The following is a 72089-nucleotide window of genomic DNA, read 5'->3' as shown; positions in this document are numbered from 1 at the left end:
TTATGTATGTACGCATGTATGTATGAATGTATTTTTAAAATAAGGAATGCTTTACGAATATGCATGCAATCCTTGCACAGAGGCCATGCTAATCTTCTCTGTATTGTTCTAATTTCAGTGTATAGATTCTGCTGAAGCGCGCACCCAAGTGCTTTTGGGGTTAGATATCAAATATAGATAATGGCGACCATGATAAAACCTATTTTTCTATTTTCTATAATATTTTAGCAATATTTTTATAGCTTATTTACTAAGCAAAACCCCCTGTAAAATATCCTTGCTTTGGGCAAGAGCTGTGAAGAATCAAATCAGAATGTCTAAAACACCTGGAAGGATGCTCAAAATCACAACTAGCTGGGAAAACAAAAAGTTAAATAATGATGTTAACTCACTTTATATTCATCAGGCTGGCAAAATAAAAAAGCAACATTGCACATCACTAGTGGAGATGTGAGGAAAAGGGCACTTTCATATATTGCTGGTGGAAATGGGGATTTTAAAGAGCCTTTTTGAATGTAAATCTAGCAACATTTCTTAAAACTGAAAGTATATATTTACCCTTCAATCCATCCTTCCTCTCTTGCGAATCTAACTTATAGAGACAGGAACACTACTATATAGGATATAAACGCAAGATTTCCACAGCAGCATTATGTATTGTGGCAAAACAACAACAACAAATTTGAAATCTAGTGAGTACCCTTTAATAACGGACTGTTGTTGAATAAATTAATGTATGTCTATACCACGGAATATTATGCAACCTCCCAAAAAAGTGAATTGGAACAATACTACTTGCTTATAAGGATTACCATCAGATACTGTGGAGGGAGAAAAGCAAGATGTATAAAAGAGTAAATTATAAGAGCCCATTTTCTAAATCATTGATCTAAAACACTTTTATAGGTATACATTTGTCTCTGTCTATACCTCTCTTGTCTGTACATGCATTTGTATAATGTCGTATGGTAATGGAAATAAACATGAATGGATACATACTAGGTTGTTAAATGGGCTGTCTGGAAGGGGGTAAGGAGGAATTATAGGGGTGGTGCATCAGGCAAATAAACAAGAAAGGAAAAGCCTAACATGAGAACATCTGGTGTGGTCACATTTATGCAAATTATATGTGTATATGCCTACAAAGGAATTTTTGAAATAACAAGAAATCATTAAAATAAAACATTCTCATCTTCTAGTTTTCAGGATTTCCATTGATTGAGATAAAGGAGGATGTGAAAGTTCTGGAAGAAGTCAGATAATCATGAAAAAAATTGAACTTGAGGGTTGGCCGAAGACTTTTTTTTATGAGTGCAAAGTTTCCCCGTTTAAGATCTAGAATAGCAGGTTACATTTCAATCATTTCAGGGTACTGGTGCCACCAAGTGGTGTCTGGAGCAATTGTTGGTGGCATTTTATTACCCTACCGGTGAAGGAAGCTCTTGGCTTACCTACGCTTTACATGGTAGCAAGCGGTCTATGGAGGGCTCCCCTTCTCCTTGGCATGAAGCGCACACCTGTGAGCCTGGCACTGACATGAACAGGAAGTATGAGAACAGGTAGGGAGCAAACAGCTTTTCCCTAGAATCGGAGCTCCCTTGGTTTTTCCTACTATCAGGTGCTCTGCTATGCCTGTCGTTGACCTGTCAAGTCCTTCGAGATGTGTGTAATGTTTTTTAACTACTTGCACAAGTAGTACAACCTATCTGACTTCTTTAACTGCCGACGTCTCCTATAGATTTTCTCTTTTCATTGACACCATCCTCGCTGGGCCTCTTATTGTTTCTTTCCTAGCACCCTAAGAACGTTTTCATGGGCTTTCCTATCCTCAGTCTCTTTCCGGTCTGTTCCGGCCAAAACTCACTTCTGGACTAAACTTCCTAAAGTTATGGTCATTTAACAACACTATTCAAAAGCTTTCAATTGTTTCTCCCTGCCCAGCATCAAATTCTGACATCAGATCGGAAGCTTTTAATAGGGTGACAATATGTCTCAGTTTGCCTGGGATGGTCCCAGGTTACTTCTGTTGCCCCAATGTAATTATTGTGATTTTATTCACTCGCAGAAGTGCTGTGATTTGGATAATACACTGTATGAACATTCTAGCTCTTAACCACTTGGTTCCCCAGCCTGTGGTACATACAATAAGCAAGCCAACAGAAGAATGTCTAAAGTTTGCGGCAGATGGGGGCGCCTGGGTGGCTCAGTCGGTTGAGCGTCTGACTCTTGGTTTCGGCTCAGGTCCTGATCTTACGGTTCCTGTGTTCCAGCCTCGCATCAGGCTTTGCGCTGACAGCATGGAGCTTGCCTGGGATTCTCTTTCTCCTTCTCTCTCTCTGCCCCTCCTCTGCACGCTGTCTCCCAAAATAAATAAACTTAAAAAAGTAAATAAATAAAGTTTGTGGCAGATGGAGGAATTAGATCCGAGAAGAAAGTATATCTTTTTTCTTTAAATGTTAAAAAGCTACTAAATATGAATTATTTGGTATTTATTACCTTATTTAAAATTTATTTGCTCTGTCATTTAAATGATAACTAGTATTTTTTTGTTTGTTTGAACTCGAGTAAGAAAATCGACCTTAGTAGTTTTCACATAGCTCTTTTGGTTTTTCATAGATGAGAAGAATCCTGTTTGGGGTCTGGGGAATGTCACATTCATAATTTGTTACCCAATGTGAAGAATATTCAACTAAGTGATAACACAGAAATTCTAAAAATTTGGAGGAGGTAGAAACACCTGTTCTGTGAATTCCTTCAGCACAAGAGGTCATGACTTATTTATCCAGCAATTAGCAGAGTCCTTGAGCATTAATGCTCTTGAGAAAAATTTTGAGCAACGTCTGCCCATTTGTGGAACTGAAATGTGGGCACTGCACTCTGGTTTAGGTATCTTCTATTCCTGCTTGCTGCATCTTGGTTGTATTGACAGGTTGAGTGTACACTGAGGAAAATGCTTTGCTCTTAGATCACTGTTGCTAGGAATGTACTGAGTTTTGTTGTTTTTTTGTTTTTGCAGTAGAATAGATTTTGAGCTCAACCACCCATTTTCTCTTACCCGGTCCTTTTCATAACAGGTTAAATACATTTTCAACACAATGATAGTTTGTGTTCTTCAAAAGGATTTTCTGTGAGAACCAGACCTATAAAGGCTTGGAGCTGTGAGCTCATTAAACCACGCACTCACCAAGTGACTAATAGTCATTTAATGCCTGCCCGCCTCCAGTGCAGATCTTTTCCCTTACTTATGGTCTAGATTGGAGCCACTCTAAAGTCCAGGAAGTTGGAGATCAGTTTAAGCTATTCTTTAACTAGCTGAGAGTCATTCATTCATCATCATCCATTTATCTCCCATGTGCCCCACCAGGTTCCGGGTATATGATGGAGAACCAGCATGCCTTTTGGGAGGGGAATTTTCCAGCAGACACACACACACACACACACACACACACACACACACACACACCCAAGTGGTCAAATGCCTACGCATGCACAGGCACACACACACACAGGGAAGCTTTAGCTTGTTATGTTAATGGACAGTGAGAAACCTCCCTCTTCATCCTCTTTTCCAATGTAGCTTATTTTTTGATACTTTTTCCTGATTCCATCAGCATCATCAGGAGCAGAATCAGGCTTTAGACACGATGCATCGACAGATATTTGGCATTCTGTCAGCTATTGGCTTTCCTTTGTGTACTTCTCCTTTTTTTCTGAGTGTGTGTTTAATGGATCTGCATAATTTAGATATAAGGGCAAGATGTTTATGCCTCATGTTTCTAAAGATGCCCCAGATTGTGAGTTCTTCCAGGTCAAGGACTGTATATTATTTAGTGTACGGACTCTGCCTCTTTGACTACCTGTATGGGTAGTCAAATCCCAGCCTGTATGGGAAATCCCAGCCCTGTCACTTAGTAGCTTTGTGGCCTTCGATAAATGATATAACCTCTGTGTGCCTCAAATTACTATCTGCATGATCTATGTCTTGGATTTTACTGTTTTTTAACAGCCTTATTGAAATATAATTCATATATCATAAAATTCACCCATTTAATGTACAAGTCAGTGTTTTCTAGCATATTTACAGTTGGTGAAACCATGCCCACAATTTAGTTTTAGAACATCTTTATCGTCCCAAAAAGAAATCCTGAACCCATAAATAATCACTCCCCATTCCAGCCTACCAGTTTTTTATGATGATTAAATGAATTACTATATGAAGAGCACTGAGAATATTGTCTGGCACCAAGTAAGTGTTATGTAAATAATGGCCATTATTATCCTTCATGTCATTATTAGCAATGTCATTACTACTGTCTCTGTGCCTTCAGTCAGTACAGTGCCTGATACTTACTAGCTCCTGGCTAAATAAATAAAACAGTGAAAGATAGTGGAAGGCACCATTATTTCTTAAGTATTCTAATAATGGTGAGGGAAAAGCCCTATATTATATATTATAGAGACATAATGAAACGCACCACAGAATCTGTATTAGAGCACAATACTTTCATGAAGAATGATATTTTTAAATGGGTTTTTTTTTTCCATAACAGCTTGATGGGATGGCATTGATGATTGAAGAAAATTAGTCCCAAATCCTGAATGCTGATAAGTAGACTTGTGACCCAAGGAAAGGCACAGATGCTGAGTCTCTGTATAGTTACCTGTAGAATGAAATTGGATTCATTCAATGATTTCTAAATTTACTCCTCTTTCTAACATCCTGAGATAGTGTCTGCCAATAAATGTCATGAGGATTTGTATTTATATATGGTAACCTACACACAAAACCACATGACACTCATTTTATGATCTTATTTGTTACAGTTCCACAGTGTCTTGTGTTCCCAAAGAGAACATAAGCATGGGTCACCTCCATCCTTACATCCCCCAGTGGCTTCCCTCTGCCTATAGGATAAAGTCCAAACTCCTTGACAGAGCACGCAGGCCTCTCACGGGTCTCTTTTTGCCTGTGGAATATCTACCCTCGGTTCTCCTGGGAGCCATACAACTATTAGTTTGCAGATCCAGTCAGATTCCAGTGCCTGTAGGCTTTGTAGGACTGCTGTTCAAGAAGCTCTCTGCTCTCCCGGCCAAGATAGGCCAATTTTCTCCTGGAAATTTTCAATAAAGAGAAGGAAAGATTGAAAGTAGTTGGAAGTGGTTTGTTTCAAGCTGTTGCTGACATGTATTATAGATTAAGGCACTCTAGGAAGATTGTCCTTCGCAACCATTACCTGGATCCCTTCGGCTGTCTTGGATTCTTTCAAAGACATGCTTATTTAATGTTTCCTTTGCTTCTGTATGTTATCCACATTCTTTTAATTAATTGTCTTCTCCTTTTCCCTATTTTCTTTGGCATAAGTTGGCAAAATTCTGTTTCTCCTGACTGAAGAGAACTGCTAACCAAACAGAACTAACATGAAATTCTTTTATGATCTGCCACATCCCATCTTCTGACTTAGGTTCCTAAAACAGAACATACTTTCTTATGGCCTCCTGTCAGAAAAGTCTTTCTTGTCTGCCTAATGAATTCCTATTCCTTCAATGATGGGCTTAGGCACTCTGTGGCAAGGCCTTTCCTGGCCTCTTTCCATGCAGTTAGCAGCTCTGACCTCCCTGGTCCTATTGTATCTTGGATGCACGCAGCAATATTTAGAGCCAACGGTTATTTTTTCTTATTTTTGGAGAATATTGAGGGGAGCAAAATACACCACCCCAAAATATACCACTTTGGCATATTGATTATTTTGAATTAAAGTTATTTAGGAAACAGCCAGTGCAGGAAAGACACTCTGACCTCCATATTCCCCTGAAGTAGGAAGTAAGGCTCCCATGTGAGGGTAGTGTTCCTATACAAAGACGGTAGAAGGCATCCTTATCACCAGAGATAAGGAATTCGAGGCTGAGAAGGCTGTATACACAAACTTTGTCACTTCTTCCTTAATTTGCTACCCCACGCCCATATTCCTTTGTTTTGTCAAATCTTCAGAAATAATTGTTTCTTTGTCTAAAAGATGTAAAAGCTGCCTGCTTGGCCACTTCTCTGAGTCATCTATCTTTGGGGCTTCAGTGCATACAATACTGAAGTTATTTTTCTCCTGTTAATCCGTATTGTGTCAATTTAATTATTAGACTAGACGAAGAACCAAGAAGGAAAGGAGGGTACAGCTTTCTTCCCCTACATCGTAGGATCAGTGTAATTTTCTTTATCTGCCTGCCCTTTTCCCTCAACCATGAGACCTATATAGAATGACGACTGTGTGCTGTAGGTGTGGTTGCTGAAGTATCTCTTGGATTTGCTCCAACTTTTTCTTTCCCGGAGAAACAGCCTCTAACTTGCTGACCTTGCTCTCTAGTCCTTCCCCTACTGGGGTTTGACTACTTACCATAGTAAAACCAACTCGATCTACTCACTTGCTTAAAATACCCATACTACCCCTCCCTTACTTTCCAGAATGGAGTCCCTTGCACGTAAATGGATAGTCGCAATCTGGTTTCTGTTGGGACTTTAAGGAAAGGTTCTATAGCATATTTTTTCAATGTTAGGATGTCATGGATGTCAAGTTACCCTTTTGATTTAATGCAACCTTTCCGAGGAGAAATGATAAACCACAAACCGGTCTTTTCTGTTTTTGAAAACAAGTATGGTAAAATGTATTCTGAGCCCGTGGTAGCTAGTATATGGTTAGAATTTCCCAAAATTGAATTCTTCCAGGTCAGCTGGAGGTATCTTTTAGTTGTTGTGAGCAAATGCTTAGCCAGAGATCTCCAGAGATGACTTTTTTCTCCCCCCACCCCAAACTCAGATAGTTTGATTGTTATTTGCAGGAAAGAATAAGGCAGATCTTCCTTATTCTGTGGAAAACATTTAATTGGTTTACGTCACTATGTAAGTGTGAGAAAATAAGAATCGTTTTTCTGATGGAAGGGTATAACTAGCTCTTTTATATTTTGATGTGTTTAAACCAAAATCTAGGAAATTTTCTCCAGCCTGGGGGAGAAGGTGATGTTGGGAAGAGTCCTTTATGTGGGAAAGGAAGGAGCAGTGCTCTGGCAAGTGGCCGTACAGGTCACCAGAAAGCGAGCAGCTATAAACTAGGAGGGTGGACCCTGTGCTCCTGCTGCTACCACAGGACAGATAAGGATGAAGGGGTCCTTTATTCGCAGAACCTTAGAGGGTGACTCTTGCAGTCCCCGGAGCCTACATCCAAAGAAGTCCAAGTCCAGTGGCTTTTATCGTTAGGAAATCAGTACCCATCTTGATCCTGGAACATTCATTTTCAGATTTCACTTTTTATTCATCTCTAGCAAAAAGAGATATTTTAAGTCTTGAACACTAATTTGAGTTAAACATATTGTAAGTCTTCTCACCTCTACCTCTCCTCAGCCCTGAAAGAAAGGAAGAAAGGAAGAAAGAAAGAAAAAGAAAGAAAGATAGAAAGAAAGAAAGAAAGAAAGAGAAAGAAAGAAAGAGAAAGAAAGAAAGAAAGAAAGAAAGAAAGAAAGAAAGAAAGAAAGAAAGAAAACGATAACCAAATTGACGGTTTCTTTAAAGACTTACTCTCCTGCTGGTAGTTAACATGGGCTGGTGTTCATACTCCCAGCATTATGAGTCTGTCATAGCAACTCAGGGTTTGGGTTTTTAAAAACTAAGTTTCTTCTTGGCCCATAGCTACCTCTCGCCTTAAGTAGGATGGTAGATCCTTCATATAAAGTACATTTGAGTGCAGCTTCCATGTGCAAGGATTCCTTTACTGGGCTTCACAAAGGACATAGCAACGATGGTTCAGCCTTCATGAAGAATCTAAGGTGAGAGGTGAGGGTGAGAGATGAGAGGTCTCCTCCAGAACTAACCAAAGGCACACACCTATAATAGGACCACAACTAAGAAGAAAATTCTGGCAGACTAAATTGTTTTTCTCTCCCTTTAGATTTTTAGGAGAAAGAGGCAAATGGCCATAGCATAACTCTACAATAGAGATTTATTTAAATTTTAAAAAAACAAACAAATAACTTTGAAAGTACAGCTTATATGTGTCTCCTCTCACCTAGAAGAAAGGTAACCAAAAATAGAACAGTGCCTGGTACAGTATAGTACTCAATTATAATTCTTAAGTAAATAAATCTTGCTTTCTCCGTCCATTTTCCCAACTCCCTTACACTTTCTCAATCTTGTAGCTTCAGTATTTTTTCTAATGTCCCAGATGTTAATGTTAATCATAATGGCTAATACTTACAAACTCCAGTAAGGTTATTACCGTTGCTAAGCTTTGTGTATATGTACGTATGTGTGTATATATGTTTCTATACATATATATTTCCATACAATAGCCCTAAGAGCTTAACAATTAGGTATTCTTATTTTAAAGACAGAGGAATGAGGCGTTTAAAGGGTTAAAAAGCTTGCAAGGTCATATAGCTAGTAGATGACAGGATTCAACTCTAGACACAGTCATTGCTGGGTCCTCAGTTACAAAAAAAAAAAAAATCCCTAAATATATCCCTCTAGGCTTGCTTAGTGAAGTAAGAAAGTGAATCCAGGTCTCACAGTGATTGAGGAAGGGGGATTGCTGTGTAACCTCAGTTTACCAGAAAGCCAATTACATGGGCTCTGTCCTGACTTTTCAAGGCTTTCAAGTAGAGATCAGCATAATATGTCTCTTAAAATTGGCAATGATTGGAAACTTGTTCTGTTCTGGATGCTGTCCTAAGTCTTCTTACAGACAGTGTGTCTGGAATGATCACAACAAACCCATGCGTAGAATTCCTACCCATGTTTGACAGGTGAGGACACTAAGGCTTGAGGAGTGGACATCACTTGTCTGAGGTGACACTATTGTTAGATACCTGAGGCAGAACTCAAATCTGGGCCCATCTGACTCTAATGTTTATTTTACCCCAAGTATTATCCCCTATTTTTTAGGCATTTCCAATTGATCTGCCTTTCCAACACAGTTAGTGGCAATATGGTAACTGATGTGTATTTTAATGAGCTGAACGTTCCACAGAGAATTTCTTGAGCTTTGTTCTTACTACCAAATATTAGGGAAGCAAATGGTAGAAATTCTTGCCAAACTTAAATTGGGATTATTCCTCTTACATATTTTTCTTACACATGGTTGATTAACCATTAAAACCATTATGTTAGTATTGAATAACCAATGTATTCTGGTTACAAATGTGGGGAAAAAAAGGAAAAGAATCTGTAAGGCTGTAAGCTTAATATATCATTATACTGCACATTTAATTATGGGTTATTTTGAATGAAAATGGATATTTCCAAAATTATCAGTAAACTTTGACTTTTTTTACTAGAGTTCAGTTGTCCTTTTATCTTAATTTTAGCTATTAACACAGGAAGAATGTCTCAATCATATTTCTGTGTTTGCGAGCATCATGAAGGTGAAGGTTCTGATTGCCAAGCACTTTGGCCCGAGCAAGAGCTCAATAAATGCTACGGAATGAATGACAAGGATCTACTTAGCCTGAACTATGAAACTGGCAAAGTTTGAGTGCTTCCTTCTTGTTGACCTGCTTTCTCCTTCTCGAATGCCTGATCACCCCTAGACCCTATCTGCTGTTGCCGTTTGCTCCAAGCCCTCAGTAAAATAACCTGATCAACGCTAACATTGGTGATTTGTGTTATTTTCTTTTCATAAGTATTTACAATTTCCAAAGGAGGATAAAGATAAGACTGAGTGTACCTGGTAGAATTTTACTAGCCACAATGAGCAGGAGGCCTCCAAGACCTGTCAGACCAGTTTGGGAGCAGATGACTATTGATATATTAGATGAGCTATTTAAGAGAGAACACTGCACTTCATTTGCAGGCATTAGCATGGCCTTGCCTTTACTGTGGCTGGACTCTTGCTTTTATCTTTCCTCTAGTCTCGTGGTGATTCTGTGCCAAGGGCAGGATCAGAGATCAGAGTACTTGCCACCTGGCTTAGGACTTGCTGCATTCCGCTGCTTGTCTTTATTTCAGTGCCACATATGAGATTTTTTTTCCCTCTCTCACTGTATTTACTTAGTGCAGTGTCTTTGATCCATGGACACAATCACCATACATTGTGAGGGTTACTGGTGCTGAAGACAATTAATAACAGCAAAATGTAACCCAAATAGACATCTCAACAGAGTCCAAATGAAAAACCTGTCTAATTTCCTAACATTCATTTGGAAATTGGCAAACTAAAGTTCTTGGGCCAAATTCCAGCCAACACCTGCTTTTGTACACTCAAGAGCTAAGAATGGTCTTCACATTTTTAAATAATTGAAATAAAAATCAAAATAATAATATTTTGGGGTGCCTGGATGGCTCAGTTGGTTAAGCATCCAACTTCAGCTCAGGTCATGATCTCACAGTCTGTGAGTTTGAGCCCCCCATCGGGCTCTGTGCTGACAACTCAGAGCCTAGAGCCTGCTTTGGAATCTGTGTCTCTCTCTCTGTCCCTCCCCTGCTCATGCTCTGTCTCTCTCTGTCTCAAAAATAAATAAAAACATAAAAAAACTAAGAAAATAATAATATTTTGTGATGTATAAAAATTATATGAAATTCACATATCAGCGACCATAAATAAAGTTTCGTTGGAATACAGCCATACTCATTTACTTACATGTTGCCTATACCTACTTTTGGGTAGTAATGGCAGAGTTGAATAGCTTTGACAAAGACCTGCAAATCCTGAAATATTTTTTATCTGGACTTTTATAGGAAAATTTGCTGAATCCTGATTTGGTCACTCATCTGGCACCAACTAAGAGGGCTCCTGGAAACCATTGTGAAGCAGACCCATGCCACTTTACCCTTGTAGCCATTTGTTTTCCCAGGAAGCTTTTCCAGGTTGATTAATTGCATCAGTGGGTATTAATACGGGACAGTCAAGCTCATATTTGCCTGTGCCACTGAACTGTCTAGGTTGCATAGCAATGGTGACGTGTTACCAGTTCCCTACATGGAAATGATGAGATAAAAATAGGAGATAGAACTGCAAGTGAACATTAACAATACCATTGACATTATTAGTTTTATAATGTAATGTTTCTGCCTTGTACACATTTGTATAACTGAGTTTAAAAGCCATTATGGGAACAAAGCAAAGCAAGACCAACAAACATAGTTCTCTATTTGGAAAATGTGAACAAATGAAGGCCCAGAGAACCTCAACAACCTTCCAAACACCCCATAGCTACTGAATGGTAAAACCAGGACTGGAAACCAGGTATCCCAACACCTCATTGCACTACGCTGTTTCTTGTTGATGAAACTGCCATCTGTACAAAACTGTGAAGAATACCTTTATAGATTTCAGACTGGGGTTCTTCTTTTTGCTCATTTCCCTGAAAAAGCAATGTAAAGGGATTTAGCTAATTTAAATTAGGCCTAATCTATCCACTTTTTCCATTAGCAGGTAATGAAATTAACAGGATCTTGGGGGGAAATGTTTTCTAACTTCACTTGAGAGGATGAGATTGTTGCTAGATGAAGCTTGGAATTAATATCAAATGCATCTGTGGCCCTTAGATCTCATCCCCAATCAGTAGATCACAGATGCATACATTTAGTTTGTATATAGATTGTTTTTTTTTTTTTCTACAGACAAGAACTTCTCACAATACAGGATATACTTAGGTGGTGATTGATACACCTGTGATCAGGGATGCCGTGTACAAATACTTGGCTAGCAGTGGTTTGGCAGTGTGAGTTAGAATTAATGGCTTTTGACACTGGAGTTTTTGCACTGCTAGGTTTTTATAACTGTAACCATACCTCCTGGAGGTGATGAGTTTCCAGTCTTCTGAATATGTTGCCCAACCAGGAGGCATGTGTTTGCAAAGTTGCATCCTAAGCAACTCAAAAGGAACAGTATTGCTTTGGAGAACAATGCAAAACTTCTGATCTTAGCGAGTATTTCTTTATATATGGAAATCCTCAGGAAAAAAAGAGGACCAGATGTGTGAAATTAAAGAGAATTAAAGGATTAATGCTGTACATCCAAAATGTGTGTAAATTTAGTGTCAGCATTTCCTTTAATTGATTTCCAGGGCTTTGTCTTGGGAGTTCTATATTATTGATGGTGATTCTATGTGCATTGTATGGATGAACATCTGATGAGTTTATTAAAGCAGAGTGTATTTATGTTTGTCTTAACAGCTAAATTGTTTTCTTTAATTTGTTCTTTGACTTTTGTCCATGTGTCTTTGTTTATTGTGGAAAACAGTTTGTTGAATTGTAACCAGTTTGAAACATAGTGTAGTGAAGTCAGATTATTCAAATAATGGGGAATGGGGTGCTCTTTACCTCTTCTTATTGGCCAAGTGATGTCATGATAGGTAATATGTGTAAGATTCATTCCTATGTTTCATTAACTGAGGCCAGCAGGGCAAGTGGATACTTTTTGTCTCTATCCTGACTCCTGTCCAAGGGTAATTGACTTATGCTAAAAATAATGCAACTGTTATGTTGATTAATCATGAAAAGAAAAAAAAAAAAGAAAGACCAGAGCAAACCCTTATAGAAAACCCTTTTTCTTTCCTCCTTTCCTCTGTTCCTTCCATCCATTCATCCTCTCTCCCTCCCTCCCTTCATTCCTTTTTAACTGTTAATAGTTTGTTTGTTCTCCCTATAAAGAGTACACTAATGTTGTTCACTTACTCTTATACTCACCTGGGAGAAACAACAATTAACTTTGAACATGGAGACAGGTGGCTGAGCAGACTTTTTACAGATCCGGTTAATTAAGTCTAGACTGGAAATGGACCAAAAAGGAATACTCAGTAGTATTTGTGTGAGAGAGACCTGCATTGCAGCTGTTCTCACTAAGCTCATTGAAGACATTTTAAATGAAACAAACTGTTGGCTTTGATGAAACTGTAACACATGATGTAGCATGAAATGGGAGAAGAGTGCAAGTCTCCAAAAGTCACACAAGTGATGAGATTTTTAAATTTGTGTGCTTCCCTTGGGTGTGACGGCCTCATATTTGGAATGCTTTGCATAATTATGAATGTGGAACTGTTTTGTTTTAAAGTCTGTTGTGGGTTTAGCTGGTATCTGTATGCAACTTTATTCTTTTTTATTGTCTAACAAGAGATGCTTATTTTCTAGAATCTTCCTTATAGAAAAAAAAGTCCATTAAAGTGGGCTTAACTCTCTGAAGATGGATTATATAGCATAGATATACATTCTCTGTGTTTTGATGTCCTTAATTTGTAGATTTGGCATCTATAGCAAGATAGCATTAGTAAGAAAATATAGTTTTACAAGATTTTAAGAGAAATGAATTATTCTTTTTTTTAACTCCTGAGGGCATGGTTTATTATTAAAATGGCCCCGTGCTATGCCAGTCCTTCTGTCTGCTCCAACTGAAATAAATAAAGAAGGGCCCTTTCAACAGCCAAAGAGTGTGATGTGAGGAAAGTCAAAACCATAATTAAACAGTTCAGGTAATGGAAATTTCTCACAAAACATTTTTTTGAAGAGGGAGTGCCCAAAGACAGTTTTCACATTGATTCTACATCAAAAACATCTCAAGGTCAGAATAATTTTCTGAGACAAATTTTCCATAGAAAACAGTATTGTTTCCTGGTTCATTGTGAGAAAAGATTGTCCTTTGAATACTGCAAGACAGGGAAGTTCACGGTTAGCATGACTGCTTTCGTAGGAAAGAAATGCAGTTGTTCAGGGAAATGCCTTTGTTTTTTAAAAGGACCAGACACATCTGTCTGCAGCATCCACGTGGGATTATTAAACCTTGTGTTGCATAACATAAGCTTCAGGAAGGAATAACTATTGTATGATCTTATATTTATAAGTACTTAACATCCTTGGTCTGTTCTTATACTCTAAAAAACAGTAAGCTGGTTTAACCTATCGATTCCTGCATTTAAATCATATGGGGAATAGCATGCACTTTGTGTATCTCTATATAATAGTATACATTTATCATTTCCTGAATGGGTATGGCCTTTTTTTAAAAAAAATAAACAAAATATTTACATATTACCAACTCCCCTGGGCCATGTGCAGAAGAGAGACAGGGAGGAGGAACGCAGCCCTTCCCAGAGTTACTGCCAGCTACAGTATTGCACTTTCACCCAAACTGTCTGGCCCCACAGTCTCAGGCACGTCACTGAGCCAGTCTGAATCTCAATTTTCTTTTCCACACACAAGGATTACAACATATAACTCAAAGTGTTATTGTCAGATTTGACAAAGTGGTATGTAAACAGTTTCTGGCATACAAACAGAAATGCGTATACACCAACAGACACCTACACATGGTCATCTCCAAACCCTAAAGAATTCAGGAAAGATCTTTGTAACAGGAAAGGGTATTTGCATAACTTCTCAGTGAGTGTTAGCTGTATTAAGGACTTGAAGCAAAAGTGCTGTGCAGTGAAGAGGAGAAAGCATGTATGCCACATTTTCCAGTGGACCATTATGCAGGGTTGAGCCCTTTCTTCTGCCCCTGGACCATGGGAGGCAGAGTGGCAGTACACCTGATGTTCCAGGACTCTGGAAGGAGAAAGATGGGCTTGCATTCTGGATGGTCACTTCAAATTCCTTAAAGTGGGGCTAATATTGTACTTGGCGCTTAGGAGAGTAACCGAAGTTGATGAATGTAAACGTATATATGAATGTGAAAAGCTTAGCACAGTATCTGACATATTGTGTATTCTCTATCATAGTCTCTATCAAGTTTAGCTTTTTTATGTTTGAAATGCAAACAGGAATGGCTCATAATAAAAGGTACATTAATGTGAAAAAATTGAAACTGAAGAGGGTGGAGGTTCCTGGGTGGAGCTCCAGGGCTATGATTTATCATTTGGAAGATGTCCAAATGTCCTGTGAGGACATTGTTGATGGCATCCCAGATCCATGTAGGACTAGAAATGCATAGAAAATGTAATGTGATGAACCTGTTGTTGAATTACAGTCCCAAAATTAAGTGTAGAGTTTCCAGGGCCTGAGCTGGTAGGTACCACTCGATACTGCTATTGTCTTAGTCTCCTTGAGAGATGCAAATAGGAAAAAAATTTCTTAATTATAAGAAAATACCAAAAACCTTTTTGCTAAGCTATCAGCATAGTTTTTCCTGAAGAGACATCCTCAGTAAGCAGGTGCCTATCAGTGAGTAAAGGATGTGTGTGTGTGTGTGTGTGTGTGTGTGTGTGTGTGTGTGTGCGTGTGTGTGTGTGTACATGAGTACAAGCCCACATTTGCTGTTGTAGGAGTGACTTGAAAGGAAGCAAGAAAATAAACCAGGGATTGTTGAGTGCATTGACCCATGAAATTTATTTACTTTTATTTACTTTTAATGTTTAAGTTTTTAGTTATTTATTTATTTTGAGATGGACAGAGAGAGAGAGACAGCACGAGTGGGGGAGGAACAGAGAGGGGGGAGACAGAGGATCCCAAGCAGGTCCAATACTGTCAGTGCAGAGCCCAGTGTGGAACTCCAACTCACAAACTGTAAGATCATGACCTGAGCCGAAATCAAGACTCAGATGCTTAACTGACTGAGCCACCCAGGCAACCCCACCCCATGAACTTTAAAAACATAAATACTGGAGACTGATCTTGAAAACTAGGAAGAGTATCTCAAATGTCTAGTAACACTGGGTCTTGAGAATTTAGCATTAGAATGCTGTGTATCCCCTTCTCCTGACTGCTGACATCACTTCATTTTTGTCTTTATCCACATGCACCTTCCCTCCTTTACTAGAGTTTCAGAAGAAGAGGTGTCTCCTCTCCTGTGCAAAGGTTGTGCTCTGTGGGTCAGCTCTTCACCTCTGTCAAGGCCAGGACCCTGTTCTCTCATTGTTTCCTCTCTCATTTGTATTTTCAATCTCTCATTTTCTGACCCTAATGTTGCACCTGGTGTACATGCTCGAGCCTCTCATTGATATTTAACAAACATAAAGCTCTTGTCCTTCTTTACCTACCTCTTTATCTCCTACCTTTCCCTTCTCACCAAATTCATCCAAAAATCTTGTGTGCTTATCCTTACATCCTTAACTCCTATTCACTTGCTAAAAATTTAGTTTAGGGGCTCCTGGGTGGCTCAGTCGGTTGAGTGTCCGACTTCAGCTCAGGTCATGATCCACAGTTTGTGGGTTCAAGCCCCACATCAGGCTCTGTGCTGACAGCTCAGAGCCTGGAGCCTGCTTCGGATTCTGTGTCTCCCTTTCTCTCTGCCCCTCCCCTGCTCATTCTCTGCCTCTCTCTGTCTCTCTCTCTCTCAAAAATAAAGAAACACCAAAAATTTTTTTAATTTAGTTTACATTTTTACCAAAATGTAAAATTTGGTAAAAATCTCAGTTTAAATAGCCAAATAGTTCCCCAAGGCAATATGCTTTAATTTTATCTTTGTATTCTTCGTATCCCTGCAAAACATACTATTCTCTGATTTTTCCATTGTCAGCAACACCTGTTGATCATTTCTGTTCTATGAAAGATGAAGCTTTCTCTCTAACACCATCCTTCACACATGTACTCCAAGCCCTTCCTTTCCAATATAGTTATATATTAATTTTGGTGTCACACAACTATAACTGTCAAATATCATGCATAGGTGAATGACATGGTATTTCCTTTGCCACACACCTTTTTCTACTTCCTGGAGTTAACATTTTTTCTTTCCCTCATTTGCCCAGTCTTCTGTGTATTTATTTAACCCGTCCTCTGTTGTCTAAATCTGGTCTCACTGTGTTCAAACACATCAGGGATTCTATCAATTTCACCTTTTGCAGACTTCTCTCCTGGAGCCTTCTGACCTGCTCTGGTTTGGGCTGGCTCTGACCCACACCTGGCACACAGCTGTCCTTCTGGAATCTCTCTTCATCACTCAGGATTTCCTCTGCCTCACCCTTGAGGTGGATTCCCTGTTTCCACACCCTCATTTGCGTAGAATACTCCCAGTCATTTCCGGAGAAAGGATGCATGGGTGTGTGTGTGTGTGTGTGTGTGTGTGTGTGTGTGTGTGTGTAAATATTTTGGGTACTTGCATGTCTAAAAATGTGTGCAGTCTATCAGCACACTTAATTGGTGGTGTGGCTGTATATAGAATTCTGAGTCAGAAATCACTTTTAGAATTTTGAAGCTAAGAAATCCAAAGCTATGCTAATTCCTCATCTTTTGCATGTGACTTAATCTTATTTATATTTTAATTAAAATTTTCTACTCTCTGGGATGCCTAGGTGGCTCAGTCAGTTAAGCAGCTGACTCTAGATTAGGCTCAGGTCATGTTCTTATGGTTCATGAGTTTGAGCCTTGCATCGGGCTCTGCACTGGCAGTGTGGAGCCTGTTTGGGATTCTCTCTCTCTCTCTCTCTCTCTCTCTTTTTTTCTCTATCCCTTCCCAGCTCTCTCTCTCTCTCTCTCTTTAAAAGTAAATTTGAACTTAAAGAAATTTTTTTTTCTCTCCAGTTGCTTTTTAGGAACGTAGATTGGTCCACAGTGTTCTACACTTTCTCACAGTGTGCCTGATACTAATATATTTGTACCTCTTTTGTTTTTTTCTGGACTCTCTACAGATGCTTTCAATATAGGAAATGCTCTTACATTTATTTGATGGTTTCCTTTCCTCCATTTTCTCTGTTCATTCTTTCTGAAATGTCCACTATTTGAACATTGGGCTTCTTTGATCAATTCTCCAGTGTTCTTTTCTCTCTTATCTATCCCTTTATCGTTTGCTCTATGTTAGAGATTTCCTGAATATCTTCTTACCTTCTTCCTAAGTATTTTGTTTCTGCAAAGATTTTTATTTTTTCAAGGGCTCTTTCTTATTCTTTGGTTGTCCCTTTATTTGTAACATTTTGTTCATATTTCAAGGGCAGTACACTTTCTGACTATATGAATCGTAGTTTTTTACGGTTTTCACCTCCCTGTGGAGTTGGTTATTTGTCGAGAGGCTTTCTTTAATCATTTGGGGATTTTTGCCTGTCTGCTCATGTTAAGGTGGCAGCACTAAACACTGATGGCAGATTCTCAGAGAATAGGGTATATTCTGCACTGTGGACCATGGGCATGGTGGCAGGAGTCAGGTAAGCCTGTTTCTTGGGGAATCCTCAATGTCGGTATTTTTAAGGTCTTTTATCTTTGGCTGGCTAGGGTCTCTGAAGAAGATTCTTTTAGTCTGAAGTTTACTTATTATTTCTGTCTCCACTGTGTTCTGTATAAACCTTTATTATAAGCCCCCTGGGACTTTTTTTGCCCTCATTTGTTTTCACATATATTTTAAGCTTTTTGAGGGTAGGAACCATGAATGATTCATGTCTTAGTCTCCTGAGATTAGCATTCTGTCTGGCATACAGGAATATTTCAATATACATTTGTGGATGAACAGATATGGGAATAACAGTGGAAAGTATATGTGTCATTTGCACTGTAGGGAAAAATTTTCCCTACAATGGAAAAACTTCAGTGCTCCAATGGAAAACTCTGCTTAGGTTAGGTCTTTCCTTACTGGGTTGGGTTAACCAGTTTTGATTTTATGGAGGCTCTGGGCCTTTTATTGCCTTTGAGCTACTTTACAATCCTGTAAATTGTAGACAATTGATAGCAATGAATAATAATTCTTGTTTTAGGCATGAAAATAAATTAAGCACAATAGAGATTTCAATTGACTTCTCTCTCACTCCTGAAGTAGCTAACTATGCCTTCATTTGCACATTCCTTTCAATATTCTTGACCTACAGACTGTCTTTAGAGTCTTCATTAAATCACTTATAACTTTTTTTTTAATGTTTATTTATTTTGGGGAGATAGAGAGAGAGAGAGCATGAGCAGGGAAGGGGCAGAGAGAGAGGGAGACACAGAATCCGAAGCAGGCTCAAAGCTCTGAGCTATCAGCACAGAGCAGGGCTCGAACCTACGAACCATGAAATCATGACAAATCGTGAGATGTTGACCTGAGCGGAAGCCCGGCGCTCAACCGACTGAGCCACCTAGGCTCCCTGAAATCACTTGTAACTTCGTATCAACTGCTTCATTAATGACGAATTAAATAAAATCTTTAACACATCTTCATTTGATATATATGAGTATTATGACATTTATTATTATTATTATTTTAATTCTTTAACTGTGACCCAAACTTGTCTAATGATGATCTTGGAAATTTTAAAATATTTTATGAAATGGTCTAAATAAAACTCATTCTAGAGATGATCTGAAACCATCCCTCCTATGGGGCATCAAGATTATCATTGAAGATGAATAAAACACATTAGTCATACAGGAACAAGTTTGAAGCCTTTTGTCTAATGGGAGGCCTGACTTCAGGATCTGTGTGCTAAAACTTGCACAACTTTTCTAATAACTCCTCTTATCCCATGAGGCAGAGAACAAAGACAACTTTTTTTTAAGTATGTAGGAAATCATATGGGACCCTTATGGGCCTCTGGGCATATGGAATCAGAGATGTGGGGATAGTGTTGAGGATTATAGAAAGGAAGATTTGGCAGAATAATAAAGAAAGGAAAATTACATCTCAAACACCCTTTCAATCTTTATCAAATTGTAACTATTACAAAGATTATTTAACCATAAAGGAGTCCACCTTAATTAGATCCACTAACTTCTGGGAAATGCAACATATAAATTACGAAAAGCTACTCAAGGAAAGCAGGTCAGTTTAAGACTGGCCATACAGAAAACTAATTTGGACCAACTGAAGAAAAAAATGAGAGTTAATGGCAGGCCTTATTTATGGCAAACTTTGACAAGAAATCTAAGTTTACAAAGGCTAAGTGTTACAGAGTAAGATCTTAACTAGCTTTGCTTTAATGAGAAAATTCAAGTCATTTGTAATCAGCACATTAATTGTATGCAAATGTATGTGGTTAAAGCTGCCCGAAAACAACAGGTTTCCTGAATTAAATTAGCATTTTGCCCCTTACATTTTGATTGCATTATTTATTTGCTTCGCAGAACAAATGTGAAATCCCTAATTATCAGCATATGAATTAGTAAGGTTTTGTCATAATACAGAAATCCAGATGAAGGACTAATCAAAGAAAGAAGAGAAAAAAGATACTAAACTTCTCATGAGATTTGTCTCTATGTTTTACAAAATTTTTGATATATGTTTTCTTCTAGATTAAAGATGTAACTACTAATGCTTATTTTTTGAGTGTCTGCTAGGGTTTAAAAGATCTCTCAGTGGTCTGTAGGCTTTTATACATGGCTACCAGGTATATATGGTCAATAGCCATAGCAATAACAAGAATGATCACATATGAGAATTTACGAAGGGCCAGTTCTGTGCCAAGCACTTTGTGTATAAACTTTCATGTGCTCACTTCGGCTGCACATATACTGTAATAAACTCTCACAAGAGCACCCATCTTAAAAATGAAGCAAAACAGGGGCGCCTGAGGGCTCAGTCTGTTAAGCATCCGACTCAGCTCAGGTCATGATCTCACAGTCCGTGAGTTCGAGCCCTGCATAGGGCTTTGTGCTGACAGCTCAGAGCCTGGAGCCTGCTTTGGATTCTGTGTCTCCCTCTCTCTGCCCCTACCCTGCTTGTGCTGTCTCTCATAAATGAATAAATATATAAAAAAAAGAATGAAGCAAAACACCTTTTCCTCTCTCTGATCATGTCCTCTCTCTGATCATGTCACCCACACTCTTTGTATAGTTGGCTCCTTATTTTTCATATTAACTAACTCATGACCTCCCAACAGGTTTCTTCAAAGTAGGGCTCTTATTGTCATTGATGCTTTTGACACCTGTCTTTTTCCTTCATAGCACTCATTATAATTTGTAAGTACAAATTGATTTGTTGGTTTATTTGCTTTGTGTTTATGCACTGCTAGATGGTAAACTTTACTAGAGCTGAGACTGTATTTGCTCTACTGACTATCATACCCAGAATCTAACACTTTATGGACACTTAAAAATATTTGTTGACTAGACAAAAGAACAAAGTTCTCTGAGATGGTACGAAGCAGATTCTTACTTTTCAACTCAGGACTCTGAAGCAAAGCCCATGCTTTTGCCAAGAGCATTTGACTTGTACCTCTGTCTCTTTGGATAGCTCAGCATCCCCTCCCTGTGCTCTTCCCCTCCACCCCCACCTCCACTTTTTTTTTTTTTTGCCAGTTTGCTTCACAGTCTCTGATGCAGACTTCTTTGCAAGCTGAGCTGCCTTGTGTGTTACTGTTTCTGGGGAAAAAAAGTTGTGAGCCTTTCATTCTTGAAAACGTGTTATTCTGATGTCAGTGGACACTGTTTTCAACCTGCTGTCTGTTAGCTTAATTGGAACCTGCTCTCCTTGTGGGAGGGCTGGGTCGTGCAAGGTGACTTCAGGATAAGCAATGGTAACATGAAAGCACTCGAAGGATGTCAAATAGGAAAGTTGGTGAAGGATTTCAGTTAAGAGATAAAAGGGATTAAATAGAGGGATGTTGACAAGTCAGAATGCAGTTTTTGGTTTTGCTTTGCCACTTTCACATTAGGTTAAAATATTACAGCAAATTTAATAAAAGGAAACACTGAGTTTTGTGCCAAAACAACTAGAAAGTCTAAAAAATATCTCTAATTATGGTGATGATGAGAAGAAGTTGGTGATTTGGGGAACAGTTGTTTTATTGATAAAAGATGGTTGTTTTATCATACCCTTGTATCCCCTTAGAAATCCCTGAGGGAAAAAACAAAAATCAGAACATTTATTTACTCTTCCATTCATTCAGTATGTGGTTGACACAGTTCATGGTAATATAGACACAACGTTGAAGAAATCTAGACCCTGGTTACTTGCATGCTAGTAGAGAGAAAATACAAATAGACAACTAAGTCTAATGGAGAATGTTTAAATTGACTTATGGTGGGGGGAATGCTATAAGAGTTCAAGAGAACGAAGAGATCTATTAAAAAAAAAGCCTCATGTGAGAGGTATCATTTGAATTCAGAATTGAACAGATCTCATTGTATGATTGAGTTGTTGACATGGGAGAGCACTTGGGACAGGGAGAATGGGAGGAATAAAAGGATAGAGCTGATAAAAACAGGAAAAAGGAAGAAAAATCCATATTGGTTGACATAGGTGGTACCAGTTGGGAAGTCTTTTTTTAAAAATTTTTTAAATGTTCATTTACTTTTGAGAGAAAGAGAGAGTCAAAGTTCAAGTAGGGGAAGGACAGAGACAGACGGAGACACAGAATCTGAAGCAGGCTCCAGCTGTCAGCACAGGGTCCGACGCAGGGCTCAAACTCTGAAACTGCGAGATCATGACCTACACTGAAGTCAGAAGCTCAACTGACTGAGCCACCCAGGTGCCCCTGGAAGTCTTAGGAATATAAGAGCGGAAGGGGAGATTGGGAGATTGGTGTTGAAGGGCCTTGAATGCTCTGCTAAGGAGTTTATATTTTGTTTAGGAAATAGGGAATTATAAAAGATATTTTTGTTAAGAAATTTTAAAAATTGAATTCTTACTCTGACGGTCCACCATGAGTGATGAAAGATTATCTTGGGAGAAAATTCTTCATGGGTCCCACATTTCTGCACAACTTCTGAGCAAAGACATTGAAAGCTTTTGGTTTTTTTTTCCAAGAATGCCCTTGGAAGTCAGAGGCAGAGGGAAGATTTTTAAGGGAGATTGAGATGTAAGAGATTGGAGTTTCTTAAACTCAGAGTTCCTCAATGTGATACAAATTTACTGTGTATTCAGCATTCATCTGGACTGCTGGGCATCTTTACGATGGGACATAGGGATCAAGAGACCTGATATAAACATGAAACTCATAGAGTTTGCTGTGCTGTGAGTTGTGAAGTCCTTTGTTCCTGACCTGGGAGCCTCATGTCTTTTGACAGCAACCATTAAACTGTAGCAAATTAACTTGTTAATTTGTAAGTGGGGCAAAATCTCCTAGCCTTCAAAGTTCTTGACAGGCTGAAATCTTGAAGTTTCAGGAGACAGTTATTATAACTCAATAAGGTGCTATAAGGTATTGGTAGTGGACATAAGTCTAACATTTTCTAGAGATAGAATTGACAAAATGTATCCATGCATTGAGAAAATAATTCATTAAGAATAATGGTTTTTGAGGGGTGACTGGGTGGCTCAGTTTGTTGAGAGTCTGACTTTGGCTCAGGTCATGCAAGCCTCACGTCAGGCTCTGTACTGACAGCTCAGAGCCTGGAGTCTGCTTTGGATTCTGTGTCTCCCTCTCTCTCTGCCCCTCCCCTGCTCATGCTCTGTCTCTCTTTGTCTCTCAAAAATAAACGTTAAAAAAATAATGGGTTTTGAGCCTCGGTTTCCCATGGGATGATGCTTATCTCATTAATAACAAATAGGATTAAGAGAATTAAAAGGGGGACAGCTGCTGGGTGGCTCAGTCAGTTAGGCGTCCAACTTCAGCTCAGGTCATGATCTTGTGGTTCATGATTTCAAGTCCTGCATCAGGCTCTGTGCTAACAGCCCAGAGCCTGGAGCCTTCTTCAGATTCTCTGTCTCCCTCTCTTCCTGCCCCTTCTCCATTTGTGTTCTGTCTCTCTCTCTCAAAAAAAATAAACATTAAAAGAAAAATTTTAAAAAAAGAGAATGAAAGGTACACTGCATAATGGGAGAGAATATTTGCAAAACACATATCAGATAAAAAGACTGATCTCCAAAAACTTAGCGATAGGAAAATAACCTAATTAAAAACTGGGTAAAAGATATGAAAACATCTCACAAAAGAAGATACACAGATGGTAAATAAGTATATGAAAAATACTCAAATCAATTGTCATTAGGGAATTGCACATTAAGCCAACAATAAGATATCACTACACACCTATTAGAATAACCCAAATCCAGCACCAACCCCACCAAAAGCTGGTAAGGATGTGAAGAATCAAGAACTCTCATTCATTGCTAGTGGGAATACAAAATGGTGAAGCCACTTTGGAAGACAGCTTGGCAGTTTCTTACAAAATAATCATATACCATACAATCCCTGAATAGCCAAAGCAATCTTGAGAAAGAAGAACAAACCTGCAGGTATCACAATCCCATATTTCAAGATATACTACAAAGCTATAGTGATCAAAACAGTATTGGGATGCCTGGTGTCCCAGTCGGTTAAGCATCTGACTCTTGATTTCTGCTTAGATCATGATCTCATGGTATGTGAGTTTGAGCCCTGCTTTAGCTCTGTACTGGTGGTGCAGAGCCTGCTTGGGACTCTTTCTCTCTCCCTCTCTCTCTGCCCCTCCCCTGCTTGCTCTCTCTCTCTCTCAAATTTTTTTTAATGTTTATTTATTTTTTGCACGAGAGAGAGAGAGAGCACAAGTGGGAGAGGGGCAGAGAGAGAGAGGGAGACACAGAATATGAAACAGACTCCAGGCTCTGAGCATCAGCACAGAGCCCGATGTGGGGCTCAAACGTGGGAACGGCAAGATCATGACCTGAGCTGAAATCGGACACTTAACCGATTGAGCCACCCAGCCCCTATCCCCTTCTCTTAAAATAAATATAAATAAACTTTTTTTTAAAAAGTCTATCAAAAAAACAAAAACAAAAACAGCTTGGTCCTGGCAAAAAATGGACACATAAATCAATGACACAGAATAAACCCACACTTATGTGGTCAATTAATCTACTACAAAGGAGGCAAGGATATATAATGAGGAAAAGACAGTCTCTTCAATAAATGGTATGGGGAAAACTGGATGGCTATATGCAAAAGAATGAGACTGGACCACTTTCTTATGCCATTCACAAAAACAAACTCAAATGGATTAAAGACTTAAATGTGAGACCTGAAACTATAAAAATCCTTGGGGTGCCTGGGTAGCTCAGTCGGTTGAGTGTCTGACTTTGGCTCAGGTAATGACCTCACTGCTTGTGAGTTCGAGCCCTCCGTCAGGCTCTGTGCTGACAGCTCAGAGCCTGGAGCCTGCTTCAGATTCTGAATTTCCCTCTCTCTCTGTCCCTCCCTCTCTCGTGCTCTGTCTCTCTCAGTCTCTCGGAAATAAATAAATGTTAAAAAATTTTTTTAAAAAAATAAACTATAAAAATCCTTAGAGAAAATATAGGTAGTAATCCTTTGGATATCAACCTTAGCAACATTTTCCTAGACATGTCTCCTCAGGCAAGGGAAACAAATGCAAAAATAAACTACTGTGACTACACTAAAATAAAAAGTTTTTGCACAGTGAAGAAAACCATCAACAAAATAAAAATACAACCCACTGACGAAGAGAGAATATTTGCAAATGATATGCCCTATAAAGGGTTAATATCCAAATATATAAGGAACTTGTATAACTCAACACCAAAAAACAATACCATTAAAAATGGGCTGAGGATCTGAATAGACATTTTCCCAAAGAAGATATACAGATAACCAACAGACACATGAAAAAATGCTCAATATCACTAATCATCAGGGAAATTCAAATCAAAACCACAATAAGATGTCACCATATCCAAGGCAAGAAATAACAAGTGTTGGCAAATGTGGAAAAACTTGTGCTTTATTGGTGGGAATAGAAATCAGTGCAATTACGGTGGAAAATAGTATGAATGGTCCTCAAAAAATTAAAAATAGAGATACCATATGATCCAGAAATTCCACTACTGGGTATTTACCCAAAGAAAATGAAAACACAAATTAAAAAAGATATATGCAGGGGCACCTGGGTGGCTCAGTTGGTTAATCATCTGACTTCAGCCCAGGTCACGATCTCGCTGTTTGTGGGTTTGAGCCCTGAATCAGGCTCTGTGCTGACAGCTCAGAGCCTGGAGCCTGCTTCAGATTCTGTGTCTCCCTCTTTCTCTCTGCCCCTCCCCCACTCATGCTCACGCTTTCTCTCTCTCTCAAAAATAAATAAAAATTCAAAAAAAATTAAAAAATAGATATATGCATTCCTATGTTTGTTACAGCATTATTTACAATAGCCAAGATAAGGAAGCAACTTAAGTGTTCATCAGGAGATTAATGGATCATGAAGATGTGGTTTTATACACACACACACTCACACACACACACACACACACACACACACACACACACACAATGGAACATTACTCAGCCATAAAAAAGAATGAGATCTTGCCATTTTTGACGGAAAACATGGATGAACCTACAGGATATTATGCTAAGTAAAATATCAGGCAGAGAAAGACAAATACTATATAATTTCATTTACATGTGGAATCTAAAACAAAACAAAAAAACCCAAAAAACAAAAATGTAATCATAAATACAGAGAAGAAACTGGTGATTGCCAGAGGGGAAGGGATTTGGTGTGGCGGGGGGGTGGGGAGGGGTAGGTGAAAGAGGTGAAAGGGATTAAGAAGTATAAACTTCTAGTTATAAAATATATAGGGGTGCCTGGGTGGCTCAGTCGGTTAAGTGGGTGACTTCAGCTCAGGTCATGATCTTGCTGTTCCCAAGTTCGAGCCCCACATCTGGCTCTGTGCTGATGCTCATAGCCTGGAGCCTGTTTCTGATTCTGTGTCTCCCTCTCTCTCTCTGCCCCTCCCCTGCTTTCTCTATGTCTCTCTCTCTCTCTCTCTCTCTCTCTCTCTCTCTCTCTCAAAAATAATAAACATTAAAAGAAATTTTTTTTGAAGAATAAAATATATAAATCAGGGGGATAAAAATTACAGCATATGGAATATAGTCAATAACATTGTAATAACATGTGGTGACAGATGGTAACTAGACTTCCGTGAATATAGCATAATGTAGAGAGTTGTTGAATCACTATATTGTACACCTGAAATTAATATAACACTGTATGTCAACTATACTTCAATTAAAAAATAAAAAAAAGAAACTGCCATAGCCAACTCAACCTTTATCAATACCACCCTGATCAGTCAACAACCATCAACATCAAGGCAAGACCTTCCACCAGCAAAAACATTTTGACTCATCGAAAGTTCAGATGATTGTTAGCATTTTTTAGCAATAATTTTTAAATTAAGGTACGCACATTGTTTTTTAGACATAATGCTATTGCACTTAATAGACTAAAGTATAGTGTAAGTATAACTTTTATATGCACTGGGAAACCAAAAAATTCATTTGACTTGCTTTATTGCAATATTCACTTTATTGAGGTGGTCTGGAGCCAAACCCACAATATCTCCAAGGTATGCCTGTATATAAATTCTGGCTATAAATTTGGGATTTCCACATTCCTTCCTCAGTTTTGATAATTTGCTAGAATGAGTCACAGAACTTAGGAAAGTGCTTTACTTACTATTACTGGTTTATTATAAAAAATACAAGTTTGGAACAGCCAAATGGAAAACCCATAGGAGAAGGTATGGGGGCAGTTGCTGTGTGCACAGCTTTCATGCCCTCACTAGACATGCCACCCTCCCAGCACCTCAATGTGTTCACGGACTTGGAAGCTCTCTGAACACAGTTGTTTAGGGATTTTTATGGAGTTTTCATTACTTAAGCAAGATTGATTAAATCAGTGGCCCTTGATGATTGAATTAACCTACCCTCCCTGGAAGCCAGGGGGTAGGGCTGAAAGTTGCAATTGTGCCTTGGTCTTCTGGCAACCAGCCACTATCCAGAAGTCCTTTAGGGACCCATGTTACCAATTACCTCATTAGCATGCAGATGACATTATTATTCCTTCTGAGATTCCAGGGGTTTTAGGAGCTTGTGTGCGGGGAACCCAGGGGGAACAAAGACCAAATATATTCCTTATTATGCCACAGGTATGTACTGTATGATTCCAAGTATATGACATTCTGAAAAAGGCAAACTATGGAGACAATAACCAAACCAGTGGTTGCCAGGAATGGAGGGAGAGAGGGATGAGTCAGTGAAGCACAGGGCATTTTTAGTGCAATGAAACTCTACTGTATGATGCTGTAATGGTGGGTGCCTGTAATGATACATTCGTCAATACCCATAGAAGGTACAACACCAAGAATGAACCCTAATGTGAACTATGGGCTTTAATTATTAATAATGTATTAATGCTGGCCCCTCAGTTGTAACAAATGTGCCCTACTGATGCAAGATGCTAAAGAGGAAGAAGCCCCCTGGTGGGGGGCAGGGGAGGGAGATTAGAGGAACTCTACACTCTGCTCGAGTTTTCTATAAACCTACAACTGCTCTATAAAAATAAAGTCTATTAATTAAAAAAAATAGTAAAGGGGAAGATGGTGATTGGGAGAGTAAATTCATTTAATTTGACAGTTTTGAGTTTGAGGTCCTGAGATATATAAAGATATCAGTAAGGCACATAAAGCAATTAAACAGTCAGAGGGTCAAAAGTGACCCACCAAGGAAGGCCAACAAAATACTGGGTAAAACAGCAACAAAACTGATAACAATAATTTATACTGGTGGTGAGAATAGAGGGACCACCACATTCAGAATACAGCTTGTATCTGACTGATATACCTCTTGAAAGACATGCCATATCTAGGCCTCAAGCCTCCAGCAAGTTTGAGAGGAACTAGCCCTGTTGTCATCATTAACTTCTAGTTTTGGAAGAACTCATTTTCTTTTTCTTCCAGAGAGTAATCTAATATGTCCCAAATTGGTCTTTATTCTCTGAGAATACCATTGTAATCAAAGCATGGGCCAAAGTGGCCTTGTCCCACAGTAGATGCTCATAGAACATTGTTCTTTTATACATATCTGCCTGCTTGCATCATCTCCTGATATAATTAAGCCCCCTTTCCCTATCCTGAAAAATTTCTTAAGTATTTGATTGGTCCTTGATCACTGACTTCCCCTTTATGTATTTAGACTCTGTCTCTACCCAGCTGGCATAGAGCTTATACCTTTCTGGCTCCCCTCTGATATGACCTAAAGCAGATCTTAAATGCCATCTGCAAGCCTGTCTGCTGGCATCTGTCCAGTTATCTGTCTCCTCAGCTTTGAATTGAAACTCAAATTGAAATTGAAATTTAAAAATTTAATTTTCTAGATAGTTAATACATTTGCATAGTTCAAAAATCAAAAGAAAATAAAAGATATACCATGAGAAGTCTTGCCTCCACTCCCGATTCATTCCTTAACCTTAAGTTTCCTTGTTTATTTAGGTATTTTATAATTATGTATGTGTAACCAAGTCTGAGCTCGTTCTGCTCTCCGTATGACAGGCTGGTAAGTTGAGAGGCAAGATATTGGGGTAAGGAAAGCAACTTTATTTGGAAAGCCAGCAAATCGAGGAGATAGTGGACTATCGTCCCAAAGAAGTATCTCCCGTCAGTATGAAATTTGGGCTTCTTTTGTCAGTGAAAGGGAGAAGCAGGACGGGGTTAGATTCAAAAGGTGACTGACATCTGTAGGCATCTAAGGAAGGTCATGTATCTTCTTCATCCTTAGTTGATCTTTGCGTACAGCATCTGGTCATGTCATTCCTGTAAATCTTAAACATAGCATAGGTAGTTCTGTATGTACCTGTCTTATCTCCTTGGGTGAAGTAGGTTTGGGGTAAAGAGTGGTATTTGCAAATGTTAGCTGTAACATGCCAATGTGCAGGGTTAAACAGAACTTTCTAAGCTATACATCACAGCAACAAAGGAAATAGAAGCAATATGGAGTCAGACATGCTAAGTTTCTCCCTGTTCCATGTATATTTCTGTAAGTTGCCTAAGAAGGTTGTTCTTTCTGGAACATGGTATGATATAGCTATTAAAATTCTGACCATTAGTTTTCCTTAATTTCCCATTTAATACTGTTAATATTTGATTGGATTTATTAATTCTGTTGATAAGTAATGTTTCTTTCTTATTAATAGCTATTGTGTAAGTTACGATTCTTAGTTACCAAAGCATTTGAGAGGAAATTTACCTAAGAACTTATAAGAATTTAGTATCCAAGAAACTCTATATTTCTATTTTTCCTGTTATATATTACAGTTTACTAACCTGTGATCTGCATTTATGATTTCCTACAGACTTTTATAGAATGAATGAAGAGTTTAATTCTGCATGGTACAACATCATAATTTTAATGGTACATATGTTAAGAAACCCTCCAATTTAGTTTACGTGGGAACGTATTTCCACATCCCTCTGAAATTCCCAGTGAGTGCTCCCTTTTACAGTGAAACTTGAAATAATCGTCTAAAGTAAATGATTTTACTTTCATACTTCTCATTCCCTTCTTCAACCCTTTCTAATTGGACTCTGTCTTTACTATGTGATTAAGACTAGTCTTCTCTCAAAGGCAGCAGTAATCTCCATGCTGCCAAAACCAGTGGTGATCAGGAGTGCTCATATTTCCAGACCTCTTGACATCTGCCCTATCTCTCCATAAGACACTTTCCTTTTCTCGCTTCCTGGATACCACTCTGCTAGTTTTCCTCTTGCATCACTTTTAACTGCTTTTTAGTCTGATGTACTTACTCCTTTGTTAAACTTTAAATATTGGTATGCTGCAGGAATTGGGCCAGGGTTCTCATGTTTTATCTATGTATGGCTTCTCCTTAGATAATCTTATCCAGTACTTTGGCTTTAAATATCTCCCATGTGGCAAAGATGCCCAGGTTTATATCGGGCTCTGACTTTCTCCCAGAATTCCAGATTCATATAGTCAGCTGCCTACCTGACGTCTGCACGTGGATGTCTAATAGGCATCTCAAATCTGAGACGTTCAAAACAGAACTTCTCCCCCAGTTGTCTCCATCTTTGTGGCATCACTTTCCACCAAGTTATTCACATTAAAATCTTGCCACCCATGTTCCTCTCTTTCTCTCCCCTCTCAATGTTCATCTCACCTCTAAAGTCTTGAATCCAATCACTTCTCTTCCTCTACAGTGCCATCACCCTAGACCAGCCACCAGCATCTTCTGCCTGGATCACTGCATCATGTTACTGCAACTGCTTGAAACCTGCTGTATGAATTTGCTAGGGCTGCTGTTACAAATTACCACAGACAGGGTGACCTAAATAACAGAAATTAATCTTCTTGCAATTTTGGGTGTTAGAAGTCTGAGATCAAGGTGTCAGCAGGGTTGACTTCTTCTGTGGTCTCCCTCCTTGGCTTGTAGGAGGCTGTCTTCTCTTTGTGTCTTGACATAATCATTCCTCTGTGTATGTCTGTGTCCTAATTTCCTCTTATTATAAGGACATTAATCATATTGGTTGAAGGCCCATCTTAATGACTTCATTTTACTTTGTCTCTTTAAAGACTTTGTGTCTAAACATAGCCACATCCTGTTTGTTTGTTTGTTTATTATTTTGAGATAAAAACTTAACATGAGATCTATTAACAGATTTTAAGTGTCCAATAAGTGATTATTGCATATAGGCCCAATATTGTAAAACTGAAACTTGATGCCTCCTGATAAATAACTCCCCATTTTGCCCTCCTGCAGTCCCCAGCATTTTGGTCTCTGATTTTTATGAATTTGATTATTTTAGGTACTTCATTTAAGTGGAATCCTGTAGTACTTGCTTATCTTTCTGTGTGTGGCTTAGCTCACTTAGCATAATGTCCTCAAAGTCCATCCCTGTTGCCACATAGTGCACAATTTCCTGTTTTTAGAGCTGAATATTATTTCATTTTATGTTTGTATCTCATTTTCTTTATTTATTCATATGCTGATCAAAATTTAGGTTGTTTCCTCATCCTAGCTAATGCGAATAGTGCTGCATTGGACATATAGTACAAATATATCAGTGAAAACCTGATTTCAATTCATTTGGATATATGCCCAGAAGTGGGATGGTTGGATGATATAGTAGTTCTATTTTTATTTAGTTGAAGAACCCCCATACAGTTTTCTATAGTGGCTGTACCATTTGCATTCCCACTAATAGTATGTAAGAGTTTTATTTTCTGCACATCCTCACCAAAACTTGTTAAGTTCTTGGATTTTTTTTTTTTGATGATAACTGTCCTAACAGGTGTTGGGTGATATCTCATTGTGGTTTTGATTTGCATTTCCCTTATGGTTAGTGACTAAGTATTTTTTCATATACCCGTTGGTCATTTGTAAGTCTTCTTTGGAAAAATTTCTACTCAAGTCCTTAGCACATTTTAAAATTGGGTCTAAGCTCCAACACTGGTAGGTCAGTTTACTGGGGAGGCCCCTCAAAAAAGAGTACTGGATAGGCAAACCAACCTCTACTTTACCCGGGAGAAGCCGGGAGCCGGGAGATCTCCCTTTGACCATGTGACATGGCACCAGGGGAAGCAACTCCAGGAAGAAAGTGTCCTGAATCTCCTTACTGACATCAATAAATCTGTTTTCGTGATTGCCTAGCATTCAAGAGCCTTTCACTTAATTTCTAGATTTCCCATAAAGAACATTTGTTCATGAATTGTTGCTTAATTGGTCTGTTTGTGGGCAGAAGGATGGTCCAGGGCCTACCCCAGCATCTTTCTGATCTTGCTAATATAGTCACTTTCTGAGTTATTGGGGATTAGGACTTTAGCATGAATTTTGGGGAGCACGATTCTGTCCATAACACCTACCCTACATTTCTAATAACACTCTCTTTTCCCTATCTTACACCTCTCTATAGGATCTGACCTGAATCTGTTTCTGATTTCATCTCAGACCTTGCCCCCACCCCCCTTAACTCATTATGTTACATACACATCAGCCTTTTTCCTCCAGCATGCCAAGTTTGTGCTCACCCTAGGGTCTTTGTACTATCTGTTGCCTTTGTGTGGAATTTTCTTACCATACATCTTAACATGGCTTGTGCCTTTTTCTCATGCAAGACTCTGTTTCTTTGTTTACAGTGTATTCATTTTTAATAATAAGGGTATCACTTGAGAGCTTACTTTGCATAAGGCATTGTGCTAAACATTTATATGTCCTATTTGATAGAAATAACATGCATAGTGGTTGAAAATTTCATAGTTTGGAGCTAGACTGCCTGGGTTCACATCCAGGCTTTGTTACAAACTATGGGTATTCGGGAAAGTTATTTAACTTTTCTCTGCCTCAATTATTTTCCCCTCACGGAGAACATTTATCTTTATTCCAAACAATTTGAACCTACAGAAAAGTTACAAGACTGATACAAAGAATCCCCATGTTTCCCTGCCAAGAGATCCCAGCCATGTTGATTAATTTCACCAGTAACAACTTTTTTTTTATAGCAAAAGCTCTAATTCAGGATCACATTTCCCCCAAGTTACCGTGTCTCTCACCAGCCTCTTTGAATATGGAATAAGTCCTCAGTCTTTCCTAACTTTCCTTGTCTGAGCATTTAAATGATTTGGCCAGTTATCTCATAGAATGCCCTTGATTTGGGCTTGTTTTGTGCTTCCTCATGATTTGACCCAAGTCAGGACTCAGTTTGAATGTCAAGTCTTCAGGGTTCCATCTAATGTAAAGTATTTGCCTCAGCTACTTTGCAACACGAGATCCTGCCATTTTTCTCTTCCTAGTGTTTTCTTGCATATTTATTTGTATATTTGTTTGTGTGTGTGTGTGTGTGTGTGTGTGTGTGTGTGTGTGTGTGTGTTTGTGTCAAGTTGGTGGAATATAAAGTTCATAAGGACATTGTGGACTTTAATTTTCTTTTGCAGTGTTGCATCCTAGCACATGTGGTGATTATATCTGCTAGTCACTGTGGTAGGCAGTAGGAATATAATGGGGAACACAAACAGGTGCTCTTTGTTATTCTTAAAAAAGAAGTTAGAAAATATAGTTAGATAACTTGCTATTTAGACATTCGGTCAATGCATATTTATTGAACACCTACTATGTTCTGAACCCAAGGGATATGTTATTCTGTGAACAACACAGAAAGTGCTCCTGATCCCCTGAAATTTACATTCCAGAAAGGAAGCAGACAATAATATGGATAAATAAATATGTAATGGTGTGAGTGGAGAGGATGAACCATCTAGCTCTTGTAGATGAAGAGGATTCCAGAAAGAGGAGGAAGTGGGAAGGCCCTGAGTCAGGAATATACTTGGCAAGTCCAAGGATCAACAAGGAGTCCGCTGTGGCTGGAGCAGCATGAGTGAGGGAGAAAGTGGGAGGAAATGGGGTCAGTGAGGCAGCCAAGGGCCCATCTTGTGTGGCTTTGGATTTGATTCTAATTGTGATGGGAATCCATTAGAGCGTTCAAAGCATGGGAGTGACATAATCCTTTACTGCACAGAGAATTGCTTTATGAACTATTTCCTTTTCAGAGAGCTCCTTAGGGGATTGGCTGAGAATCTGTGATTCTCAAGAAACTTGAAATTTCTGGCTATTTCTTATACATCAGGCCCTGAACTGGTAGCTAGAAATCCTGGAATGTGTTCCCAGATTTGCACATTCCTTTTTGAGGGACCTTGGCTAGGCCAATCTTCCTGGCTTAACAGCACCTCTTCACACTCGTGGATTCAAGAAACCATGAAGAGTGAATAGGAAACAGAGCAGAGCACTTACGGGAATTTTCTGGCTATCTGAAGCCTCAAGTATGAATATGGTATAAATAAATTAGTATGCAGAAAGAGTCTGGACCTATTCCACAATTAGAAAAAAATCAGTAAGTTCTCTTTTGGAATATTTTCTTAAGGTTTAATGATTAGTGTAGGCTAAATGAGAGGTCAACTTGATTCTGTAGAAAGCAAAACAATTCCTCAGCTTTGTTTTACCCATAGACACTTTAATGACCCCAAGAGTATCTTATTTAAAATTTTTTTGACTTCCTCACATGATTCGCCTACGGATGAAGCATTTTCTGAATAAATCAATGTGTTAATAATAAAATAATTACTGGGAAGAGTTAGGGAAGGATACTTTAATACCTGAATATAAATGAAAAATGGAACTAGAAGAGAATTCTGGGAGAAATGGTGTATTCCATTTCTGGAAATAGTGCATTTAGATATTATATTCCTAAATATGTATAGTTTTATTTGATATGGATTGAGATTGGGGTGATCCATTTAAACAGTATGATAGTGAAGAAAATGCAGCCAGGCACGGTCATTGTGGGAACGATGGTTTAGGTGTTTATCCACAGGTTTTCTGCTTTTCTCAGTTTCTTTTGCTTTCTCACGGTAAGGGAAAATCAAGTCTTTCAAGTGCTCAGGGAAAATATAAATAGGACTCTCTGTAGTTTAAAAAAAAAATTCAAAACAGAGTCTGAGTTGTTTTCTACCTGGGCTTAATTTGGGATATATTTGGTGCTTCTTATAAAGGTGTGAAATGGAAGTTTGGGATTTCCTCATAAATGACCTTTTACAGCGACTTTCTGTTATTTTATTTTCTCCTGGGAACTAGAATAGCCATGCAATACATTCCCACTGTGTGAGGTTGAATAAACCTTTCTAATTTAGAATCAGTCACTTGTGAGATCCTAATTAGCATTATGAGTAAAACGTCTATGTTTATTTCTGACCAGTCATGGGATATGCCTGTGTTAAATTCAGTGTAACGTTTTGTTGGCTCTTTCAGTTTGAGAAACTGGTGTCTGATATAAGCATGAAACATCCCCGCCCTCCTATTTTTTCTTTTTCTTTTTTAAATTCTGTGTTGGTGGCCTCTGCTCATTTCCCTACCTCTTAATCACTGTTACCTCAGAGCCTAATCATGCCTGGCAGCTAATGTGTACCTTGTGAACTGACCAAACAAAGGACTGATTCAGAGAGAACTCAGAGAAAAGCAGGTTGGCATTTACACTTTAAACTTAAAAAGCAAACAGCCAGGCAGATTCAGCACGAAAATGGAGTATCCAATGATCCTGGGCTGGAGATGACAGAGCTCTGTTTTGTATTCTTCATTCTCCTGTTAAGTATTCTAGTCTGTATGTGGGCACACATCCTGATTTGGAGAGAAGGAAAATAGGATTGACCTCGGAGAGACCAACTAGTAAAATCTATAGGACTGGACCAAGAGAGCAATCATTTTTTAAGTGAAGAATTTTAAAAATATGTAAAATGCAATTAAAATGTGATCTTGGAAGGAGGACTGAATTGTAATTATGGTCAAGTAAATGGATACCCAATGTTCACGTCCTCTTGCCTGGGGATAGACTGTGATCACAGAGAGGGCATGGACTGAACAGAGGACGGAGAAGGCAATCTGGAGGAGAAGGAATTTGTGGTTTGTCACAGCAATGTTCATGGAGAGGCTGCTGCCTCTGCTGAGGGTGTCATTTGGTGGGTTTGGCTGTGAGATCCCTGAGATGGTGCTAGACTCATCTTAGCAATGCATCCACCGACTCCTTTACTGAATTTCCCCTCCAAGAGACCACGTGTGTATGCTCTGGCTTCCGTGCTGCTTTCTGACAGGGAGTGGTTTTTCCGGTCAGCCACTGTCTTATGCTGGATGGCTTAATGGGTACATTTCTCACCATAAACTAAGAAATTGACATTCTGGCTCCTGTGAGATCATTGAAAGTGAATCTGTCCTAAGAAGCAGATCACTTCAGGAAAGGTTGGCAAAGCTGAACTTCGGGGGCTGTCAAGCCAAGGACCCGACCCTGGACCCCAACGAGCAACTGGGCCCTTTCTCATCTTACTGCAAAGCGTGAAGAGAGTATAAACACTATAGTGAGATCTAATAAGAATTCATGGGCATCTCTAATCCATCATGGTCAAAACTGCATTTGTAATGACTGTACTATTTTGCCTCTATCTTCACTAATAAACACTTAAAAATGGATTTTGGTGATCTAAGGTCTATTTTCTTATGCACGTTTTCATATTTTTCCTTTTGTAACCAATGTGGTTAGTGACTTTATGTCTAGGTACAAATCATGACAATTTTAGAGTAAAAATATCTGTAAAAGAGGAAGAATATTCATTGGCTCTCCATTGTTCATGAACACCATTTTGGTACTTTACAAAGACAATTTTAAGTCATTTATTTTTGAGCTGGAATTAACACCACAAATATTGTTGTTTCAAAATTTCCTGCAATGGAAGGAGACAGATCATTCTCATACCAGATGCTTCCCATCCCCAGTGGGAATATGCAAGAGGTTTTTATGAGCTAGGCTCCATAAGCACACAGGATAGGAAGCATAGAGTATTATGTTCAAATGAAAACAGAAGAAAAATGTTGGTCTTGGGAATGTTGGAATTGGCCTAGAGGACAAGAGCCAGGCCTCTGCTCCTGTGAAAGGGATCATAAAACCTGTAAGTGAGCAACCTTTATTTTCCAAAAGTAGGAAAAAGTTTTTTTTTTTTTCAAAATGAGAAATGCTAAAGAGCATCAGAACTTTCTCTTCACTCTAATTATTTAGAATGCATGACCTCATGTCTTCATGCACTTACATACCCACACCTAAGTAGTCATAAGGAAGAGAAACTTCAACATCATTTCTCTCGCTAGTGCTATTAGCCTTTGAGGAAATTAATATTTACAATGCTATTAAAAAACAATACAGTACATAGTGACAGTGATGATGGGAAAATATATAACATAAAATAGAATATAATCTTTTCTCTGGGAGGTGGGTAGAGGACAGCTTGCCCTGTGCTATCAGTGCCATTCTAAGAAATCTGAAATTTTTCCTGTGACAGGAAGCCATCCTTAGAATGTTTTTTTTTAATGTTTATTTATTTTTGAGAGAGACAGAGAGAGAGAGAGAGAGAGAGAGAGACACGCTGGTGTGTGCACATGTACACACACACACACACACACACACACACACACACACAGTGTGAGTGGGGGAGGGGCAGAGATAGAGGGAGACGCAGAATCTGGAGCAGGTTCCAGGCTCTGAGCTGTCAGCACAAAGCCGGACATGGGGCTTGAACCCACACAGTGAGATTATGACCTGAGCCAAAGTTGGGTGCTCAACTGACTGAACCACCCAGGAGCCCTTTAGACTGGTTTTTAACCAGGAGAATTACATATTGACTTATAGTCAATAAGTATTCATGAAAAGAATTATGGGAAGGGAAAGAGAGAAAATTCTGGAGTGTTAAGGCAGACAAGAGGGGGAAGAGACTGGCAGGAAAACTAAGATTCTAGTGGAATGGCCCACGTATGAGATGATAACAGGTTGAATAATGACAGTAGCTAAAGGAGAGATGGGGGAACCAGATTTGACGGAAATTGAGGGGCTCAGCGAACTGTGGGAAGTGACTGGATACCAGGCAAGAAAAAAAGAGGACCACAAAGGGATTCCACAATATTTAGCTTGGGCAAGTTTTATGTGATCATAACATTTACCAGGATAGGAATTCAGAAGAATGAACTCCTTCATACAGATTTTGAATTGGACTGGGGATTCTTTTACAAAGAGTAATTTTTCTGTAAAACACATCCATTGATTTTTATGTTTCAGGGTTCCACAGTGATTTAACTAAGGATTATATTCTTTACAAGCAGATTTAAAAAAGTATATTCCAAACTGAAATTTGATAAGTACTCAATACGTTCTTGTCAACAAAACAGCATTTTTATCTATATATTTCTTTTGATTTTACCTCTAAATGATAATCATTTGTAGGACTTCAAATCCATTTGGTTTTTCAGTTCAATCAAAAACTCTTTCTTCTTTCAGCGATGGATAATCCTATATGCACTATTATCTCAGTAGAAGTAGGAGTGAAATTATTTCCATTTTCTAGAAGAAATAGCATAGAACACCAACAATTTTAATGATTATTTAAATATTAAGCCATTCTTTTTGAACTAATCCTAAATTTGGCCTTAGCACTAAACATTATTGGTGCTCATACATTAAAAATACATTTTGTTTATAGTCAGGGAGTGGAATTGTTTCAAAAGCATCTTTGTATGTTCATGAAAAGTAGAAAAATATTCTAACTAATCCATTTTTTTTTACAAGCCCACACTTGCTTATTGTACAGAACTTAACAAAGATTTAAAGAGGTATTTTCCCCAACAGCATTTTGAAGTATGGGGTTCTTTCTTCTAGGGGGAAAAGGACTCCCTTTTAGATGCAGGATGTGAAAATTAGCATGACCCAAATTGTTTATACAAAAGCAGTCCACACCTCCCTGATTAGGTCAGAGAATTTTGCCTTTACCTGCAGCAGCTGCCTTCTATTAGCACTAGAAACAAACTGTACCATCTATGGTCGCTGAACTATGACCACCTTCACATTTTGAATTTTTTTTTTTTTTTTTTGTCCGAGAGGACCCGGAATCCAGAAACTGGGTTGGTGGAGAGGAGCTGTTGCTAGGTATAACTTATCAGAGAATGGGAAGTACAGTGCCTGCCTTAACAGTAAACTGAACTATCAAAATAGCTACACATTATAAAATGAACATAATGGGGCAGTCAGAGAATGACTCCTGAATTTTTTTTCTTTTCCACTGTAAGAAATAAAGATAAAAACCGGATGGTCTTATCATAGGCAGGGCAATCTCTTCTTCCTCACTTCCTCTATGAGTCATTCATAGCAGCTCCGTGGACTTGTTTTGAGTTTAGTTTAGAGGCTTTGCAAGGTGGTACCTGGAATGGTTGTTCCCACTATTCTGGGGTTAAGAATGAAAGGTGGCTACGTGTAAGCCTTCAGATTTTGCAGATTTCTCAATGTATTTTATTGCACCTGGAAAAATTGTGCATTGTTGAGAAAATACAATGCAAAAACGAGTTGAGACACAATGCCCCTTTATCTCTAAGCAAAACCAGTCTTACTTCTCTAAAGTGGAAATAGAGAGCAGGGAAGTTGTGTGTTCTGAAATCCAACAACCAAGTATCGCTGTGCCACTCTCTCCCCGACCCAGCGCCACTCCTTAACTTGATATCTGTTTACTTTAGAGGAGGCAGTTTTGGAGAAAGGATCATAAATATCCTGGCCCAGTGCCCCAGGAGCCATGACAAGCAAAAGAACATACTCGCCTAGAGATAGCCTTTGTGATATTTAAATGTGTGGGTTAATTTTTTATCCACTTTAATAACTGGATTATTCCCCTCCACCCCTCCTTTGCTTTCTATTTCTGCTCGGAAGCCGTGGGCACAGAAATCTCTGCAGGCAGATTACTCCTGAGCATATTGCAGGACAATCCTATAACCAACAGATACATTTGCAGCATCTGGATTCCTGATCTTTCTTCGACATGGCAGGTGTGAGTGGCTGTTTAAAATATTCTATGTTTATCTTCAACTTCTTGTTCTGGGTAAGTGTTTTCTTTTTTTTCTAATTATCAATTTTATGCAAGAAAGGGGATCTTGATATCAATAGCACAAATAAGAACAGACTCTGCACTAGAGAAATAGGAGGAGGAAGAAAATGTATCTTCCATTTACTTGTTTGGATTTGTTTGTTCTTTCTTTGGTTATTTCAGTAATTGAAAATGAGCCAGTGACTCAAGAAAGTAGACTTCAGGATCTGCGAGGGTAAACATTTCATAAATGTTTTGATATTGTTGCAAAACAATCACAGAAGAAAAAATACCCTTTAATTAAAGGACAACTATTCTTAGTTGTATATCATATAGGCCTCCCTAGTTTTAAGGACCTTGTGGGAAAAATTTGGTTTGATTCCACCAGAACCCAGCCCCTGAATTCTAATCTTTACATCTGGGTCTGAAACAGGTGAGTGGTGGGTTGTCAGATGATAGACATGAGGAAGGGATCGTTTTCAGAGACCCAGAGAAGAAACAGTGAGTCATAAAATAACTTGAGAGGGAAACAATAAAATTGTTTAATCAAGGAAAAATTAAACTTTCATCATGGAAAAAATAAAAATTAAACTTACTAGGTTTATATCAACCACTGAAAGTCAGTATTTTGATTTTGATGTGTCATCGCCCCACCTTTTAACCAACAGCGTTGGTATTTTAGCAGGTTCTTAGGTGGTTTTTTTTTTTGAAAGCTTATTGACATAAGACAGCAAATAAGTTGGTAAGTAGCATCAAATGTTAAAAAATGGAAAAAAAAGATCTGGAAGGCAAAAGGTAAAAGGCAGGCTGGGATGTTGGAAAATTGCCATTATCACTTTTAGTATATATGGTACAGTTAAAGATTGTTCAGAAGTAAATCATTAAAAATAGCCCAAAGTTCTTAAATGAAAAAGTCATTTTGTATACTGAATTTAAAAATGGCTTATACGGTGTAAGCAGGAGAGAATTCTGGTTTTGTTTTTTACCTGGTTACCTTTGGTAAACAGGCAGCTGGTATCTATGTTAGTAAATTTCTGTCCAATTAAAATGATGATGTACCTAATTAATCTTAATTGCAGGAATACAGTCTTATTGTCCAAAATTTCTTTCATTCAATGTCAGTAGCCCTAATGACTACAGATGAAATATTGATGAAGTAAGCAAATGAGGATATAAATAAATAAAATAAAATAAAATAAAGAAGAAAATTTGTCTTTTACTTCCTCTTTTCCCTAGGAAAAATGGGCTGCTTTTGCAAATATTAAATGTAGGTCATGAATATATACAGTTTTTTAAAGTTACTCCAGATTAATTTCTTCCCTTGAAATATTTAAAATTGGTTAAAGCTTGAGAGTAGAAGATAAACAAAGGAATGTCTCTGTACTTTTGATTGGCTTTGTTTGTAGCTTTTTGTTACGGAGAATTTTGAACATTCACAGAACAGAAAAGGATAATCAACCCATCACCCAGCCCCAACAGCCAGGACATCATGGCAATCCTTCCGGGTGCTCTCATCCACTTTCTCCACCCTATGTAAATTGAAGCAAATCCTAGATATTTCACCTATAAATATTTTAATATATATCTCTAAAAGAGAAATAATTCTTTAAAAAATATAACCACAATGTTAAAATTTAATAAGAATTTCTTAACCGATTATCAAATATCCACCTAGGGTTTAAATTTTTAATTGCTTCATACATATTCCTCTTTGAATCAGAATCTAAATAAGGTTCAGACATTGTGATTGGTTGATATATCCTTTACGTCCATTTTCATCTTTAGGTTCCCCTTCTGTCTTCATCTCTTTCTCCCCACCTTGAAATTTTATGAATTGGTGTCATTGTTTGTGTTATCACATTACCCACAGGCTGGAGTTTGCTATTTACATATCCATGGTATAGTTTATCATGTTCCCCTGTCCTCCGTATTATCTCCAATCTAGTGATGGCATTTGTCACCTTGAAAAGATTCAGGTTGCTATTTGGGTAGGAGCACAACTACTTTATAAGTGACATTGTGTTCTTTCTTCACACACTCTCTGACCATGTCACATTTTGTGATGTTAGTTGCCACTGATGCTGGAGAACCTAAGAATCAGTCCATTAAGAGTTCCAAACTGGAGATACTCTGTGCTCGCTTCGGCAGCACATATACAAACTGGTGATACTCTATGTCTATCACCTTTTCTTCATTTATTAGCTGGAATATTTTCAATAAAGAGAAACTTGGCATTTACTGATTGGTTACCAGTAGTATCCAGTTTTTATTAAAAAAAAAAAGGCAGCATAAAGGCTTCTTACTCTTCACTTAACAAAATGATGAGTTAATTTGCAGGATCATACAACAGTAATAAGCAAGTATTTCTGTAAGTAGCCTTATGATATAGTAGATTTAAACTCTATCACCATTCTTATCTTTGTTGATGTCCAATTTGTTTTACCTTTGACCACTGGGGAGTATTTTCAGTGAGACCTTTTGACATGATCTCAACAACATAACTTCTTCCCCATTTGGTATGACAAGATGTTCCAGGCTTACTTCACTGGTTCCTGCAATATACCTGGAATCAGTTTTTTCTTCAAGAAGTCCTCATATTTGTTTTTAAGAAACTATGACCATTGTCTTTTTATGGTACACAATGTACATGGGCCATTTAAACAACCAAAATGTGAAAATGCTAATAAATGCATGGTTCCTATTTTAATAAGATGTTCCTTAATAAGATGTTCTAAAGTGCCTAAACTGGTGGAAATCTTCAAATCATGAAATCGTCAAAATATATTTGTTGCATAAAAATAGCATATAAATTGCCGGTTGCTATTATGAATACATCAGAGGTCAATGTTTCATTAAATAGCTAATTGGGAATTTGAAATAGATCTGAATTTTAAACTGAAATGATAAAGGCACATTAGGAAAGGGGCATGCTATACGTTTAGGATTATATATGTAAGATTAGAGATCTGTACCATGCTGAACCTAGATATTGTCACTGCTTTCCTGGGGAGCTCTGATTATTTTATGGTTGCTATTGTCTCTTTGTTTTCTGATAATGAATACAAAGTCTTTCTGATGCATTATATTTCAGTTAGACATTTCTAATGTCGCTGGGGTAAAAGGCCTTGTTCTTTCCATCAACATATTGGTAAGACCTACAATCTCTATATGACATATCTTGAAATGTAGTCTTTGAGTGAGAACAATGGTGGTAAAGACCAATGATAACTTCTCAGCCAACAGGTGACATCAATATTCTCATTCAAAATCTAGACAGCAGGAGTCTCTGAGGTTAGGGAATCACTGCTATTTCTATTCTCCCCTCTATCCCCCAGCCCAAAGTTCTCAGTTAGGATTTTATGACTCTTCATAGGAAATTAGCGATTTGTCACATTCCTAATGTTTACTTAAGTAAAAATTTTAATGGTCCCACTGATGTGGTTTTCTTAAAGATATCCATGGCTTTATGTTTTCAAATGCATTCTTTCTGGTATAACTTGCAAAACTAAGCTTTTGCAAAGTAGGGCCAGATGTTGAAATATCTCTGAGATATGCATATGGTCGTGTAAGCTAAACATACCAGTTTCTTTTGTGAGAGAACTTGAGATATGTCACATAAATAGGCAGCAATTTTCATTTGTCAGAATTAGCATTTGAAGAAGAACACGTGGAAGCAGAAATCATTCTTAATCACTGATGCTAACATTTGATGTAAGTTACAGTGAATGGAAGGTGCCGTAGAGAATGGATAAATTCCAGGTTCAAAGTCTATTTCTCCAAGTCTTGTGTGTAAACAGATGAGACGCCCCAATTTTCTTGTGCTCCTCTCAGATATCTGAGAGGGAATATGGTAGATGCTGGGGCATATGGTGGATGCTCGGATATGGTAGTTGTCCAGAAAAACACGGGACACAGCCGTTAGCCCAGGGATGCAGTGGAACTCCTGCCAGAAGTAGAGAGCTATAGAGACACCAGCCCTGTGTGCAGGGAAGCAGAGTGAAGCCACATTACCAATCCCAAATGAGGTAAGGGGAGAAGGAGAAGCCAGGTTGTAAAAACCAAATGTATCAGCAACTGCAGGAAGCCAGTGCGTGAAGCAGTGTGAAGAGAGCAGAAGGAAGTCAGAACTTGGAGAGAGTCCAGGAACCAGAATTTTGATATTCCTCATTGTATTTTATGTGGTGCCTGGGTCTCTTGGCTGGCTGTGCTGAGAGCAATGAAGAGAGTTAAGGCAGACATAACTGAGATAGGGGAACCTTAAAAAATCAGGCCCAGGGGCCCCTGGGTGGCTCAGTTACTTGAGCTTCTGACTCTTGATTTCAGCTCAGGTCATGATCTCAGGGTCGTGGGATTGAGCCCCAAGTTGGACTCTGTGCTGAGTGTGGAGCCTGCTTACTACTCTCTGTCTCCTGTCTATGCCTCTCTCCCTCACTCCTGTGTTCTCTCTCTCTCCCAAAGAAAGAAAGAAAGAAAGAAAGAAAGAAAGAAAGAAACAAACAAACAAACAAACAATCAGGCCCAATTATATTACATCCTGTCAGTTGTTGAAATCTCCCATGATAAAGACTTGACTGTGGCTAGAATGTGTGAACTTTTTATATACAGTGGCTTTCTGACACTGTGCCATCAGTGTAGAATTACAACAATGACAGAAGCCCAGTGTAGAATTACAACATGGAAGCCCAGTGGTTGAGAGTCCAGACTGAACCTCAGCTCCTTCATCACTAGCTGTGTGACCTAGGGGAAATTAGTTAATTTCTCTGTGCTTTAAAGTTCTTCATCTTTAAAACTGGGGATCATAGTAGTATCTACTTCATGGCGTTGCTGGGAAAGTCATTGATTGAGTTAATGCATAGGAAAGAACTCAGAACAACGCAAAAGAAATGTCCAAGAAACGGACATTTCGACCAATGTTGTATAGACATTTTTATGAGACAAAAATATGAAAGTACTCTGTGTAGTGATAAATCAATTCCAATGTTGGAGTTTGAAACAGAGGAGGAAATAAGATGGCAAGAATTATGATGAAGGCAGAAATTCTTCTATTACAAATTAGGGGAATGGAAAGAGCATATTTTTGTAAGCCGACTTGAGATACAAATCCTGAATTCACTCTATATTGCTCTGTGGCCTGGAACATGTCCCTTGACTTTTCTGTGCCCCAGTCTCTGTATTTGTAAAATGAGGATGATAATTTTATCCAGCAGAGTTAATTGTGAAGATTAAATAAGATACTTTCTGAAAGCCTATAACCAAGGACTGTCATGCAATAATAGTTCAATTAATGCAATTTTCCTCAATTCCAACCATTATATTGCTTTTTCATTTTAAGTATTAGAATCTGGTATGGTAACATTTTATACCTAATTGGCTTTTAAAACTTAAATATTATTTTAGCCCTACTCTGGTCCTCTTCTCACCTCATGGGGCAAGGGATCTGTGGGGCTACAGAACTATGCTCACTCTGAGCCTGGGCTCCACTTTGGGGATTTGGGACCCCAACTTTCCCTTCCCAAATGGCTCCAAACCTGTTTCCAGAGTCTGCACAGGCCCTTCTCCTGAAGCGATCAAGGGGGGGCTGTTTGGCAGAAGGGGAGCAGGTTGTAACAGAGCTGGCTTGCACTGAGGTATCCACACTCATTGCTATCATGTCCCTCAGAGTTCATTCAGGACAGAACCGGAAGTGAGGGCCTGGGCGGGGCTGGCTCTCCCCAGGCCACCAGCTTCTGGTAGCAGATTCTGAGGAGTCAGAGAATTCTAAATCAAACCTCATCTTCCAGGTCATTACGTGGGCACACTTGTCAAGGTTGAAGCTAGGAAACATTTTCTATATGTTTATTACTGTGAATTCTAACTTCTCAATATAGAGACCTGTGGTCTGTGGACCGTCTGTGATTTGTGTCCTTGCCCCCCCGGGCGGGGGGGGCCCTGCAAACGTATGTTCAGGTCTGCAGGTGTTACTGCCATGGCAGTTGTACTTTTGACACAAAGCGATAAAAACATCCCTGAATTTGCATCTGTTTTGTGATTCAGAAACATTCGGGTGCTAATCAAATGCTGAACATCTCTCTACCTATTTTGAAGTCATGTAAATTTTAGTGATTGTGTGCTTTCATGCAGCAAAGACAACCCGAAGCACGTTCACCCAGACCCTACTTATGTCAGAAAGGAATGTGATTTCTTTCCCCTACATTTAGAGCTATTTGAAATTAGAATTTGCGGCAGTTGTATTGGGTGTTTGGCTTACTTACTAGGTTTAGAAGATACCCATGGGGGCGCCTGGGTGGCGCAGTCGGTTAAGCGTCCGACTTCAGCCAGGTCACGATCTCGCGGTCCGTGAGTTCGAGCCCTGCGTCAGGCTCTGGGCTGATGGCTCGGAGCCTGGAGCCTGTTTCCGATTCTGTGTCTCCCTCTCTCTCTGCCCCTCCCCCATTCATGCTCTGTCTCTCTCTGTCCCAAAAATAAATAAAAAAAAAAAAAGTTGAAAAAAAAATTAAAAAAAAAAAAAGAAGATACCCATGAATGCAACTATAGAGACACTTTGCTGTGTACTTAATACTCATTGTTACAATAAATACCAGTCATTTGGGGCTGAAGATAGAAAAACCATGAAGGCAGAGCCTGCTAAGAATTGAAGTTTTTAATTGACTCCACTGGTTTAGAGCAGAAAAGCAGTGTGTGAGTGGCAGGAGGCCATGTCAGTAAATCAGAGCTGCATTAGGCCATGGCTGTGGAGAGAATGTAGAGCGACCTCTCCTCCAACAGGAAGTCTGAGAATTACCATGACCCACGTTGTTAGAGAGTGAGGCAAAGGGCAGACCCTACTCTCAATGAATAATACAGCAGACAAGGTCTCATCTTATTCAAGGATGAATAAAGGAAAATCTAGCCCAAGTCCCAGTAAAAGGACTGAGGAACAAGTGACAGGGAATGTCCCTCTGAAACCTTAGAGGACAAGCACACATCCCTGAAACACTCCAGCATCGTGGAAGAAGGATCCTGAAATCGGTCTCCACAATGCAATGCCAGAAAATAATAACTCCCTGTGAAAGAGAGGAGAGAGACCATGAGAGAAGAAAAAAGTGAACCGGAAAAGCATAGAATGGGAAGGAAAGGAAAATGGGTACAATAAAGAAATGGTTCATGTAAACCCGATATGCAATGATAGAATTAAAATCCACTCCAGAAACTACATGAAATGGATACAGTGATATAGAATCCCAAATTGAGAAGCTCTCCCAGAGGAAAATCAAAAAGAGATAAATGAGGTGGAAGAAGATGGTAGAACAGAGAATGGAAAACCAGGACAATTTGTATTCCTGAGGAAGAGGATACAATAAATGGAAAACAAATAATTTAATATAAAAAATTCACATAAGCAACAGTTGCACACTCTGCATTATCTTACCACGATGCAATGAAACTAGACTTTTAAATAAATGTTGAAGAGAAGAAGAAACTTGAAAATTAACAACTTTCCTAAAATGTTAGTACTGTCCTAAAATGTTAGGGCTGTTGGGATTCTCACCGCCTGTAATCATGGTGTCTAGTGTTCTGGGATTACCATAAAGACAAATCTTGTAGTTTTCCAGGCTATCCATTTGGGTGTGTTCTTATTCTTTCATAAACTTTTAGGAAGCTTTCCCCTAAGCTTATCTAAAATGTATCCATTCTGGACCAATAATGATGTAGCTCACAATCCATGCTTCCTCATAGCATAGTGCTATGCACTTCCCTCCATGTGCAACACTCTTCAAATACAATGTGATAAAATCCAAAGATAGAATTGAGGGGCATCTAGGTGGCTGAGTTGGTTGAGAGTCTGCCTCTTGGTTTCAGCTCAGGTCATGATCTCACGGCTGATGAGATCAAGCCTTGTGTCAGGCTCCGTGCTAACAGCACAGAGCCTGCTTGGGATTGTTTTCTCTCTCTCTCTCTGCCTTCCGCCCCCCACCCCCAAATAAATAAATAAACTTTAAAAAAAGATAGAATTGAGAGGAAGGAGTAGGGATGATTGGTGGACACACTATCAGAGAAGAGGACAAATCAGCTTGTTCTATGCCATTTATCCTTGATCTAGATGGTGCTTCCATTTTTCTTCCTACCACTTTGTAGTTTTCAGCTTCTTTCCTGTCTCAGTCTGCTTGGATTGCCATAACAAAATACCACAGGCTTGGTGGGTTAAACAACAGAAATTTATTTTCTCGCCATCTTGGAGGTTAGAAGTCCAAGATCAAGGTGCCAACCAATTTGATTTCTGGTGAGAGCTCTTTTCCTGGCTTGCAGATGGCTGCCTTCTTGCTGTGTCCTCGCATTGTTTTTCCTCCATGCATCAATGCAGAGAGAAAGTGAAAGACACAGAGACAGAGACACAGAAGTCTCTTCCTCTTGTTATGAGGTCACCAGTAATGTCAGATTAGAACCCCATTAAACAGTAATTAACCTCATAAAGTCCTATCTCAAAATACAGTCAAACTGTAGGGTAGGGCTTTAATATGTAAATTTGGGGGGATATAATTCAGTCCATAGCATGCTCAAAAGCAAACATCAAAATTATTACCTAATTTTTTAGAATGCTGGCTCAGACAAAATGCAGCCTAATTCCATAAAAAGAAAGAGGTCTTATGAGAGCTGAGTAGCAACCACAATGATCTTCCTTCAAAGAGAAGCCAGAAGGTGGGCACTGGGGGGAAGGAGGCCTGTTCTGCCACGTCTACTTTGGGCTCAGAGGCCCAAAATATCTACTCATTTCCTTTACAACCTGATCAACAGAAAGTAGGACAGAGCTGGATACTTATTTCTTGATTTATACTCTCAGTTATTTAAACAACATAAGAAGGCTGGAGACAAACGCCCAAAGCCAAACTGGAAAAAGGCTCAAAGAACCATTATGATAGCCAGTCTTTAACAACTGGGATAACATAGGTTAATATCAACCATGACTCTAGAATGATTATTCTTTTTTTTTTTAAAAAAAAGTGTATTTTGAGAGGGAGAGAGAGAGAGAGAGAGAATGGGGGAGGGGCAGAGAGAGAGGGAGACAGAGAAACCCAAGCAGCCTCTGCACTTCAGTGTAGAGCTGGACTTAGCACTCAACTTCACACACTGTGAGATCATGACCTGAGCTACCCAGGCGCCCCTGGAATGATTATTCTTTACAGAAAATCAATTTACTTTTAAAGTCAGTCAGCATAAAATTTATTAATTTTGTATCTTTAAGACTAAGTTTTACATGCCAATATCTTCAAAAAGATGAGAATGGCGTGTTCTCAACATTTGTTTCTTCTGTTTTTAAGAGGAAGTTTGAAGAAAAAATAGAGAGATAGGAATGGAAATGATAGTTTGTCCGACTTCAAGATTTCTAAGAAAACTGATCTAATTGTAAAGATTGAAATTGGGCAAAATACTCTTGACTCCTGAAATAATTGGATGTTCTTTCTTTAGGAAAAAAACCTTAATTTTGGGAGGCTGCCTGGGTCGTTCAGTTGGTTAAGCATCCAACTTCAGCTCAGGTCATGATCTGACCGTTCAGTTCATGAATTTGAGCCCTGTATTGGGCTCTGTGCTGACAGCTCGAAGCCTGGAGCCTGCTTCAGATTCTCTGTCTCCTTCTCTCTTTTTGCTCTTTCTCTTAGAAAAATAAAAATACACATTAAAAAAATACTTAATTTTTTAGAGCAGTTTTAGGTTTACAGCCAAATGGAGAGGAAGGTACAAAAATTTCCCATATACCCTACCCTCACACATGCATAGCCTAACTTGTTATTAGTGTCACTCACCAGAGCAGTAAACATCTGTTATAATTGATGAGCCGCCATTGACACATCATAACCATCCAAAGATCATAGTTTTCATTAGGGTTCTTTCTCTCTTGGTTTTATACACTCTATGAGTTTGAACAAATGTATAACGGCCTTGATATGTATCCATAACTATAATGTTTTATAGAGTATTTTTGTTGCCTTAAAAATCATCTGTGCTCTAGCTCTGCATTCTGTCCCCCCCGCCCACCACCAGCAACCCCCAATCTTTTAACTGTCTCCATAGTTTTGCCTTTTTCAGAGAGTCATATAGTCCAAATCATGCAGTATGTAGCCTTTTCGGATTGGCTTCTTTTACTTAGTAACATGCTTTTAAGCTTCTTCCATGTCTCTTCATGATGTGACAGCTTATATTGTTTAAGTCTGAATAATGCTTTCTTGTCTGGATGTACCACAGATTATTTATTCATTTGTTCACCTACTAGAAGACATTTTGGCTGCTTCTAAGCTTCAGCAAGGGTGAACAATGCTGCTGTAAATATCCTTGTGCAGGTTTTTGTGTGGATAAATACCCAGGAGCATGATTGCTGGATCATATAGTAAGAGCATGTTTAGTTTGGTAAGAAACTGCCAAGCCGTTTTTGAGGGTGGCTGTGACATTTTGCATTTCCACCAGCAATGAATGGGAGGGTTCCTGTTGTCGCTTCACATTTTTGCCAGCATTTGGGGTTGTCAGCGTTTCAGATTTTGGCCATTTCAGTGGGCATGTAATAGTGTCTCATTTTGATACACCTTTCTTTTAAAGTTAATGAATGTTACAGGTGACTTTTGGTGACTGAGAAGACTAAAAGTTATCATTTGACGAGCAAATAGAGTTGATTTCATAAGATTTCTCAATGATTTGAGATCTAAAAGCATTGAAAAAGTAAACTAAAAAGTCACACAGAAACAAGCAAAAAAGTTAAGAGTTTAAAAAAAACCACAGTCTTAGTCTCTAGGACCTCCTACAATTTTCTCATTGATAGTCTCATAAATAAATATCAGATAACGATAATAACTATAATACCTATTTGGATAATTAATACTATTTTCAGTTAAGCTAAAAGCCAGGCCAACTATTAAGGCAATCAGTGTAAATCTGCTTGAGATTCATAAAAGAAAGAAAATATCAATGAACAAATTGAATAACAAAAATCCAACTGCTGTAGATTACTGAAAACCTCAGAGGGTCTCATTGTCATTCAACATAAATTTTTATAGACTTACTTATTAACACAGAACAGGTAAAATGAGCATTTATCTCCATCTGCAAGGGAAATTAGGATTTAGTGGAAAACAGGAGGAAAAAAATGAGGGTTTTCAGGCTCTAAAGCTGTCTTTTCAGTGGTTTGTATTTTATAGTGTGTGCGAGTGTGTGCCTACAAGATCATTAAATTGTATAGGTTATTTGGCGATTTGAGAAAGAGCTTTGGTTTTCCACTGCGTTTGTTATTTTGTAATACTTGGAGCACATAGAAGGGCGGGATTGGATGAGGAGCGGTGCCAGATTTTCAGGATGTGACTGTTATCTCACAGGGTTCTAGCTTCTTTACCTGAAAGGAAGGGTTTGAACTCAGATGATGTTTTCTGAGATCTTTTAGTGAACACAGATATTCTGCCCTTATTCAGCTGCTCATGGTATGTCCTATTCCCAAACAAAGGCTTTGACTCTATTTCCACGGCAGGCTTCATGAGACGCCATTAAAAGTGAGATTGTTGGGGGCACCTGGGTGGCTCAGTCGGTTAAGCGTCTGACTTCAGCTCAAGTCATGATCTCATAGCTAATGAGTTCAAGCCCCATGTTGGACTCTGTGCTGATAGCTGGGAGCCTGGAGCCTGCTTCAGATTCTGTGTCTCTCTCTTTCTCTGCCCCTCCCCTACTCATGCTCTGTCTCTTTGTCCTTCAAGATTAAATAAACATTACAAAAAAAGTGAAACTGCTGTTTTGACATTCCAAGCATATGGCTCAACCATGCACAAAAGCAATGATACTACAAGGTCACCGGGCTTCAGAGGACTCGGGCATTTCTCTGTCAGAGCACCATACGGCTGGAATAGTCTAGAAAGTCTTGCGAGGCCTGCTGTGTCTGTTATGTTACCAAGCTTGTTCTCAACATCTCTATTTGATAATAGATCTTTGATTTTTTTTTTTTTTTCGAGGCTGCAACATATATATCTGAAACGAAACAAAAGCAAACCAAACCCTGAAAGACAAGGGTTTTCTTTACACAAAAGTAAAATGTGTTTCACATTTTATGTGTTGGCTTTGGTCCAAATTAAATAATCTGGTAAAGTCATTAAATGCATTTAAGAGTTTAAGTACTGTCGCTCGTTGTTCTTCCTCTCTGGGTAAGCTTTACAACCTAAAAGTGCTTGTTTTTAAAAGAGTTTATTTGGGTACAAAAAGTGTTGTAAACCCTTGTTGTTTACCTGCAGATTTTGTCAGATGTACTACTGTTCCCTGTCTATCCTGATTTCTTGCTTCTTGAATCTTGAAGGAATGTTTGATAATTAGTTATTTTCTTCCTTTTTCGTTCAAGACAGCTTCTTAGAAACAAGCCCAGGGCTCTAGTAAGGATATTTTTCCTTTAAGCTGTTGTGACTTATCTTTTGTGTATTACAATCTAGCGAAAACAGAGTTCGAGTTGAAACATGAAAAAATCATTTTTCCCCTCCCCTGTAGTGGTGATGATTTCTTGTCTGTAGACCCATGAATGGATCATGGGCAGGAAAAAGAATTATTCTTATCAAATTTACCAATCACAGCAGAACATTTTAGCAATTACCTGCACGTGAATATACCAGATTTTCTTTTAGGTGGTAATATATAATTAATGATAAACCATCGTAACCGGAAGGCTGGGAGTGTGTTCAATCAGAGTTGCAGTTTGCCTTGGTTGTCTAACATTTTTTTTTCCCTTTCTACAGCTATGTGGCATCGTGATCCTGGCAATAGCGATTTGGGTACGAGTAAGCAAAGATGGTCAAGAGGTAAATAAGCTTCTCTGTTTCCAAAACAGTTTATTCCTCTTATGATGAAAGTAATGACAGTAATAACGTAAATGTTTCTGTAGCATATTCCTTAATTGCCTCATGTAGTCATTTGTGCTGGTATGTGATTTTATCATTTAAAAATTCAGTTTAATTAATCAAGATCACTCACTCACTGTGTGCCTGGCACTTTGCTAGGCATGGATCAAGCCTTCTGGAGAAGGGAGAGGTGTTATGCCAAAGATAGGGAGATTGCCGTGAAAGTGGGGGTAGAAGGGGCCAAAATGGAAATCAGCCTCCTTTGTTATTTGCATAGGCCAGGCTGAAGTGTAGCTGGAGGGTACAGACTACCATTCCTCCACACCAAGAACAAATTTTGCGATACGAGGTATTGACAATCATTTGGCTGATCCCAAGGTGGGAGGCTGGTCCAAAAGTAAAGAAGGTGAGAAGTTCTCTTGGAGAAGAAGAATCTGGATCTGTGTTTTAAAGGCAACAAGGTACCACGATGGTTGGCAATTCCTGCATCAACTGGCATTGAGGGTAACTCCTTATAGCAGTAAGAAGCTGGTCACACTAGTGTGACTCAGCAGCTGGCTGGGGGTGTCCAGCTTCTTGCTCTCTAAATAAGATTAGCACGAGCCTCTTTCCTTCACCATGCACCATTCCACGCCCTGTGGCAAAGCTCTTACCAAGATCTCCACGGGTCTGGAGGAAGCTTAGTTCATAGAGTCAATTTTGGCTCCAGTCTTTCGACTGCATGTGTGCTGTTTCTGTTCCATACCACGCACACATTTGTGAAGGTGGAAAGAGAGTGTGTGGGAGAAAAGGGGAGGGCGTGTAGGGCTGTTCTCTTGGTTTTACCCGGCATAATACCTGGCATTGTTTCCTGGCTCTCCTGCTCCCATTTTCCTCTCTCCCTTCTTCTCAGGAGCACTCCCTCCACCCAACCCTCACAAAATTCCTCAATTATTGTTCTTAACCGTATGCACCGTAGTCCCCTTGTTCTTTGTTGTCTGGGCTCTTGCCAGTATTCAGGATCACATCTTCTACTGCTAGCGCCCTTTCAAGGTATTTATTTGCCCAAATAAAATTTCTCTCTGTAAGAGGAATTTTGATTCTTAGTTGATAATCATTAAGATATATTAAGCCAGCAATTAAAGTAATGTATTCTCTGTAAAAACTTATTACATCATGATTAAGCTGAATGCCTTTGGAGACAGCCTCGCTGTAAGAAAGATTGAAAACAAATTAACATCTGTTCTGATTCCTTTCCTAAACTGGGTGACTTTTCTGCCCCTTCCTTTCCTCCCTCCCCTCCTCCCTTCCTTCATCCTCTGTCTTCTCTTTTTAAAATTTGCTTTCTACCCTTAGAGAACCTAGGGAATCACAGTGACAGCTGCTTCCTCATTCTGTGCCTACCCATGATGAAGAAATTGGGTGGGAGACAGGTGTAGCAACTAGTTGATAATACCCTAGTCCATCCAGACTTGATGTATTTTTTTTATACTGGTAAATGTTAACTGTGGCTTCCTGGTGGGCTTGGGCTCTGGGTTTGAACTCTAGAAGGGTATTTGAAGATGCGCTGAATCTCTGCTATCTAGAAGCGGATGTCTGACTTTGGAACTCATAATTAAGCACAGAGATTAAACAGCCACCTATTGAGAGGGTGCTTTGGCCTTTTTAAGATATGTGTGCAGCCTGTATTTTATTTATGTTATTTTATTTCTGGTTGATGTGGGAACATTTTCTTTCCCCCAAGTGCTTCTGGTAAACAAATTTGGTGTTTAGTCTGTTAAGAAATTCCACACATTGAATGTATTAAGAGAAAAACTGCTGTCCTTGAGGGGGTGGGACTCCACATCCGGGGACACGAATGAATTACTAGAGCTAGGCAGCATCTTCGGTTACATTTTTACTCTTGCGTTCTGTCAGCCTCACGCCCTGAATAAAAGCCCTTATCTGCCAGGACATCATTAACCAGCTTGACTTCTGTGAAACTGGCTTGATTTGTCTTTATCTGCAGTCAGTGACAAAGAATCAAGACTGCAAAAAACCGAATTTAGCAGTGGAAAAACAAAGGCAACAGTTTTAGAAGGAAAAACATGAGCGTAAGCACAGAAAGGAAGAATGTCAGGGAGGTCTTTGTGCACAACCTCTAGCATATCTCTTTGTGCTAAAAATGTCTCTCTCATAAGGACACTTTGTTTTTCCTCAGGGAAAAAAGCCTATGGACAGTCATTCTTGTCCCAGGAGATCCCTTATAATCCAAAGATCAAGGTTCAGCCATTAGAAATTCTCCCCTTGTCCTAATACACACAGACACTGTTCATCCAAGACAGCTTTTAAAACTCTGCTGTGCCTCTCCTGGAACAAACAGCTGAACTCAGATTTCCATTTCTTGCCTGAAAAAGAATAGCCACTTGTGTAGCTGGACTTGAAACAGTGACCTCCAGGCATCCAACACACTGCTTTCTGGCCGGTAGTACCTGGCAGGGGGTCACCCTGCCCAGACCAGTCTTAGGGAAGTACTTCACTACCTGCTGAATAAATGCTGGTTGCACCATCCATCACACTTGTAGATATTTGACCTGTTATTTCTATATCTGGCCTATCTAAGCAGAGTTCTGATAACTCAGACAGTGAGTTATTCCTCTCAGAAGCCTTAAGTTTTGCCTGCACCAGCCACGACATTCTAGTGAAGGGGTATTTGATGGTAGAGTGGATTTCCTAATGCTGGCCTTCTTTTTTTCCTTTTCTTCTCTTTTCTTTTCTTTTCTTTTCTCTTCTTCTTTTCTTTTCTTTTCTTTTCTTTTCTTTTCTTTCCTTTTTTCTTTTCTTCCCCTCCCTTCCCTTCCCTTTCCTTTCCTTTTCTTGTCATTATCTATTTTGACCCAGATGTCATGCATGTTTATTAACAAAACTGATTTCTTAGCTCCAATATGAGCAAGCAAACAAAAATCAAACAAATAAAAAACCTGAAAAAAAAAGTCTTTGGGACATAACCAAGCTTTCTAAATCTGTAAGTTGAAACATTGTCTGTAAGCATAGACTTTTAGAGACAAAGAGGCCTTAGATACCACAGAGGCTGACCCAATTTCCTTTATAAATGGGAAACTGGGGCCCAGCAGGGTTAGTTGACTATTCCAGGGATAAATAATAAACTTAGTTATATATAAGGACCCTGACTAGAATATAAATCTTTGTTTTACTGCTTTTACAATTTCAACGCATTACTTTCCACTGATCATTGAATGAAGCTTTCCTCTAGGCTCTGAGTTGATTTTTAAAGTCTTTAAAAATGTATGCATCATTATCAGTAGTTTCCTGTTTTTGTTTTTTGTTGTTGTTGTTGTTGTTGTTTTGTATTTCCTGTTAAGGGAGCTAACTTACATGCTGTGCAGCAGATCCTAGGAGGCATAGTCTCTGAGTTAGTCTAACAAGTAGTGTTCCACTTGGAAATAGCCCAGTAGATAGAGATCATACAAGACAGATGGGCCACATGGAGTACTCATGTATAACACAGGCACAAGGCTTCACTTTTTGATTGTGATATATCTAGAGGACAAGTGGTAGATTGAGGCAGGGTATGATGAAGGTGATGAAGGACAGTATGTGTGTTGCTGGAGAAAAGAACTGAATTACAGAAGATGGGTAGCCCAAGCCAACATAAAGAGCTCTAGGATGTTTTCTTCAATATCCCATTACTTAACAGGCAAAATAAAGAGTTTCTGGAAGACTCTACAGACTATACTTTCTGGGAACAAGGAGATAGAATTATATGGAATATCAAGAACCATACTTATTTTCTTAGTTTTTTTTCAAACTTTTTAAAAAAGTTGATTGATTTATTTTGAGAGAGAGAGAGAGAGAGAAAGAGAGAGTGCACAAGTGTGCGAACAGCAGAGAGAAAGAGAGGGGGATAGAGAGAATCCCAAGCAGGCTCTGTGCTGTCAGCTGTGGAGCCCAAAGTGGGACTCGAACTCATGAACTGTGAGATGAAGACCTGAGCCGAAATCAAGAGTCAGATGCCACCCAGGCGACCCTATTTTCTTAGTTTAAATGTTTTTGTTTGTCTTGGCAAATATATAGACCTGTGTAATCACCATTGCAGTCAGTATGCAAAGCATTTTTATAAACCTAGAGATGTTCACTCCTATCCCTTTGCTGTCAGTTCCGTCTTTCCTTCCTACCTCGCTCGAAGTCAAGCACCGCTGTGATTTCTGAGTTACCTGTTCTTGGATGTCATATAAATGGAATTGTACAGTTTTGAATATAGCTTATTTAGCTCACCACAATGTTTTTTGAAATTCATTCATATTGTCGCGTCTGTCAGTAGTTTGAGAAATTTGCCTTTCTAATTTAGATAATTAAATTGGCATAAAAATGCATGCTTTACAATGCTACTCTTACATATAAAACACAAAACATGCAAACCAAAGATCACATCATGGGTGAAAGTACTTGTCCTAAGCTTTTAAAAATAATTGGTCTTTTAAAAGCCTATTATATTTCTTCCATACCACATGGAAGTTGGAAATGTTATTCAGATAAGTAACACCTCAATAGATTGTAAGCTCCTCAAGGGCAAGGATTTTTGCTTGTTTAGATCACTGAAGTATCTCAAGGTTTAGAATAGGGTCAGGCACATACTAAGTACTCAATGGATATTTGTTGAAAAACACCAAAGAAAGGGATTTTCTGTCATTAATTTCCTTTCTTATTTTCAGATTCTCAGCCCTGGGGATTCTAGCACTAACCCCTATGTTTCAGTGAATATCTTGATTGCTGTGGGTTCTGTCATCATGATTCTGGGTTTCCTGGGATGCTGTGGTGCCGTGAAAGAAAGCCGCTGCATGCTTCTTTTGGTGAGTTCTCCAGACAAATCAAAATACTCAGTCTTCAGACTTGGGAGGATTATCTCCCATCCCCGTTGTCTGTCAAAAGAACTTGCCAAGATTGATGAAACTTTAACTTTTGTTTAAAGAGTTTGATTATAGAGAGTACTATTTTTAGCTTAGATTAGAGGTACCCTGAGAAATTTCATTTATTCATCCATCCATTTATTCATTCACTCATTCATTCATTCATTCATTCACTCTTACTGAGTACGTGCTGTGTGCCAGATACTGTGCTAAAAGACATAGACATTAAGACATTAGGGAAGACTGACACGGAAATTATTAGCTACAAGTGTGAATGGTCCAAGAAGAGGAGGGCAAGAGTAGAGGAGAGAATTTTCAAACTAGGAGCAGAAGGGAATAAGGTGGCTGTGTGGGTGAGGGTGTGATGGGCTTTCCAGGGAGAGAGCCTGGCAGGACAATGCTGGCACATTTAGAGAATTACAAGGCCTTGGGTATGGCTGGAGCGTGGCAGGCAGAGGCTGCTTTCAGTAAACGATGGGAGATGGGTCTGAATGTGGACGGCACCAAATCATATCCCACGGTAACAAAATTATAAGGGACTGACGTAATCAGATTTGCTACTTAGAAAGCTTCAAGGAGGATGGATTGGGTTGGGCTAACCCATAGACATTTACTTTTCACATGAACAACAGAATGATGAATGGGTGTAGAAAAATATTAGATAAAGACCAAGACGTATTTGTTAAATAAAATCTAACATTAGAGTTTACAGAACTCATTTAAGCTTGTTCCTCTAATAAAATAAGTATTGTGTCTGTCCTTGAAAAGATATTTGTTAACTGTTTGTTTATTAAGAGAGAAGCTAGAGACAGAGCTTTAGCAGGACTTTAATAGTATCCCTAGTGGTTACTTTTTGATCAATAGGTCTCATTTGCAGTTTGGGGAATTTAATTACTCAAGGAGCTGGTTTTAAAAAGAGAAAACCTAATCTGTGGACCGCATTCTTTCAAGTTATGATTCAGTAGACCTGAGGCAGGTTTCAGGAGTCTACATTTATAACAAGACCCTGGGTGACTTTGGTAGCGGTAGAAAACTTGTTTTGAAGTCACTTTGGAAATTTGCTTTAAAGTTTGTGTGAGTTTGTGTTTGATGAAGAAAGAGGAGAAAGATAATACACAAGTAACTGTATCTAAGTTTTCAAACTTCCCTCCACTCAACATCACACTGATGTCTACAATCCTATCCATACATTTTTGTTTTAAACACTGCTTGATTGGTGTCTGAAGCAAATGTTTCTGACCACTAATGGCCCCCAAATTGGCTTTTTGAGGCAAAGGGTAGAATAAATGAAGAACACAGTTATTATTCCAACAGTAATATGATCCCGACTGGAGAAAGAAACGCCATGCTCAAATGTCCCAAGATGTCACTGAATGCCCTGGAGATAACATGTGTTCCATTTCTTTCTTTTTCCAGTTTTTCATAGGCTTGCTTTTGATCCTGCTTCTGCAAGTAGCAGCAGGCATCTTAGGAGCTACTTTCAAATCTGAGGTGCGTACACATGACATATGATAATTTTGGAAAAGTCTGAAAAATCAAAATAGTACTTTCTGGCATGAATAATTTAACAATGCTTTTCAATTTTCAGTCCGAGCGCATTCTGAATGAGACTCTCTATGAAAATGTAAAGCTTTTGGAAGCAGCAGATAATGATGCCAAAGCATTCCAGAAAGCCCTGGCTGAATTTCAAGAAGAGGTAATTTGAATTTGTAGGTCATCTGGGTAGTTTGCCATAGGTTTCGTGTTTACCTAATTTTTAAAGATATTTTTATAGATTTTTAAAGATTATTTAACGTTGAAACATATCTCCACTTTGCAGATTTTGACTGATTATTCTGTCACTCTGCAATAGTAAAAATCCAAGAATATTTCTAACTCTGTTTCCAGCTTCTTATGAGGTTTTGAAGCAGTTTAGAAGGACAGAGATTAAGAAATCTTTATGATCAATTAAGCCTCAGTTCAGCCAAATCAATAGTTGTTTTCATATTTACCATTTAGTAGGGTAGTGTGTTTGGAGCATTTTGAGAGTCTCTCTCTCTCTCTCTCTCTCTGCCTCCATATCTGCCCCCTCTGTCATAAAAATAATTATACCTATCATTTATTGCTATTTAGTGTTACTAGACTTTACCTTTGGTAGCTCATTTCACTCTTATGACAACTCTTTGAGATGGATAATATTATCTTTATTATCCCTATTTTACAGATAAGTAGGTTAGGGCTTAGAGAGGTCTGACAGCTAACAAGTAATGGGATTGGAATTTGAACTCAGCTGTCTGACTAGTTAATTTTTTAAACTGGCATATCAACCCCTCCCATATTTAGTTATTGAAACTGCTTCTCTGTCATTAGGGTATAGTCAAAACTTGGGCAGATGTTGAAGGTGTTACATTCTCTGGCTCTTACTTAATATTTTAACGTTAGTAAGCACTACCCCATCAAACAAAATAACACAAAACCACCCTAGTCCAGTCAGGTTTGTCTACTCAGGCTCCCTTACATAATTCTGCCTTCCTGACCTGGCATCATTCCCTACCTTATCTTAGAAATTACTCCTTTTCTCTTTCTTTTAAATATGACACATGCTTTAAGGTGTGTCTAAAAAATTGCTTTGTGAAACTCCTAATCACACCTTCTTTGTTCGGAGTTCAAATCATATTAGCTACATGGAAGATTCATTTCACATATAGAAATTCTCAGAATCTTAGAGGAGAGCTGGACATTTAGGGCATTTGACCTGACATGACTTGACATGATTCATTTAACATGATCCATTGATTGGAGTATTTTATATTTATGTTCATCCAGTCTCTCATTAAATATTGAAGAATTGTTGGGGTGCCTGGGTGGCTCCGTCAGTTGAGCGTCCGGTCATGATCTCACAGTCTGTGAGTTCGAGCCCCACGTCAGGCTCTGTGCTGACAGCTCGGAGCCTGGAGCCTGCTTCTGATTCTGTGTCTCCCTCTCTCTCTGCCCCTCCCCTGCTCATGCTCTGTCTCTCTCACTCTCAAAAATGAATAAATGTTAAAAAAATTTTTTTTTAAAAATTGAAGAATTGAAAGTGCCCCGATTTTTGCCATCCCATCCCATTTATGTCCATGTCTGATGATTAGCATGTTTTTTCTTAATTTGAAACAAAATCTGCTTCCCTAGGATTTACATCATCTAGTTCTTCCTTCTGGAGTTTTAGAGGGAAAAGAAAATCTACTGATGCTTTAGCACATTGCAACTTCTTTGACAATGGCTGTTGTATGACTTGTAAAAAGCTTTGCTTTTCAAGTTGAAACATCCTTGGTTTCTTGAACTATTTATCAGATGACTTTTTATTCCAGAGCATTCCCCAGTTCCTGTTTGAATAGACTCCAGCTTGTAAAAATTCTGCTGAAAGCATCATTTCCAAGAGCTGAAACGTGATAGGAGTCAGTCCCTGCTTCACTTCCTCTGTGTTATGCTTTTCCCGGCTTCCCCATAGCTGCATTTCTTGATCCCCTCCCCTCTAGCATCCTACTCTAGAGCCCAGACCAATCCAAGTTTAAAGCAGGAATGATTTAAGCAACCCAATTCTTTCCCTGGGTGGGACTGAGCATCCTTGATCCTCCCAGGTGGTTGACCTAAGACAAAATGTACTGTAGGTATCCACTGGATCTCTGGATTGGGTCCTGAATCATCTTTGCTGCACATTGTTTCTGATATCCAAGATCTCAGTGCTAACCATGGGATTCTAAATGTTCTGTGTGTTGTAGCACGCTTCTGAATTACTTCTGTTGTACACTAATCCTATGCCTGAAGCTTCCTGTTTCACAGTACTATAGTTCTTTCTTAATGTCCATTTCGAGTCTTTCTTTCTTTCTTTCTTTCTTTCTTTCTTTCTTTCTTTCTTTCTCCTTCCTTCCTTCGCTTTCTTCCTTTCTTTCTTTCTTTCTTTCTTTCTTTCTTTCTTTCTTTCTTTCTTCCACCAGGGTTTTTCCCTTTTAGTAACAGATAGGATTAGGATAAAGAGTCCTACACCAAACTCTGGCTGGATGACCTGGGGCCCCACCACACATGGACAAAAATTGTAGACACTAAGTGGTTTTCTCTTTGAATTTCAGAGAATTCTCACATGAACTCTCTGCTAACATACTAATGGAATGTGCCCCTCTCGGATTCTTGGTGATGACTATTTGTCTAGAGGTTGTTGTATTATTCCGTGCACAGTGCCTTGTTCATTCAGCTTTTATAACACTTTCAACGAGTTTTGACCAACTTTTTCTTCAACTTTGCTCACAACTGATCTGGTGACCAGATATTATACCAAGTTTAGCCTTTCTACCTCCTACCTTGTCTTCTGTTTCTAGGCTTCCCTGAGGAATCCTGAGGTATATTGTATTCAAAATATGGACTGATTTGTGAGTGCATACAATGGGACTTTCTCTTTTTTGATCTAGGTCTCTATATAAATTAATATTATTCTAGATTATTTAATCAGAAAGCATACGCAATTAACCATGTCTATCGTGGACATGATAGGAAGACAAGAAAGGAGGCTATTTCAAGATTGCCCTCTTTGCTAATATGGATTGACCTTGGGACCAGCTGAAATCTTTAGCTTTTTGTCATATGGATGGCTGATGAGTCATATATTTGTGCAATTAAGTCTTTGAGCCAAAGTCCAAGGCTTTATATCTGCCTCTGTTGAACTTGTTGGTTTGAGTCCATTGTTTGAACTAACTTTGGAACTTGATTCCAGTCTTCAGTGTGTTAACCATCACTCTCAGCTCTATATCAACTACAGAGTTGAAAAGGTACTTTCCAAATATTTATCTAAATTATTGATACCAGTGTTGAACAGATCATGTTCATGTGAGAGCATCATGGAAACAACAACCACTGCAAAATAGAAACAACAGCAATAATACCTAACATATACTGAGTACTTCCTACAAGTCAGGCACTGGGTTAAGCACTTCAAATCGTCACATCAATTTTCCCATTTTTATCTTTACAACAAATCTACAACTTACATACTATTGGGAACAACTACTATTACCTGCATTTTTACAGATGAAAAAACTGTAGCACGGAGAGGTTAAGTAATGTGGGTCACCCAGTGAGGAAGTGAAGGTTTTCTCAATATCCTGGCATTACAATTCATCTGAGCCTAGAAAACAATGTACTCTTCGTTCTGTTTTCTTCAGCATTTTTTTTTTCTACCTTTCTTCATGAAGAGTTGAATAGGACACGAAGAATAGAACATGAAAAGGACATGCTCTTCATGAAGAGCAAATAGGACAAGATGAGGGACAGTTATTTTTCTCTTTCATCTAATAATATGATGTGCCATATACCCTGAGTCATTGGGCTTTTGGTTTCCTTGTTTTTCTTCCCAAAACACGACCACAAATTCTCTAAGTGTTTCAGTATATTCTGGGCCTTAAACTTCCTTGACATTATCCTAAGAGTTTCATCCTTCATTTGCACCCCTCCCCCATTTTGCAGATGTCCATGTTAAATTCAGACTTATGGGAAGCCTGCTAAGCCACTTTGTCCTTTGAGAAGCCTCTCACTCTTTTCCTCCTCTCCTCCAAAAATGATCAAAGATCAAAGATGGAAATATAATTTTTTAAAACCTCTCATCTCTTTTGGGCAAAAGTTCTTTAAAGAGACCTTGACTCTCTCATGGACTCTTTGGAAGCTTCTTTCCCAAAATCTAGGATACATAGATTTGATTCTGCCCCTCTCTTTTGTCATTTAAAACTAGGTGGGTTTTTCATCTTTTCTCCAACTTCCTGAGACTTATGCATCTGCAACCCTATTTTTCGTTCATTAATATTAAAGTCAAAACGGAAGATTCCTGTATTTTTGCTTCTACATTCAGAAAAGTTGGTGAGGTGATTTAGATGATATTTTAGTATAAGAAACATCTTAATAATAGTTTTAGAAGAATATGATTCAGTGTATTGACAACATTTTTATCTTCTTTAACAATAGCTTTTTATATCTATTTTTCATCCAACAGTTTAAATGCTGTGGTTTGGTCAATGGACCTGCTGACTGGGGAAATAATTTTCAACAGAATTCCAAGTCATGTGCATGTCCGGGTCCATCAGATTCTTCTTGTACATTGTATGATGGCATATATGTTTACAAACAGGTGAGGACAAATCAAATTTGACAGTAAGTGGTTCCATTAATTTTTTTTCACAATGAAAGTCTCTATAGAAAAATTAAATTGCAGCGATTACAATAGGAATCATGATATAAAAGTCCCAGGAATTTCCCAAATAAAAAATAAATCCTATTTAAAGATAAAAGCAGATATAAAAAAGTGAAATTAGTTCATTTTTTTCTGAGTCTGATATCATTTGAAGTCAACTTTAATAGATCAAAGAAACATCCCACTGCAAGGAGAATGAAAGTACAAGCTAACTGATGAAAGTTTATCATGTCCTTTCTTTGGTGACCTTAATCATTACTCTTCTCTTTTTTTTTTCTATTTTAACATAAATCCTGGAAATCTATATTTTCACTTTAGTTATCAAATAAAGACCTCTTTTTCTTATGAAATGTTCCTTTTCTCAAGTAATTGCGTAGACCTGGCCTTTCAGGGTTGGGCTCTGGATACTAAATGTTATCAAAAAATCTGCCTAATTTTTGCTCCAGTTGAGAAGTTGCCTCAGACATTGAAAGTATATTGAAAAAGTTGGGTTTATCTTTTATGTGTTGTAAATGTCACATTTGTGTCACTTGTAAACATCAATATATGGATGTCATATTTCTTATTATTGCTTAATTCATCAATTAATATTGACTCCCTCCGATTCTCCAGACCTTTTATTGGCCACTGGAAATCCATTCTTGACAGGCACAATGTCTGCACTCATGGAACTGATGTTCAAATAGTGAAAAGAGAGAGATAATTAGGCAACTTCAATCAAATGAATTATTGGTAATTCTTAGATAGGGGCAGGCACGAGGTATTATGGAACTCTGTCTAACTCAGTCTTCAGGGTTCAAGGTATCCTAGAGGATATGATATCTGTCTCTTACCAGAGGGCTTTACATAAATTGTTCCTTCTGCCTGGGAGGAATGCATACAAAAATGATAATTAATATTAATGTTTAATGTAGTCGCTGTTATTCTTCAGTGCCCACTATGTCTCAGACAGACCCTTGCTAAAATCGCACATACTTCTGGACCCTCTGGGAGATCATAATCTAGTTGGCAGAGGGATATGTTAAAGCTATTATAATCCAATGAATTAATTTCTGTAATACCTGAAGATTAGTTTGATTTTGCCATTGGCTTAGTAATGGCTACTAAGGTTAATTACATATTAGGAAATAGAAAGCATCTCAGGGGAAATTTCTCTCCTGCTATCACATCCCTTTTTACTAATCCAATCAAAATAAGGAGACTCTTTTCTAAAGGGAAATTGCTATTACCAATATTTAAAATAATTCATGTGGAGAAGTTATCTACCAGACTACAGAGCTACCATGTTTTTTTTAATTGTCCAAGTAGTATCACTAAACAGTTTTACTTTTACTTTTTATACTCCTAATTTAGTGCTGCAGTATCTGCAAGGAAGGGGGGAAATAAATATGGTGTAAATGAGTGCAGTTTCTACTTCGGATAATGAGGAACTTAGTAAATTCAGTGGCAGTTGTTATCTGTTTAAGATTCAACTCAAAGATGTGTTTCCTCAGGATAGATTTTGCAAAGCTCTAGCGTTATCGTAAAAAGTAATTGACATTCCCTTCAAATTCACACATAATTCAGCTGAAGATAGGCTGATAGCTGCACTCGTTTCCCAAAAGGAGGGCCATAAATTCATAAAATACTTCCATCTGTACTTGCAAACTTCTGTAGTTTGCAAGAAGTCTGGAAAAATAAGAAATCTGGAATGGCCATAATTCACATTTCTTTTTTTTTTTTTTTGTCCTCTCCCTTTTGCCAAGATAACCTGGTTATCTGGAAGGGAAAGAGGGCGAAAGCTCCTCAAATATAATAAATGTGACTCAGTAGATAAGATCATTAATCTCATAGTTAACCCTAAAAGACATAATAATTTACTCTAATGTTTACCACTTTGGATCAGATGTGAATGGAGAAACCAATTACATTCAAGAATGAGAGGGAAAAGAATGTTTTACTCATTTTTACGGAGAACTCTTATTTTATTAACCAGAGCAATGTTTTGTTAGCCCTTTGTGCATATATAACTATCATAGGGATAGTGATATATTTTCTGGCAATATGGATAATACCACTATTACATTATGTAGTATTTTTCCATTTTGAAAATTAGCCATATAATTTAAAATTGTTGGAATTTTTAGGTTTGGTCTGAAATGTTATAAGCTTGAAATTGCATGCTAGCTTGAGTAAATTCAATAAATGTGGCAGATAAGCAGCTTTCTAAATTCTCTTTTTTATCTAAAGTAAGGACAAAATAGTGGACATAATATTTTTTTTCCTTTTTAAGGTAAAAATAACCCTGATATATATTATTAAGGGATTTTTTAAAAAACCTTGTTCTAAAAATGAAAATGAAAGTTCCCAACTAGGAAACTCTTTGCTACAGATTACAAGGCTAAAAAGTACACAGTCAAAGTGATAATAACTCTAAAATGAAAAATTGGAAGTTAGGATAAAATTATTATTTATGCCTAAAGATCCCTAGATTTAGCAATGAGACAGTTGAAGCAAAAGTTTACTTCTTGGTGCTTTCTAATGTATGAACAAACCACAGTTAACAATCTTTTAAGGAGTGTGGAGGGGCAGAGTGATATAATCCAATTCCTCTTGGTTGAGTGTGTTCCTCAGTAGTAATGTAAAAAGTCAACCCAATGGGCAAATATCTTAAAGTGAGGTCCAAGTTTTGATTCAAGGTAACTTCTTATGTTTTGTTTTTTAACAGCCATGCATTTCTTTGATAAAAGACGTAGTTGCAAAACATATTCTCATAGTAATTGGAATTGCGTTTGGACTGGCAGTAATTGAGGTATAGTATTATCTTGCAATGTTGATTCTTCATTCATTCCCTTGTTTATTCATTAATTATTCCAACAAATATTTTTAGTGAGCCAAATGTAAACCAGGTTCTTGAGAAAAACATTGGGTAGCAACGCCCAAGGTCTAGCATCTTTTTCTAGCAGTCTTTGGTCTGGGGAGAGGATTACAATCTTACCAATCGAGCAGGGCTGAGACCATTATTTATGAATGATCTCTCTACGGGGAAACAAAAATTGAATTAATTTCCACCCAGTTCTTAGTCCTGGATAAGGACTAACAAGAGAAATCTAACAACTTTTAAAAACTAACGACAGTTGCCTTAAGGACTATGGACTCACTTGAAGAAGTTTTAAAGGAAATTTAAGGTTTATATATTTATTCTCAACAATGTGATTATTGATGTTGAAAAAAAATCCTGTGTAGGATTTTTATCTTGATGGACTTTCTTGGCATGACTTTTTAAAGAATCCAAGGATGCTTTCTATATGGCCTAAAATTCTTTGCTAAAAAGATGAAATAAAACCATTTCAGAGAAGCATTTTTTGAATAATTCCAGATTTTGGTTAATTTAGATATCAAATGAGTCAATTCACTCTTGATTCCCTATCAGGACATTGGCAAGAATTCTAATATGTGATGTGTTTTCCTGGTTACTGCCTCTGAGGGCTGGTTAGGTCAGATGAGTGACTTATGCTTCACTGTCATGGAACGTAGTACAATGTCCTCCTTGGGATTTCTGGTAACTTTCTACCTCTTACTTGTGCCACTTTACCAACAGAGAGGAATTTTGATTTTTTTTTTCATGTTTATTTACTTTTGAAAGAGAGAGAGAGAAAGAGAGAGAATGCGTGGGGAGGGTCAGAGAGAGAGGGAGACACAGAATCAGAAACACAGTCCAGACTCTGAGCTGTCAGCACAGAGCCCGACACGGGGCTTGAACCCACGCACCTTGAGATCATGACCTGAGCTGTCAGCACAGAGCCTGATGCTGGGCTTGAACCCAGGAGCCGTGAGATCATGACCTGAGCCAAAGTTGGAAGCTTAACTGACTGAGCCACTCAGCCACTCCTCCAACAGAGAGGAATTTTAGCTGGGAATGAAGCAATTTAGTGTTCTAAGTGGTCTTTTGGTTAGTGGTAGAGTTTCCCACCAACCATTAGGGAAAGGGTAGGTACTATAAGCAGTAAGTTGGGCTGTTGAGTATTGCTTCCTCGTAGTCCAAATGAATAGGTCTAAATATGACACATTCTCTGTTGGTAGATATGGCTGTCTTTCTTTTTGTCTGATATATGGTGGAAGTCAAATGGTGCCATATACTAGGTCTATTTTTCTTGATTCTGCCTTTTGTAAAATGTCCTTTGTTTCTCTGTTTTCCCTAATGGTTGTAGAGGTGAGTAAGGAATCACACACATATGCACTCATACATTTATAAGCATAAAACACACACAAATATGTGTTGGTGACTAGACTTCAAATGAATGTTTGAAAGATCAGGCTTTAAATGAGGTATTCAATGTAAGTGTCAATATTATTAAGTGTCAAATCCATGTTAGACTCGAATTCAGACAATTGACTATGACTGGCTACAACCCACTGATGCTTTTAAGAATCTTCTCAAAAGCAAAGCCAGAGAAAATAAGGACATAATCAACTGGGAAGATTGATGTCTCTCATATCTTAGCCAAAGACATTGCCAAGAATCTGAATACATCTAATGGAAAATGAGATTACAAGAGGAATAGCATTACAAGAGGAATAACATTTTATGAAATTGGTATATTCCATGTATTTGTTGCATATTTAGATATTTTACTGGTTGTTCTAAAGACATGTATAGGGAAAGACCTTAACAAAAAATTTCCATGGAGTAACTTATAGGTATGGAATTTATATAGTAATATCATAAATTATAACCATTTTATGAGTTAATGCCAGTTAAATTAAGTGTGATTTTTAGACTATATGTAGATATGGCAAATAGTTAGTTCAAAGAACTGCTTGACATTTTTGTTGTTCATTCCCTCAATCTAAAATCTGCCCTCCCTCCAGAATTTCAAGAGAAAAAAAATCCATTTTTATATTACCTCTCTCTTTATTCAAAAAGGAGCTTTGAAAATATCTAGTCTATAAAACTGTATCCAAAAAATGTACATTAGTCTGTCTTACAGGTGTTAATACTACTTGCCTAACAGGCCTATCTCCATTCTGTTTCCCAAATTCAAATTCAAGAAAACACAAAAATACATAGATAGAAAAATCACTCTAATAGCTTTTTTTAAAAACTGTATTATTACTATTTTATTGTTAAGGAATCCACTTGTGTGACTAGCATGAAGTCCAGACTGGGTTAACAGCAATGAGTCCTGGAGGTTACAAGCACTGTATTCTCTCTCTACCTGAGCTGAAAACCCAGACTCATGAGGCCTCAATCCCTGCCTCCCAATTCCCAGAAGACGCCAAAGCCAACTATATGGCAGGCTTCTTCAGAGGAGAGTACGACTTTGTCTTCCCAGAAGACAAACCCTCTTACTTTGCTTTATGAGGGAGATAGCAAGCCCAAACCACAGACAGGTTGGGACTTGCACAGGCCCCCACGTAATACCTCTTTTTAAGAAGGAAAAAGAAACAAATATCTTCCTGTAGAAATTACATTCAAACTATTTCCATAGAAAAATATCACATGAAAAAACTACCCACTGGCATTTAGACTTTTGGTGTTAATCTGTTTAGTCACAGGCTGTAGCAGACTGTGGCGGATGGTTATTTTCAAGGCTCTGTTAAGACCACATACCTGAGGAATTTTCCTCAGATAAGATGCTAGGGATCTATGCAGGATGCTTTATTTTGTTAGAAAATTTTATCTATACGCATCGGAATTCTCCTTGTTCAGAATTAAATGACCAGGTTATCATGTCTCTCCTTATTTGACTACAGCAAATTACAAGCATAAAACATAAGCAGTGCTTTCACTCTCATTTTAATTAGAAAAAAAAAAAAAAAAGAAGCGGTTGATAATGATAGTCACCACTTTGTAGGATACAAGTTAGCTTGGCAGGAGGTCCCAGGAACAGAGCAGTTAAAAGAGGGAAAGGAGAACTGTGTAACATTTTTTTAGACTGCTTCACAATGTGGGAATTCATGCACACTACCTGAGTCTCAGCATGCATTACCGTATGACGAATCCCTTTTAATTATTTCCATTTTTATGAGCAATGATAAATTATCTTTTCCAAAGCAAGAAAGTGTGACATTAAGTGTCTTGTCTGCCGATGAATGGTGGGCTTCCATTTCAAGGATGTGACAGTGAATGACAATAGAGATTTGTGTTATCCCAGTATTTTGACCACTTTCTTTACTCTGTCCTGGTACTTGTCTCCCAGACTTCAAGCTTGGGACAAAGGCAAAAAGACTGAATTTCAGTGCTTTTCCAGGTCATTCTAAAAGAATGACTTTTAGAACATTCTGGATGAAAATCATATTTTTTTTTTGCAGAGAATTGGTGTGTTTTTAAGAATCTTCTCAAAAGCAAAAAAAAAAAATCTTAAAATCTACTGGTTTGTTTTTAAGAAGGTATTGGCCATCAGTTCTCATTTGAGATTCGTTTCCAGGAAAGATTTAGTAAGCAGGATGCCTCAGTACAGTAGGAACATTGGAGATGACTAAGCATAAATGGCACCTCATGATCCTCCTGCTTCTGGTGGGGAGGAAACTTTCGACCTTTCCATCATTTCTACATCAAAGCCACAGCATGCAAAGCACTAACTGCAGGGCCAATTAGGGCAAGTTTTGGGGTCCCTCATTCCTTGGGAGAGCCATTTAATGAGATGGAAATTATGCCCCAGATTTTCAGCTGTACTTTTTCACTTCAAAGGAAATTCCTGAATTAAGCTATTCCCCACAGATTTAGAAGCTTTTTAAGAAAAAAAAAAGTTACTTTCTTCATTCCTCTTGGCGATGCCTAAAAATATGGCAAGAGAAATTCTAGACTCCTTGATTTTCTGCAGATGATCTAAACCAGATGATCATATAACCCTTTCATGGAAGCAGTAGGTGTATTTAGCCCCCAGAGGCCTGACTTCTCCAGAGCTCCAGGGTAGATGCCCCACAGGAGGGTGTGTGTTTTCCAGAAAGGTAGGGTGCTCTGGTGGTAGCCAGTTCTGCACCATCAAATTGGGCCAGTTAGAAGCAGATTGGCCATCTAAAAACCCTGACTGAAACACAACAATACTCAGAAAGCTTTCTCAATGCTCTTTTGTCCCACTGGAGGCTCCAATTTCCCAAGAAGGGAGATAACTTAGATAAATAAGATTAGAACTGTCAGTAGTCAGGATCTTTTCATGTGTAATGTTCTTTCTATTTATAACGTTGCCATCATTTTAAGTTCCATGTTAATCTTGTTATTTTATTTTCTAGATACTTGGTCTGGTATTTTCTATGGTCCTGTACTGCCAGATTGGGAACAAATGAATCTGTGGATGTGTCGAGGTATCACCCATCAACCCCCTTTAAAATTTTGCTTTGGTTTTGTAACTTTAAATATATGAGTGCTGTACATGTTAGGAGCAGCTGTCTTATTAAAACGTCTCATTTAGCTAGATCACAGATATATTCCAGACATACTGAACATATTTAAGATTTGAGCGACGCAAGGAAAATGATATGAATGTGATTTTTACTTAAAATAAAAGTAACACTGTTTGTGCTGGTGTATTTTCACGTCTGATCATTGTGTTCAGGTGGTACTGTGCTTGAAACCTTCTTCTGGAGCCACCCAGTGGAATAATCTTCATTGCTAAGTGACAGACAGGGCCATAGTTAAAGCAGTGAATGTGGGCTTTTCAGAAGCAACACTCTCTTTTGTGTGCCATATCAACCATTGGTGATAAGACGGAATTGAGTCTTGTGGCCCAGGTTGAAAAATTGTGGCCCAGCTAAAAAAGCCAACATCTCTTTTCCATTTGTGCTCGTGTTTACTAATGGTATCTCTCTTTTTTCTCCTATCTATTGGGACGGGGTGGGGAAGGTGAGGCAAGAAGCTCCGAGTGCTGCCTTTTGGTCTTTGAATCTCTGGTCCCTCTTTGGACCTTCCTCTGGGACGTAGATATAACTGCTTTCGTCTTTCTAGTTCTCAGACATTTTTACATTTTACTTTTTACTGGGGTATAATATACATGTAATAAAGAACCACTCTTAAGACTCTACCTGTGTAAGCACTATCCAGACCAAGATACAGAACATTTTCAGCACACCAGATTGTCCCTTCATGCACCCCCCAGTGGTGTGCTAGCCTGGCTCACACCAGCTTGCCAGGCAGACTGTAGACGTAATCTGTGCTCAGTGATATCACACTGGTAACTTGAAATCCACCATGGTGGGAGTATTGTATAAATACATGGGACCTGGCAAATG

General features: G+C 38.4%; 1 protein-coding gene and 1 non-coding gene across 2 annotated transcripts; one reads left to right on the top strand and one right to left on the bottom strand.

Moving 5' to 3' along the window:
• Nucleotides 1-35: 35 nt before the first annotated feature.
• On the bottom strand, nt 36-139 carry LOC132660441 (U6 spliceosomal RNA). Its single transcript, XR_009601791.1, has one exon. It is a non-coding gene; the product is annotated as a U6 spliceosomal RNA (small nuclear RNA).
• A 39459-nt stretch (nt 140-39598) lies between these two features.
• TSPAN8 (tetraspanin 8) lies at nt 39599-71390 on the top strand. The gene is made up of 8 exons (XM_060656974.3): nt 39599-39984; nt 52698-52760; nt 57491-57628; nt 59102-59176; nt 59274-59381; nt 63681-63815; nt 66586-66669; nt 71094-71390. The coding sequence occupies exons 1-8, from the start codon at nt 39925-39927 to the stop codon at nt 71145-71147; spliced, it is 717 nt and encodes a 238-aa protein (XP_060512957.1). The 5' UTR covers nt 39599-39924; the 3' UTR covers nt 71148-71390.
• Nucleotides 71391-72089: the final 699 nt, after the last annotated feature.

Source organism: Panthera onca, chromosome B4 (genome assembly GCF_046562875.1).
Source record: "Panthera onca isolate mPanOnc1 chromosome B4, mPanOnc1 haplotype 2, whole genome shotgun sequence".
Taxonomy (NCBI): Eukaryota; Metazoa; Chordata; class Mammalia; order Carnivora; family Felidae; genus Panthera; species Panthera onca.
The sequence above is the reverse complement of the archived record's forward strand: the minus strand, read 5'-3'. Positions and strand labels throughout refer to the sequence as shown.

Coding starts and splice junctions, on each gene's coding strand:
- TSPAN8 (XM_060656974.3), top strand. CDS start 39,925: ATGGCAGGTGTGAGTGGCTGTTTAAAATATTCTATGTTTATCTTCAAC. Junction 39,985..52,697: donor TCTTCAACTTCTTGTTCTGG/GTAAGTGTTTTC, acceptor CCCTTTCTACAG/CTATGTGGCATCGTGATCCT. Junction 57,629..59,101: donor GCCGCTGCATGCTTCTTTTG/GTGAGTTCTCCA, acceptor TTCTTTTTCCAG/TTTTTCATAGGCTTGCTTTT.